We start from the raw sequence: 71,302 nt of genomic DNA, 5'->3' as shown, positions 1-71,302 counted from the left end.
TTCTGGGCAGGATTTCTGGGAGTTGTGGTCCAAGAGCACCTGGGTGACCCAACGGTGGGAACTACTCACTGCTCTAGGCGGTGAGCTGCTTTCTGCCTGCAGATGGTTCTTAGACCACCACTGCCAGAAATCCTGGCCAATACAACTAGGGATAAAGGCTTCTGGGTGTTTTAGTGCAAGAACACCTGGGTTGCCCAAGGTTGGGAACCTCTGCTGTACAAGATGGAGCGGTATCTAAGTCAAAACAGCGAGAAATACGTGTCTCCCAAAACTGGTGTTCGTGCAGTTGCTAAAGCCACTGTTTCAGCCAGATGTAGACACACACATATGTGCCGTCTTTTATCAGCCTTAGATGAACCGTCTCGTGGCTCCCGAAGGGCTGCTTTGTTTATCACCGGCAGAAGCTTTTGGAGAGCGGAAGGGGTCAGATAGGTTTGTGGAAGCTGTAGGTTTGTCAGCGGATACCAGTCCTGATGGCTAAACTGAACTTCCATGCTCAAGAACAGCAAAACAACACAAGGCTGCTGCCCTTTGTACCTTTCTTGTGATTTTTCTAGTGTTAAATCAGTGACAGCAAAAGTTAAGGGCTGTGTGGTAGTGAAACATGACCCGCAATGGTATTTTAATCAGAAGGGTGCCACAAAAAGTTAGATGTTTTTGCTCCAAGGATATGATATGGCAAGCTTTCAGGGAAATTTGTGTCATGTAAATGTATGATTTATTTATGCTTTCCTTTCTCTGCATATCATACGTTAAAGTTACAGAGGCCATGTAGGCAGTTGTCTGCCTCCAGTGGAGTTACAGTCTAAATTAGCTAATGGGGAAACAGGAAAGGGAAAGCATAGGATTAAATGCCAGAATATTCACTTCAGGCTTTATAACAAGGCTGAATGTTATTAATTGAGGTAGTTGGATCAGGGAAATATTGAGGGGAAATAGTTGCTAGTCTTACAGCAAAGGTGTGTGTATTGGTATGATTTGTCCCTTTGGGTAAGAGGCAGAGCTTAGTTCTTTGTTTGGAGGATGCTGTTTCAGCCCCTGGAATTTCCAGTAAAAAGGGTGGAGTAGCAACTGATGGCTAAAGCCTTTGTACCTGTACAGGTGCTACTAGCCAGAGTAGGCAACACTGGTCTTAGTGATGAATGAGCAGACCTTCCGGTATATGTTCAGGTCATGGGAACAATGGGCCAAAAGGTATAGCAGTGCACATTCATCAGTGCTTACTACAAAGCACTGTTTTCAGCTTTAATATTGTCTGTGAGCTGCCTTGGGTCTTTTTTTTTTTAAGAGAAAAGAGGGGTTAACATTTTTTAAAAAATAGAATAAAATATAAGATAAGCAAACATTGAAATGCTTGCTTTGGGCTATTACAGCAAAGGTGCTGAAGGTTTGGGTGGTGGTACAATAAACATGAACAGCTGTATCCCCCTCAGAGACATGCATGCTTGTGCATGCAAGAGCCTGCCTTGTCAAACTGATGGATATGTTGGGTGAGGCCAAGTGGTAAAGAGTGGCATGAGAAGATTGCGTAATGCAAGACCTCCACCATCTGTGACATTGCTGTACAAAGCTTAGATGTGCATGAAGCAAGTACAGTGACCATCCATGACAGCAGTAAGTGGAGAGAATATGGTCTCCTTACAGCTCTTTTTCTCTTTTGTTTTTCACTGGCATGGCTACATTCCTGGAACCTGCCCTAATACAAATCTTCAAGGCAAAAAAAATTTCGATTAACTATAAGTTAAGGATCTGGCTTCAGATGAGGTGTTATCTCTTCATGCTGTGTTCCGGCTGCCTTTCACTCCGCCTTCTGTGTTTTAATCCGCAGGTACATGTCACAAGGCAAACATGGCGAAGCAAGAGACCTAATGTACTCAGGGGCCCTCTTGTTCTTCAGCCACAATCAAGTAAGACCTGCTCAAAAACTAATTTCTGTGGAGCTGATGCAATAAGGCTGATAGTTGGGAGGTGGAGTGCTGATACTTGTTGGACTACAATAGTCATTTGTGCAGTTTAGAGGCCATCTAATGATATGTTATTTATGTCTTTACCTTGGGCACAAGGCACTGATGCCAGGCAAATGCTGAAGTGGCTAATTCTATTTGCCATATTTGTAGTGCACATAATCGTTCCCTTAGTGTCCCATCTAAGAATCTCAGTATGAACATTTAAGCTGCGTATTCCGTTCCAAAAATTGATAATAAAGCCCATTTTTTGATCAGCTCAGTCAGTTATTACGGAGATAAGTAAGTGCTGCCTCCCCCATTTTCCTTAGCCAATAAAGAGGTTTTTAAAGCTAGTAAAGAGGTTGTGCCAAGTGATGCATTGTCACCTTGACAGTGCAGCAGCGGTAGCGGAAGTCTAGACAGGACACAGCCAAACCCTAAAATAATCACCACTTAAGGCAAAGACACCCGCCATTACCAGCATAGTCATGCAGGCGTGGATAAATCATTCAGGTAGCTCAAATATCATACTAACAAGATCCTGTTGTTTTACCCTGTTTTCAGGGTAAAATCTGATACATTTCCAGCCTTAACATTTATGATTGTGTTGTTTTTTTACATCCGTTTTTGTTTCTTTCTTGCCTAGCAAAACAGTGCTGCTGATTTATCCATGCTTGTTTTAGAGTCGCTGGAGAAATCAGATGCGAAAGTTATAGATGAATTATTAGGTGAGCAATCTCTCTCCCTTTTTCTTGATCATGTGCACACAGAAAGTTTGTATTTAATAATATTGTCATGCTTTTTGATTCTTTGGCATGTGTGTGTGTGTGTCATAATCCCCCTGCCAGCTGGAACTGTGAGGATTTGCTGTCTGGATAGATCCTGCCAACATCGCTCTTTTGCTTCCAACAGCTCTTAGCAAGGTGCCGCTAAAAGCTCACCCAAGGTCTGTGATGTAGTGGCCGTTCCTTTCCTGCCTAATAATCTGGAAATGGTTGCTTCTGAATGCTGAGCATTATTATTACCAAGTTACTGAAAGTATCAAGTACCAAGCAATTTTCACGAGTACTGGAGAATTAAACTCTTCGTTAGTGACCCAAGCATCAGTTCTGAACAGACATGGTGGTTTAGAGGTGGCGTGTGATCTTTGGCACTGTCCTCTCCCCAACACAGGCACAACCTTGTAATGTCTGCACAATAATTGTCCTCTTTGCCGTTTTGATGGTCAGCCACTTCTCCGTCCAGCCCACTTGGCGAGGTGCTCACTGCCCACGAGTCGGCCTTTTTGTCCTTTGCTTGTTGGACTATCTGATTCGGTAAGCCCCACCGTTGATCAAGCTCTCCTTGTGAGCTGCCCATCTGAAGAGTTTCAGGAACCTTTTTGCTCTCCAGCTTGACCTCTGATCCTGAAGGTTCGCGAGCAGAATGACGGCTGAGAGCGAATGGTTTTTGTCATTTGCCAGTTCTGGCTTCCTGCCCAGAATGCTTCTTACTTGAAACTGCTAGGGCTAATCTTTGGCAGTGTCTTCTGAGTGAAGACCATCTCTTCTGTCCTTCTCTAAAATCAATGTTAAGCCATTGGAAAAAGGCATCTTCCTTCCATTCCTTGTCTGGAAATGTGTGGCTTGTGGCACGGCAGCAGAGAGGTCAATGTAGTGGCTCTTGCTAGATTCTGTCTAACAGGGGGATAAGGAGTATGTGGCCCTCCCCTTGTGGTCAGACATAACACCCATCATCCCTCACCATTGGCAACACTGACTAGGGCTAAAGGGAGCTGTGTTCCAGCATCAACCGGAGGCCAGATGTCCCCCATACTCAATGTAAAGCAGTTCAGCTTTTTAAAAAATAAGTTGAAAGTGTCCTCAGATATTTTTTTTTCTGGTGCTGTTTGTTTATGACCAGAACAAAAGGATGGCATGACAAGGTAAACAGAGTTGTGCTAAGTACTGCCTGTTGTGATTGCTTCTAGAGAACCTGGCAAAACTGTTCAGCCTAATGGATCCAAATTCGCCGGAAAGAGTAGCCTTTGTGTCCCGAGCACTTAAGTGGTCCAGCGGTGGATCCGGAAAACTTGGACATCCAAAATTGCACCAGTTGCTAGCCATCACATTGTGGAAAGGTAGGCATGACTACCGATGGATGTACATGAATCAGATGCTCGTTCTTCAGAAGTCCCCAGTCTCACAGGCACGAGCAGAAAAAAGTGTTCTGTGCATCCACTGGCGGGGCAGTGTTGCTTTCAGGGAGCAGCTCCCACGCAATTCGTAAAACTGCTTCTGAAAACTAGAGGGTTTTCCAAAGCAGTTTTTAGACCTGACTCAGAGGACAAGACCACAGTTGCAGAAGAAATTAAGACGTCACATTGGCCATGTATAAAAGCCAGCGAACAAACCTGAAATAGCACATTGGAGCCTGGCCGGCCCCTTCCAAATGTCCTGTTTCACTCTGTTCAGTCTTAGAGAAGCTTATCACAGAATGGAATAAAAAGTCTTGGCTGGTACAGTGTTGTTCCACTTAACCCCCATTCGTAGAGATTATGAAGCTTAGATTAGCGTGTGTTCAGTGTCTGCTTTATTTTTAAAGCAGACATAAATAAGAAACTTGGCGGTGTGTCTCAGTAGGGTTTTAGTTTGTTTTTTTAGGAATCTTATTTATGAAATGAACCCTCTCCAGTAGACAGGTTTAACTAGATAGAGTTGGGCATCCTAGATGGATTCAAGCCAGCGTATATTCTCAGCTTCAGATCTGCTCAAGGTGCATCGTCTATCCTCTCCCCCACTGCCGTCTAACAGTGATCCAGTGAGTGTTGACAAAGGGTTTTTATTGTTCTACTTTTGAGGAAGAAGTGTAACACAGAAAACTGATTCTTCTTTTTTCTGTGCCTTTTTTTTAGAACAGAACTATTGTGAATCTCGGTACCACTTTTTGCACTCCACAGATGGAGAAGGGTGTGCAAACATGTTGGTGGAGTATTCTTCCTCCCGTGGATATCACAGTGAGGTTGACATGTTCGTAGCTCAGGCTGTGTTACAGTAAGTGTTTTGCTCTTAACAACTTTTATCTCTTGCCATGTGGAGTATTTTATGCAACTTGCCTTGTTGAGCAACAGGAGGAGGAGCAGAAGGGTGTACAAACTTGAGACCAACAAATCGTGACAAGAATTTGAATTTGGCCCCCTGTTTTTCTAGTTTGTTATTATCCCTCAATTGACTTTAACAAGACTTGCTTAAGATGTTGAACCAGAATAGACCGAATTGCCTTGAACTTCAAAAGAACTGACTGCCAACACAGGTCATAAATCGTTGCACGTGTGAAATGCAGCCCTACACCAATGTCTCTTAGACCCTAGCAGGAATGTTTTACTATGTGATTTCTGTATTTCACCTCATATGCCTGAAGAAGTGGCCATAGAAGATCCACAAAAGCTTACATATATCCGTTAGTCTTTGGGGTCCCACAACATTTTTGCCATTTTTATTTTTTAATTTTTCCTTTGTGCTTTGCCTGATGTGCTTGCTCAGGCTAACACAGCTGTCTCTTCTAAAACAAAATAGATCCATAGGTTGAAATTGTATTAGAGTGCCTTTTGTATACCATTTTTCTGTTAATGCATCCTACACTGTAAAAGAATGGCTTGCAATTTAAGAAATGTGGTACAAAGGGAGAAACAGTTTGGTTTTTGAACTTCAACTGCTGAGAGACCACCAGGTTGCCTTCTTGGACTGCAACATCCAGAACCCCCAAAGCTGACTAGTAGCTTGAAAAGGAAAGGTTTTCCGTCTCTGGGGGAAAACAAGCAGTTTCAGTGACATAAATGAGATCTTGGAGAAGAAGATTGGACAGGGAGTTGAGCTCACCTGAACAGATGAGAAGGACAGCTGTCTCGTCTCGATGGAAGTTTTCCTAGATCATGGTGGGCATTTGGCAGCCCTCCGGGTGGTGCTGAACTGCATCTCTCATCCTGCTGATGGTTGGCCAGAGCAGATGGGAATTGGGAGTCCAGCAGCATCCACAGGGCTGCAGCTTCCCCCCAACTGAACAGTCATTAAACCGCCGGCCAGCCATGAGCCCAATTATACCATGATTACGATGTTCAAGCCACCTTGGGAGGCTGGGCAGCTTAGTTATGGGAGCAGGGAACAAAGCTGAGAAAATAAGGAGGCTGTGAGGTGAGACTGTAATTAAAGTAAGATTTGAACCAGCCCTCCCCGAATTCATGTTCTTATGGATATGGGACCTCTTTGATCCCAAGGGCCAAATTTAGTTTCAGACAGATTCTTGGGGGTCGCATTCAGTAGCTGGCAGGGTCAAAGACAAAAGGGCAAAACCCCGAAATGCCAACTTATTTTAGCTTACAGGTCTTGCTAGCAAAAGCTAAGCCTTGAGAGAGAAGCTTCAGCTTTGTAGAAAGGAGAGGGGGGAGAAGGAGAAAAATTGAAAGCCGCCGAACAGAATAATGGAGAAGGAGACACGGCCGCCTGGAGAGCCAGGAGGGCTGGCTTGGAGCACCCAGAGCACAAGATGAGATTCCTTCCTTCTCAGCCATTGTGGTTTATTCTGAGGTGTCAGTAATAGGGATGCCAGGGGTTATTGGGAGAGTAGCCATGGCTTAAGGATGCCATCCAGCTTCCAGCCAAGAACAGTAAGCTTATTAAACCCTGTCCTTCCTAGAAATTGTGTTGTGTTGGTTTCTAAGAACAACTTTGTAACTTTTGAGGTTTTTGTTTGTTTCTCCAGGTTTCTCTGTTTGAAAAACAAAACCAGCGCGCTGGTGGTTTTTACAACATACACCCAGAAGCACCCTTCCATCGAGAGTGGGCCCCCCTTTGTACAGCCGTTGCTCAACTTTATCTGGTTCCTGCTGCTGGCCGTTGACGGGTATGGTTTTCTTTTAGCCGCGAAACTCAGCACTGCCTTTCCACTTCTCGCCCGGTTTTACATTCTGTTTTGCTTCTATTTTAGAGGGAAATTAACAGTATTTACAGTATTGTGTGAACAATATCAGCCTTCTTTGAAGAGGGATCCCATGTATAATGAGGTCAGTTACTTTTAAATGTATTAAAGTTTGTTTTTCTTTCTGTATAGCTGCTTTCTTGTTTATTTGCCGCTATGCTTTTTGACCCACTGTACGGGTCCCCAGAGCGATTCATAGTTGAGAAACAATCCAATGGAAACTGAATTTCAAGCAAACAGTTCGGTTGGTAAGCATGCTAGAATAGGCTAAAACTAGTGACATCATAAACAGAGCTCTGGGGAATCCAATAAGATTTTAAAAGCACGTGAAAAGAGCATGTGCAAATAAAACTATTTAAGCCAACCCTCAGAAGACGAGGAGGCAGGGGGTGAAACAAGAGATGCAAGGGGATGTTCTTCCATCCTGTGTGCTCCCACCCCTGAGAAGGTCCTCACCTGGATGCTGACCAAGTACATCTCAGAGCATTTCCTCCTAGATGGCAGTTGGGCAAAACACAGCTTGTGGGCCATGTGTCACTCTTTTGGCACCTCCACGCCTCCTTTCTTCCCCCCCCCCTTCTCTCCTAAAGTCCTCTCTCATTCCCTCTGGGTGGGATGGCTTGAAATTTAGCCATGCCCCCCCCCCTTCAGTCTGTTTTACTCCCTGTCTTGAAAACACCATCTCCTAGGCTTAGAACAGACCAGAAGCAGCCAAAACTATAGCACAAGTGATACATGTGGCTTCTAGAGAGCAGCCGGGGGCTTTTTCTCTTAAAAAGGAAAGAAAACACTTTGCTGCCTGGGAGACATAGGTGAACGTCTTGGATGGCTCCTGTTGGACCCATGAGACAGAATGGGAACAGTCTTGGTGTACCAGTTACTCCGCAACCCAATGCTTCTCCCTACCATGGCTATGTCTGTGGTGCACTGTTGAGATGTCCCAGACCTTTGCTTCACGGGCAGGGTTCATGTGTTCCTTTACATCCACGGGCCTGTCCCAGCATGTTATGGGTCCTGCACATCTGGCAGGACACACCTTGAACCTGGGGTTCTCATCTGGGGGTAGAGAAGATGATCTGAAGGAATTCAACCTTGAGTCTTCCACTTTGTCATGCTCAGATCATCATCACCTGCTGAGGTGTGGACTGTGTACAACAGTGTCCCAAATCAATATGGCTGTGAGGGTCCCTTGGAACTTTGGAAATGACCCATCTGTCTTCGGTCATAGTGTGGGAAAGAGCGTTCCTTTTGTTATCTCGTGAGGTGCAACACAGCAAGAGCTGTATATTTGTTAGGCTACAGAAACGAGGTTACAGACAACTTCTCAGATTCAGAAAGTGGGGGATTCTTTTGATTTATTTAACACCGTAGAGCTTGCCAAGCGCTTCATGTGACTCCCGCTAGCCCCGTCTGTAAAGTATGCCAGCATCGCCCCTATAAGGGCGACAGAGTGTCGAGGCTGAGAGAATAGTGGCTATTGTTCATGGCTGAGCTGACATTTGAATTAAAAATATACAACCTTTCATCCATAACTGCTGGGCCCAAAGAGGGATTGTACAAAAGGGAAGATGGAGGAATGAGCACTGAAGCCTGGGCAAAACTCTGTTTGCTAGCAGGGGCTTAGAATTTCGCTGTTGATAGCTTAATTCAGGCATCAGATGAACAGTTGAGGTTGTCAGTCTGCCTCTAGGTGCCGCTAAGCCTCCACGAATAGCGAAGCCGAGTGTGCTTAAAGATGGGCAGGGGGAAAAAAGTAATAGGTTAAAACTGGAGATGAGCCTGAACCAACAGTTCATGCTGGTTCATTTATTGGCCAAACATGTTTTCAGCTGATCAATGAACTAGTTCTCTAGTTAAAGCTATGGTTAGTGGTCTGTATATGAAACCACAGTGGGTTTGTTGTGTTGCAAAACTGAGCCATTTTCCATATGCTTTTCTTTCAGTATCTAGACAGAATAGGACAGCTCTTTTTTGGCGTCCCACCCAAACAGACATCATCCTATGGAGGACTACTAGGTATGTTCTGCACAAGGGTTGAACGTTAATCCTACCTTGGAAGAAAAAAGGGCCACTTGATTGTCATTTGACATGCAGTGGTTGATGCAGTTGCGGGCAGTGGTGAGTAAAACATGGGGCCCTCCAGATGTTGCTGGACTTGAGCTGCCAGCCTTCTTCAACCATTGCCTGTGCCTGCTAAGTAGGTCTGCTAAGTGTGGCTGCCCCAGCTGGAGAACTGCACTTTTTCACCAGTTCCTGGATTAAGGTGTGTGTGTGTGTGTGCATGAAAACCTTGATGTAAGCTGAATTATTTATCTTGCCTTTGGCAGGCCACACAAGTGCAGTAGCCCAGGTGCTCCTCTGTGTTTAGAAAGCTAAATGCCAGTTTTGTAGAAGAAGTTGACCAAGCTCTGTATGGCATCTCTTCACAGGAGGCAGTGAATCAGGAACAGGGGCCAGCTCCCCGCCCTTTGGCGAGCATTGTCCATCTTTCCGTCTTGGCAGACCTGGGGGAAATTGCTGCTTCGCTCACTCCTTTCTTCCCGCTTGTCCTGTATTTCAATCCTAGGTAATCTTTTAAACAGCCTGATGGTGGCCGGCGAGGAGGACGATGCCGAAGACGGGCAGGAAGACAGCAGTCCCATTGAACTGGATTGACATCTTCTGGAGCTGCTTGGAATTGGACCCTGCGCTGATTCCAGCAACAACAACAAAAAGGAGAGGAAAGAAAAAGAAAACAAAACAAAAAGAGAGACAGTTTGTGAAGGTGTCCTGCGATCGTTTCGCAACAGGTCAAAGGGCTCCTCTGTTCTATGGGGGTGGGGGGGAAGGTTGCTGAGATGTTCATGTTTTGGTCTATATTATTTATGTTTAAAAATGCAGTCAAGTAGCCAGGAGGACTGATTTGATGTGATGGTTGGTGAACTTCTGGTAATGCTGGGCTGGTGACGGACTGAGGCAGCGCTTTTTTCTGTGATTCCACATGCAGTATTCCCTCTTCTTGCAGTCACATCAAATAAAGCCCAAACACACACTGGTTGCTTTATATTTTAAAGTCCCCCCCCCCTTTTTTAAAAAAAACTTCAGCAGAACTAAGGAATTGAAGCGCTTGATTTTCACAAAGGGGTTCTCTTGGAAGGCAAGGGCTGTAACGACTTGAGAAGATGATTCACAGACTCCGTGCCAAAAGTGTTTTGAGATGAGCCAAAGAAAATCTAATATGAATTGAAAACCCATGTGAAGTAATACCAAATGAATTATTTTCTGTTGTAGAAAATGATAACCCTTAGCAGATCCAGGAGAACGGAGGGCTGTGCCGTATCCTGACTATAGCCTTGCTGCGCTGTAAAATAAGTTAATACCAGTGGATCCCCTGAAACACTGAAAGCTTAGACCAAGTAGAATGCCACTTAGTCCAGAAAAAAATGCTGTATTTTTATGTACTGTGACTAAAATGCCTCTCTTTATTACCTGCGACCATTCAGCAATCTTGTTACTACTCAGCCCTGAACTACGAGCTTTTGGTGGACAAAACACAGCATGCAAAATATTTCAACCAGGGCAATCCTTGGAAGATGGGAATGCTGCAGATCTCTTTGTTTCTTTCTCGTTTGATATTTATTTTTATGGGATGATTTATTGATTTCATCGTAACACTTTATGTAAAGCATTTTTTTTTAAAAAAGACAAGCAAACCGCAAACCCACACCGCTAGGCTTAATCTGATTCTACACCTTGTCTCCATTAATGCACAATCCCAGATATGAGGCATCTGGGTGAAAGATGAAATGGGGGAAACACTTTATTTTTTCACATTTTAAAATAAAAGGCTTAGATTAATACAGTGATGATGCATGAGAGGGGATAATACATTTTTATTTACTGTAAAAAAATAATTAAAATTTGTGTTTAATTGTTGAGTATGAAATAAATACTTTATACTGGGACATAGCCTTCTGAAAATCTCTTGTTTTTGACTGCAAACAGAAGCTTTAAACAATGATTGTAGAGAATGTTCAGTTTTGCTAGCAGCCGATCTGATGCCCTCACCTTGAATGATACAACCCTTAGCCTTCAAGAAGTCACCCGTCAGACTTTTTTTTTTTACTCAACTGAACTGTAGGACGTTTGGATTTCCATGCCATTTTGCAGAGTGACTCTGCATCTCTTCTTATCCTTGGGTTGGTTGCTTGGTTTGCATAAAGACGAGTGGGTCCTAGATCAAATCAAGCCCGAACACACACACTGGAAGCAAAAATGTTGAAACTGAGGCTGCCCTCCTTTGGGCATCTTACGAGAAGACAGGATTCTCTGGAAAAGACAATGATGCCTGGAAAGGTGGAAGGCAGCAGGAAAAAGAGGGAGACCAACCACGAGATGGACCAACACCTCAGAAGAAGCCTTGAGCTTGCAAGAGCTGAGCAGGGCAGTTGAGACCAAACACCCTGGAGATCACTCTTTCATAGGGTTGCCATGACAACGTTGATCATAATTCGCTATTTGATAGAGCAAGTGAGTGGGATTGCAGTGAAATGTATCACTTTTGCATGTTCTCATTCAGTGCTTCTGTTAGCTAGGTGTGAACACCTCCATACTCCATTGCCCACCCACTCAATTTTTTAGGTTCAAAGTCACCCTTTTGTGCCCATTGAGCAGTGTCAAGCCCCTGGTGGGTGTTTTGCTTTCACTTTCTCTTTCCCCCCCCCTTAAAAATTTTGCATTTCATAAATAGTTGGGGAATGGGGTTCCCCCCACATTTGCTGATTCCTCCCTCTTTTGAGTGGGAGGTAGCATTTTAGCCATAAAGAAGTCACCACTTGTTCCTGAGCTTTGGAAATATTGGGGAAAACCAGTTTTATATATCTCAATTTCTAGCAAAAAAAAAAAAAAGAATCAGATAAAGTTGTTTCTCCACCTTTCAAGTGTGTTTTATAACTTTACTTTGCCCTTCAACTAGAAATGACTTTTTCAAGGGGTACATGGCACAGGGGTTAAACTGCAGTCCTACGGTCAAGCTTCTGCTTACAACCTGAGATCCTTATGGGTTCAAGAAGTTGGCTAAGGGTTGGCTGCTTCCGAGGTTGATAAAACGAGTACCCAGATGATTGTGGGGCAAAGTGTTGCTTGCATATTTATGTTGTAAACTGCCCAGAGTGTGGTCTGGCACTGTGGAGTGGTCTATAAGCTGAAAGAACAACAAATAGCTATTTCTTGTTGGAAATGAAGGCAAATTGAGCCACCATCTCTGCCAACCCATGAATTCCTTTTTGCAGAAACAAGATAGACTGAGGGAGCTTAGGCTGAAAACAGAACATATATGGATTTTCAGAAACACAACCTTATGTGTCTCTTACTTTGATACTTATCCATGTCAAAAGACAAACGGTGGCTATTTCAGTGGTTGCAGTAAAGCCATTGCCTGCCTGAAATGCAATGTGACTTAAGTATATAGCTTGCAAGGAGAAGCAAGAGAGGAAAATATGAAGCTTGCACACAAGCCAACATGCAATGCTTCCTTTAAAAGAAACCTGAAACCTTCCAGCTACCTTAAGTTCCCTGTGAAATACTGTACTGCAAGGTGTGCTAATGTTCCTGACCCACTCTTGCAGGTGGAGATGAAACCAAGCAGATGACCTAAAAGTCACATTGCATACATACTGCAAAGAATCTGTGCAAGGTGCATTTGTGTGTTGCATGTCTGATGGATTGAGTTCACCTGGAGTTCTCATCATAGTTATGCCATATCTTACTTGTCCGCTCACTCACCCACCGAGGTTATGAATCCATTTTACGGAATCTGCTGGCTGAGCAAGAACAGAGGATCATGAACAGCACGCACTTCATCTCTCGCCACCGGCGGGATGGTTGAGAGCTCATGAGGAACTAAAGTCACCTTAATGCAAAGGTGGGGTGGCCCTAGTCTTCCATATCTCTGCTGCCCTTCAACACCCCTCTGCGGCAGGACAGTCAATAGCGAGGTGTTCTACAAGCTGCAGTCCGAAAACATCGAAAAGGTCAACAGAACCTTAACAAGGGTTTAAATTCCCTGACATATCAAAACCCACACCTTTTGCCTTTGAATTTTGAAAGTCTACAAGAAACTTGGCTTTCAACACGCCCGCCTCAAATGCACACATGAATCTGCTTTTGTATGCAAGCATGAATCAGACCAGATGACATTTTCCGGATGAGAAAACAGCAGCTTTCTTTTTCTTCCTAAAGTGGTGGATCTGTATGTTCTGTCTCAGGAAAACATTTTCTACTTTTAACTCGGCTGCTGAGTAACGCCTGAAGTCCTGCCATGAGATCCTGGTTTAGGAGAGCTTTTGAGAACAATTGAAGGCATCACCGGATGGGTGGCTGGTCCTCCTTAAAAAGCCTCCCCCCTCAAGACCTCAGTGGCCATTTTAACTGAATAAATAGGAAACTGTTTGGTACTTAAGTGGGTTTTATTTATTCTTGCTTCACCTCTCCTCATTCTTCCCTCCTGATTGCTTTCTGTGGTGTCATGAATAGAGGGACAGACTAATACTCTGGAGACCAGGGTTCGAATCCCTGCTTGGCCAAGGAAACTCACTGGGGGAGTGGAACTAGTAAAGGTTCCCCTTGACATTTATTCCAGTCGTGTCCAACTCTAGGGCATGGTGCTCATCCTTGTCTCCAAGCTGTAGAGCCAGCATTTGTCCCAAGGCAGTTTCCGTGGTCACGTGGCCAGTGCAACTAGACACGGAACACCGTTACCTTCCCCGTTATCTACTCGCATTTTTACATGCTTTCGAACTGCTAGGCTGGCAGGAGCTTGGACAAGTGACGGGAGCTCCCTCCGTAGCATGGATTCGATCTTCCGACGGCTGGTCTTCCGACCTTGCCGCCCAGAGGCTTCTGCGGTTTAACCTGCAGCGCCACCACATCCCTCTCAGAACTAGTAAAACCATTCCTTAAATATCTCACATACCTTGAATGCACACATGCATGCACACACACGCGCGTGCACACACACACAAACACACACACACACACACACACACACCTGATTGTAAGCCTGAAAGTGCTGGTGTCTCATTTTTTAGTGTCTATATGGGTACCTACAGTGGTGCCTCGCTTAACAATTACCTCGTTAAACGACAAAACCGCTTGACAATGAAGTTTTTGCGATCACTTTTGCGATCACAAAACCATGTTTAGATAGGGAAATTTCACTTGACGATGATCGGTTCCCTGCTTCGGGAACCGATTTTTCGCTAGACGACGATTTTTAAACAGCTGATCGGCGGCTCTAAAATGGGTGCCCGCTGTGCAAAATGGCTCCCCACTTTGTTTTAGGACAGATTCCTCGCTTTACAGGCACCAGAAAACGGCCGCCTCTATGGAGGATCTTCGCCGGACGCTGAGGTATTTAGCCCATTGGAACGCATTGAACCGGTTTCAATGCCTTTCAATGGGCTTTTTCGTTTTGCTTGATGAGGATTTCGCTTAACAGCGATTTCAACGGAACCAATTATCCTCATCGAGTGAGGCACCACTGTGGTTGCGGAGCCAGAGTCTCCCGCGAGGCCTACCTGGAGGGAAGCCAACCTGTGTGACTTTGAGGAAGCTGTGCAGTTCCAGGGCTCCCCGGGTGGAAGGGCAAGGGAAACCTCTTCAGAGTAGTCTATAACTAGAAAGCATTGAAAGGGGTCGCCATCAGACACGAGGGCGATGCAATTATTGTTGTTTCTGTTGTGACAGAGTTCCCAGAACATTTTTAAATGTTTTAATAAGAGGAGAACGAACGTTTTGCCAAGAGAAAACAACAAGAAGAAATTTCAGACAGTATTATAAGCAGTTGCAGATCTCAGAAATCACACCATCAGAGCTACCAAAAACAGCAATATTAGGAACAGCATATATACCGGGCTGATATTTAACAGATGCTTACTTAGGGTTTTTTTGGCTAAAACGTGTCTCTGTTGTATAATACCAGTCAATTTTTAAAATATAATTTTGATTGACTGTTTCTGATATTTTTGAATAATATTAAAAAAATAATAACCTTAGAACTGGAAGGGACCGTACGGATCATCCCAGTCCAGCCCCCGTCGAGGACGCCTCGTGGGGGAATCGAACCCCCGACCTTCTGGCTCCGCAGCCAGAGACCTCAGCCCCTGAGGTCTGTCCAGCAGTTCTATCTTGCCCCTATTCATCTCCCTATGGATCCTCCATTGTGTTAAAGGTTATAAAGCTGCGCAGTGCACACCTCATAGCTACCTATGTACCTGTCTTATATAAGCCTCCTTGGAAAACGAAAAAGCATTTTGGGAAGTGAAGTGTTTTCCTCACGTAAAAATGCTTGGATTGTTTTTGTATAGGTTCTCCCCCCTCAGTAGAATTCTGTAACCGATTTGATTCTTCTTGGGTTGGTGAAAATCCATTCCCCCCTCTCTTTCTACCACCTCGTTTGCTGACATTTAACAGCTTGCTGTGTTTTTTATTTTTATTTTTTAGAAAAAGGGGGGAAAATCACATGTAGCAGAACCGCCCACAGTCCAGCCAAATCCAGATCTTCATCCGAGCTTGAGAAATTGTCATATGGGCATCTTTTTTCCTATCTTGTTTTTTTATCACTAGGTGGTGCTGATGCCTAAAAAAAATTAGTGGAGGAAAAAAGAGATGATTTAAGTGTGTCAAGAATGTGTGCTTTTTTTATTTTTACTATTTGAATCCGCTACGGCAAATAACTGACTGGATAGCTCAATGATTTAGGTTTTTGGGAGTTTGATTCCCCACTGTGTCTCCTGGCCAGCCTGGGTGGTCTTGGGACAGCTGCACCGTCCCAGGGCATCCCAGGATAAGGAAAGGAGAAACAAATTGACTTGACAGCACATGGCAATGATGGTGGCAAATACATCATGTTAGATCAGTGGTGTCCAAACTTGGCCCTCCAGATGTTCTTGGACTTCAACTCCCAGAAGCCTTCATCACCACCTCTGCTGGCCAGGATTTCTGGGAGATGAAGTCCAAGAACATCTGGAGGGCCAAGGTTGGACACCACTGTATTAGATGTATTGTGTTACATACATCTAATACATTGTGTTAGAAAACAATCCTGCATTTCTTATCCCCTTTGGTAATTGCTCCAAAAATATGGGTATCCTCCAGCATCCTTTTCACAATATGCTTTATCATTCTTGGATAGTTTGAGCCTCCTTCTTTTAAAAGGATCATGTCCTGGTTGAAGAGAAAGATTTGATGGACTGAGGACTCAATCAAGATTGGACAGCACTTGGATAAGTAGATACGGATCAGTTCATGCCGTTTCTCTTGATCCTCTGTGCTCCTCCATCTGAAATGGGTTATACCTTCTCCTCCCATGGAAATGGAGAACTTGGCTATTTTTGTGGTACAATTGGATTGCCAACTTCCAATAAAATGAAGGATTTTTGGAGTGTCTATAGGAGAAGCCCCTGTGTGTGTAGAGCATTCGTGGACTCCTGGAGCCTGTCAGGAGATGCTTCAATATCTTCTAAGAGACTTCCAAGTCCTTTCATGTTTGTTCTAAACATTGAACCTACATGAGACCAATACGCCCAGCGGCTCTTTTAAGGCAGGCCTTCTCCCGGCGCAACAGCTGTAAAGAGTGGGATTGCTTGCATTAAGATCTCCTGACGAGGTGACTTGCTCTTCCACTTAAAATCAACTTCATGGTCTGACAATTGCAAATCATGTTTCATCCAAAGGTGCTGTGGAAGTGTCTCCACACAAGCTGGATAAGAATTAAGTCTTTAAATGCCTTCCCCCCCCCCCCCAATTGATTTCTAAAGAGTTCAGGGCAGAGCTGAGAGGAAACCAGGGCCTCTAAATTGCAGGAGCTAACACAAAGCCACAGAGCAACATTGGTGAAGCCCAGAACATAGGATAATGGGAGTTGTAGTCCAGGAACTCCTGGAGGGCTCCACATTCCCCATACATGTATTAAAGAATCCCTGTCTACCTTCCCACCCTGCCCCGTGCCCATTCAGGAGCCCTTTTGCCAGAGGTGTGCCAATTCATGGCTTTGGACTAGAACTCCCAGAATTCTCCAGAAGTCAAAGCTTAGATACCGGAACACTTGCTTTGTGCACAAAAGTTCAATCCCAGCATCTCCAGGTAATGGAGGCATATAACCCATCCTGCAACCTTGGAGGGACTGCATCTGGTCAGAGCTAACGGTACAAGACTAGATGGGACCATATTTGTGAGATCGGTATCCACTGATTCGTTTATCTACGGTCTAAAAATATTAAATATTAAAAATACTGAAAGAAACACCTGAGAAAAATATATTTCTAAAGGTGAAGTTACCAGAACTGGCCACTAGAGAGAGCCACAGACAATGGTTTATATAGCATTAGACGTGTTCACTATAGGTGGTGTTTTTTCAGCATCCTTGCAGGAATGGGGGCTTGGAACCGACCCCCCCCCCAGAAACATTGGAGGTCCTGCTATAGTCTGCCTGCACATAAAGCAGCTTCATTTTGCCAGGCAACGTTATTCACAGCCTCTTTTAGGAGAGTTAGCAGTGAGGATGGCATTCCTGCTGTTTAACCTAAATTGATATTGCCCTGTATAAAACCAGGCCTTTTTAATCTCCTGTTCTTGATGATCAAGGCTAATAATTTCCCTTTTTCTTTTAAACACTATTAAATACTTCAAAACTGTCCACAATGCACCCCCCCTCCCTCTGTAATCCTCTCTTCTCTAAGCTAAAAACCTAACCCGTTCCCTGCATATTTTTCCCCCAGAAAGTTTGCATTAAAGGCCTTTCAAATCCGTCTCCCTGTTTTCTCTGAATCCTTTTGTGCTCCATCATCAATCCAGACCGGCGATGCCCAGAGGCTATCCGCCAGGTGCATGTCCTGAAAAGCAGACCAGTCCCTCCACACTCCATAATCTTCTAGAAGAGTCCTGTGGCCGCACTCCGTTCTCCCAGATTTTGGCCTTGTTCAGTTTGAGGACTAGCTCCTTGAAATCTGGTGGCCGTATTTTGGCAGTAGAAGTATCGTCCATGGATAAGGCTTTGCTCTAAAGAGCACTTGTCAAAACCCCCCACACACACACACAACTCTCACTCATAGAAGTTGGGAAACGCTTCCTGGGCAACATGCGAGGGTTTTGCGAAATGAGACACATGTTGTGAAACCTTCCAGCCAGCGGGATTTTGCATGTTGTGAGAGCTTCTTGACCCCCCCAAGAAAGCACGGCAGGAGTGAGGAATCAACCTGCCCCGGTGTGCTTTTTTGCCCCGAGAAAAGTCCCACGGTCAGCTCTGCAGCAGACCGTGGCCGGACTATGAGAAAACCTACAGAGTGGGATTAAATGCAGTCTTTGCTTTTTAAAATTCTCCTTCCCTTGAAAGGTCTTTGAAATAGGAGAGCTGTGTGCACTTCAGCGCGGCTCTTAGGCTGGGAAAAAGAGAAGTGGGAGTGTAACCAGGGCAGCAGAAAAAAAGGAACTGAGGGGAATCTTGGGTGGGAGGCGCATGTGCCCCACGGGGGATCATCCCACTAAATTGTTAATTTTAGCTCTAGAATCTCCCAAGACGTCCAGCGCAGGCAAAGATCAACCCGTTTGTGTGCATTCACAGAGGACCGCTCGAAGAACTATGGTTACGTGTAGGTTACCTCTTTTTGCAAAGGATTGTTTCCGGGCTCCATAACCACATGCACCGCCCAAGGCACAGGTTCCTAATCTTGAATCCCCAGATGTTCTTGAACTACAACTCCCAGAAATCCTGGCCAGCACATCTAGTGGCGAAGACTCCTGGGAGTTTAAGTCCAAGAACCTCTGGCAGGGAACCATTGCCACAAGGAGACTCAAAAATGCAGGCAACTGAATCGGTATGGGCCCATAACCAAGGAGCAGGCTTTTTGTCAAGTTAATGGCTCTTAATTGCCCCTTCGAGACCAAAACACCCTCAAATCCTTTGCGTTATAGCTTGCAACCAAGTACAGTTTCTAGGAAATCCACTTCTCTCCCACTAATGCAGGCAGCATCACGAAGGCTGCTCTTCCTCCTAGGATCTGCTATGCCTTGTGGCTTTTCAGTCAACTGTCTCGGGAAAGGAGAGGCCAGGGAGAAGGGTCTCTGCATTAGTTACTGGGCAGGAGGGAGCTGCAGGATCTCATGGGATTGTCTCGCCTATTCATTCTTCTTCCCAGGAAGGCTGCTTAGTCCAACATTTGTTCCTCTCCGAGGAGGGGGCCTTGGTGTACTCCTGCATGATCTTCCGGATCTTCCATCTCTTCGTCCCCCTCTGTTTCAGGGTGGGACATTCTGCCGGCAAGGCACGAGTTGTACTTCAAGGAGGTTGTCCGTTGCATCTCTGCATGAGTAGCTAGAAGGTCTCTCTTCATCCTCCTTCTTCCCATTTTGAAAGCACATCGCCTGGGGCATAAGGATGTTTCCCATTTTCATTTTTACATTAAATTTTTTATTTAAAAAATCATTTCCTACTCTTGGATGTTTATGGAACTGAGTCGCATTACACTATACATGCCACAAAATCACATTGTGTCACAATGAGGACCAGAGGCTGTCAGGACGATAATTTATTGGCGCAGATGATGCTTAGTACTACAGTTTGCTTACCAGCGACTTAACAAATGTGTCCGACAGACAAGAGGGAATTGATCTTACAAACATGGCCTTGGTTACGAAAAGCATCTGAGGTCTCTTTGACTCACAGCATCTCTCTTTTAAAGTGGCCCGCCCTGTTGAAGAAAAAGGAAAACTGAGGGCATTTGTTACCTACAACCCTGGTACCATCACGGATCAATCAGGAAAGGTCATTCGGTAGATAACGTGGGAATGTCCAAGTGAAGATGACACATGAAGCCTGCAGAGGGACCAAGGCGGCGTATAATTCAGGAGGAGCTGGGATACGGAGCACCAACAAATGACCCTACAAGCAGAAGTCAGCGAAGAATAAAAGCTAGTGACACTTCTGCCCTGCTGGATCCGTTCGTATAAATAGAAAGTCTAGTACGGATGCCACCAGAAGGACAGGAGCGCCTTGGAAAAAGGATAAGGCAGGAATATTTAACCATCCTGCCGACAGAGCAAATGGGATGAGAGGGCGAGAGGGATAATAAAGACAGAGGGGTGTGATCCTTTGGTGAGAAAGGATCTAATCAAGCTGGAAAGCGTAGTTTCTCTGGGAGAGATCTCCCTTAACGCAACCCTTCCGTGCACATAGGAGTCGCTCCGGCTCGCTTCAATTAAAAAAGAGAGCCCCACCGTTGGATTAAAAAGGTCCGGTACAAGGCATGGAGTTGAGTTAGGAAGGTTTGTCCTATCCTGGATGTCGTGTGGTCGCCAAAAAACAGTTTGCCATGCCACAAGCAGTCCAATATACGAGCCATTTCTCTGCCGGATCACACCTTTAGCTGCAAAGACAGGTCTCTTTTACAACAGCAGAATCACTGAAGACTTCCAGGGGTGCTTTTTTTTTTTTTAAGTGAGAAAGGCCAGGAATCAGGTATCCCCGACAAGGGGAAGGGCTCATTCTTGACAAAGCTACTTCTGAACATCTTTCAGATGCGTTCTGCGTCACTTTTATGAACAAGATACATTAATGTTATGGTCCGTGGGATTCCACTTATAGAGGGGTGAGTCTCTTCCTTGATCCAGGGGCTTTGGCAGTGCAGGGCAGGGCAACGGAGTTTTTTTATCCAAGGTGCCAAAATTTAGGAGGTACACAAACGCAAGGCTGGACAGATGTTCCTCCAGCGAGGCATAGGACATCTGGATTTACGGCATCGTGAGCTGCCCAGATTTAACCATAAATTCCCCCAGCCAGAATTCAGGGAGTTGGAGCCAATGAATCTTAAGTCCACAAAGGCAGTTTCCATCACTCACACACATTGGGCCTCCATAAGCCTCTTGAATGACCGCCATTTGCCTCTGAAGAAGAAAGAAATGACTGGGAGTGGCTAGGCTCCAGGGGAACTGCAAGGGATTACAGTGGTGCCCCGCATAGCGACGATAATCCGTGCAGCAAAAATCGCTGCAAAGCGATTTCGTCGCTATGCGAAAATAAAAAAGCCCATAGGAATGCATTAAAACCCGTTTATTGCATTCCTATGGGCTTAAAACTCACCTTTAAGCGAAAATCCTCACTGCCCGGTAAGTGAGGAAACTGCGCGAAAACACAGCGGGCAGCCATTTTTTTAACCCGACGGCCATTTTGGAACCGTCGATCAGCTGTTGGAAAATCATCGCTATGTGATAATCGGTAAACGAAATAGCGAACCGGTCATCGCAAAGTGATTTTTCCCATTTAAAACATTGCAATGCGATCGCTTTTGCGATCGCAAAAATCTTCATCGCTATGCGATTTCATCGTTAAACGGGGCACCCGTTAAGCAAGGCACCACTGTACAACACTGGTAGCCTTTCTGAGAGGTACCTTTTAGAGAGCCTAATAGGTGGAGAGACTACCAGTCCTATAATCCCTTGCAGCGGCACCAAAATGTAGCCTCTCCCAGTCATCTCCTCCTTCTTCAGAGGCAAATAGTGTTCACTGTGCATATTTCGAGTGAATTCTGGGGGTTGCAGTGCAAGAAATTTGGAAGTCCCATGACAACCTCCAGCTGTTCCCTCCCAGGTAGAGGGATACACAAAACAGACAGGTTTTGTGCAGAACACATGTGGTTGTTGAGTTCTCAAACCCTGGGTTTTCCTCCCTGTTTTCTATCTCCGCTCCTCCTGTTGGCTACTCTCACTTGGCGCAAGCCTAACTAGCAGGGCAGCAATGCCCTGAACAGGAAAATCCCTGGTGATAGCTTGGCCCATCAGGTTTACTTAGTGTCAGCAGCGACGGTCATTACATCACAGGACACCAGTTTAAGACTCGGGGGGGGGGGTCTTTCTGCTTCTCTGGGTGTACGACTCTCCCTGGCTGGTAGGCAGCAGAGAGAGACATCACAGAGCAAAGGGGAGAAGCTCTGAGTTTCCCAAACTGTATGAGATGACTTTAAAACACCAATGTACCCATTTTCACCCATTCCCAAGGCATATTATTCCCCCAATGGGCCACTGGTGAATTTTCCACCCTGCTCAAAAACACCTTCCCTAGACAGCGTATCCAGGGCATAGATGCCACAGTAATGAGGCAAAGCACTTCCCAAGAGGAAAGTCCTCACATCACAGATGTCATGGGAAAGGGGATGTAACCCTCCGGAGAACTCCAAGCATTGGATGAGGACCTTAGGAGGGCCGGGCCCGCTCCATGGACTCAATTTCCACAGCGCTCGCCCTAGAAAGCTGAGCAAGTTAGCAGCATGAAGTAATGCACCAACAGATAAAGGGGATGCATAAAATAAAAATATCAGGGCTTCAGAATTCAGCCGCCATCGGTCCAATGGGCTACATGCATTTTTGAAAGTGCCCCTCTATTCCTGAAAGTGAACTTATAAGAAAATTCCCCTCTCCGTATATGTGATTTGGTGACTCACTTCCCACCGTTTTCTCAGAACAGCGAGCTATTGGGACGACATGGCTTCCCATGTTGCAATTTAATGCCGCAAAAAAGAACTTTAAGGGTCATGACCCTGGCTTTGCTCATAAGTCCTTGTGGGTGTCTTCCCACACACACGCAAGATCTCTCTTCACTTTCCCAACACCTATAGAAATGGCGAATAGTCTGGTTTACTGGTAAGTTCCAATGCACTGCCATTCAGTCCAGTGTACAAGAAGCACTAGACCATTTGTTTTAGCATTCTCCCTCCTGTGGACGGGCAACGAATCATTACCTTCCAAATCAGGATGTGGAGGTGTGCATTCCAACAGCTCCCGCCCCCCCCCGGTTTGCCTCCTTGTCCCATAAGGAGAGTCCAAACCTACCGGCCACTGGGTTGGTGCTTACCAACCATCAGCAGGCAGGCTTTTTATAAAGTTAATGGCCCTCGATGGCCCATTCAAGACCAACCCGCCCTCAAATACTTTGCATTACAACATGCGCCGCTTGTAACCATTTATTGTTCCTGGGAAAGTCAATTTCCCTCCTAGATACTGTGAGGGCTGCCCCTAGGGGCACAGCAAAGCCTGGATAGAACTGGAGGGGTCCTTGTTGCTCAGAAAGCCCCAGGGGGGGGGGAGTCAACCCCGTGACCTTTGGCAGTGCAACCCTCCAAATCCGTTCCAGAAAGGTCACTTTGCCAAGCCCGGGTTTTGATTTTTGACTTGCCACAGTTCAGAGCACGATCAGGAACCCTGCTCTTCGCTCTAATCTGACTTCATAGCAATGTGATAACATGACATGGAAATGCATGGACGGATTTTTAGGAAACATGTTCTACCAGGAAGAGACCACGGATAAACGTGCACCTTGCTTGTGCTCCCAGTCTTGTGCTCTCACCCTTGGCAGCTAGTGAACAGGGCAGCTCAATTCTGGATTTGGGGAGATCATGACTGATGTATAAATGCATTCACTTTCCCCAAAATTTACAGAGCAAGGCACTGCCTTGCTTGTAGCATAGGATGATCCCTTTTCCTACTTATGGGAAGAGTTCTTCGGTTTGCCAGCCAGAGTTTGCCCAAACCTAACCCAGAACCACCCTTGGTTATAATAAAGTTTAGCATAAACCTCTCCCTTGGGCATCTTCTTTGACCAGTCCCTAATGCCCGAACATCACAAAGAAGGCCATCTATTCGTCCTAGAGGCACAGACCTTCTCCCTCAGCTCTTGAGGCACCATGAGAAGATCAGAGGCGAGTTAGTGAAAATCATGGACATTAATGGCCAGGGAAACAGTGGTACTGATGGATAACTCTCATGGGATACGATAGCCAGAAGAAGCTGGTCTTCTCCTGAAGCTTCAGCACAATGCATGACACCCTTTCGGCCTCATATTGCTTTCTTCTTGTCGAGCCAAACAGAGTGAAGATCTACAATGAACCAAGGACTTCCCTCCATGGGCGTTTTCAAGATTCTGTCCAGAGAACGGCTGCCATCTTCTAAAAATGTAGTCTTGGTCGCTGAAGATGTTTGAAGTGTTGAGAAAATGACTTCTGGATGAGAGAGAGAGAGAGAGCACTCACCTTACCGGTTAGTCAAATACATGGAGAAAAGGAGCCGGAGTTCATCTTGCAGGAGAACAGTTCTCAATCTCCTGGCCTCCAAGTTACATTCCTTACACGATGGAGTAAAAGGCACGGAATCAACTTGTTCAAAGGCAACATTCCCCCCTCCCTCCCTCCGGCATGGTGACCGTCCCAGAGAGCCCAAGGCTTCTCCGGCTGATGGAATTCAACGCTTCTAAAAATGTCTATTTTGGCATTGCGAGGCCTTAATCCTTGGCAAGTGACTCGGTAGTTAGCACCTCCCTCCCCTCTTGCGGTCCAATGTGATTCACTGAAATTTCATCACTGGTAACAAACAAGGTCTTTTGTGTCTTGTAAACAGATTCTCGCTTCCCAGGTTCCAGATTCCACTTCACTACGGCTTGTGTTTGAAATGGGCTTCCACTGGGAGGGAGAAAACAAGACAAAACAAAATGGAATTATGTTATGCGTAAAATAATGGTTGAAATCCTTTATTACTGAATGGATTAAAAGCTAGCCTGCTTAAGGGGAAATTACACGCCTGTTCAGAAAGACTGAAAGAACTAAGCATGTTCAATGTTTAGCCTTCAGAAAAGAAGACGGAGGGGAGATTGGATGGCACTCTTCAAATACTTGAAATGCATTCCTTCAGAGGACGGGCAGGATCTGTTCTCGATCATCCCAGAGTACCGGACACATAATAATGGGCTCAAGGTACGGTGGTGCCCCGCTTAATGATTACCCTGCTTGAAGACGAATCCACTTCATGACAATGTTTTAATGGGCAAAATCCACTTTGCAACGATTGGTTCCCTGCTTTGGGAACTGATTCTTTGCATTATGACGATCAAAACAGCTGACCGTCGGGGTTTCAAAATGGCCGCCGGCTGTTCAAAATGACTCCCCGCTGTGTTCAGGACAGATTTTTTGCTGCACAGGCATCGGAAAATGGCCGCCCTATGGAGGATCTTTGCTGGACGCTGAGGTATTTCGCCCATTGGAACGCATTGAACCGGTTTTCAATGCATTTCAATGGGCTTTTTTATTTCGTTTGACGAGGATTTTGCTCTACAGCAATTTCGCTGGAACGGATTATCCTCGTCAAGCGAGGCACCACTGTACACAGATTTAAGATGTATCAGAAAAAACTTTTTAACTGTTAGAGCAGTACAACAATGGACCTGAGGAAGTGGTGAGCGCTCCAACGCTGGAGACTTTCAAGAGAAAATTGAGCAACCACCTGTCAGATCCGCTTTGATTTGGCTCCCTGCCTTGAGCAAGGGGTTGGACTCGATGGCCTTGTAGGCCCCTTCCAACTCCATTGTTCTGTGATTTTATGATTCTATAATTCTATACATCTAGCTAGTTACCGAGGGAGAGGCAGAAATATGTGACTCAGAGCAGCTGCAGTACCAAATACCACATACAGATCATGAAATAGTTAACAATGACCCTAATCCATCCCATAAATGGAGAATGAGAGTTTCTCCTTTCAGGTCTCTGGTATTCCTTTTTAGGAGCTGATGACGGGGGCTGGATTTGCCAAGTCCACCAACGAACCATCATCCCTCCTCAAGACCGTTGGCTTCGCAACTCTCACCTGCATATTCCTGTGGCAACATCGGCCGGCTGATAACTTGCTGGAAAGCTGCAATCCACTCCATCCGATCGCTCTCCGTCTCGCAGGCAAAAAGAAACTTCCGATCGGGCGTCACGATGGTTATTCCGTGCTGCCAGTGATTCCCTTGGATGGAGGGCGGGAGACCTTCTAAGACCTTGTAGCTGTTTTCTTTGCTTCCAATGAAGACTTCCCCCCGGGCAAAAGCATCCTGTACAGAGAGCAAGGACAGATCCTGAAGCCGAGGCTCCAATACTTTGGCCATCTGATGAGAAGAGAAGACTCCCTGGAAAAGACCTTAATGTTGGGCAAGTGTGAAGGCAAGAGGAGAAGGGGACGACAGAGGACGAGATGGCTGGACAGGGTCATCGAAGCGACCAACAGGAATTTGACCCAACTCTGGGAGGCAATGGAAGACAGGAGGGCCTGGCGTGCTCTGGTCCACGGGGTCACAAAGAGTCGGACATGACTTAACAACTAAACAACAACAACAGAAAGCAAAGTACAAGACCTCGCTTGCTACAGGAGCATTATTCATCCCAACTAGAGTAGAACCATTGAATCAACAGCTGAATGATGGATCAACTCATCCCACTGATTCAAGTGGGACTCTCTCCTGGAATCAGGTCTAGATTCCATTTTCTTTCTCTGAATGATACATAACTGGTTTTGGAAATCAGCTCAATTCCTAGGAGACTTGGATTAGAATCAAGCAAACGGGCTTGGATTCAAAGTAGAGGAAGTCAACGTGCAACATGCAACATCCTTCGCTATTAATGTTTCAACTGACAGGTAACCATCATTCCTGACATCCTTGACAGAAACAGATTTCTGGGAGTTAAAAACAGCCCAAAAAGGAAACACCACAACTTTGAACAGTAATTTATTCCACCACCCAATCTGTTCTCTCAGCTTGTATTTATACCGCTCCCTCAATCTCCCAATCATTTACATCTGAAATGTCAGCTTAATCATTCTGCACTGATGCTTGTGTTATCCCTGTATGATTTACTGCAGAACTTTTGAGAAAGTAGAATATTTTGAAATGATCAAATTCAGCTCCTTGGCTTGGTTAGAACTTGGGCATAACACTGAGTCACTGGCAATTAATTTGTTTCCTAAGAACGAATGTAAAATAATTTCCATTTGCAGCACAAGTGATAACTTCACCCCTTTTGCCAGGTAACTGTAATAGTTTTAGTTACTTTTATAGTTACAGAGGGTGCAACCTCACTACTTCAGTAGGTTGTCTAAAGCCAGGCACCATCACATGGTATTCCTTTTTTTTAAGTAACAAAAAGTAACCAACTTAGTTAATTGTTTAAATACCAATGAAGAGAAGAGTTAGTTTTGTAACTGGGGTGATAACAAACGATCCGTTTGGGCTTTGGCACTGAGATTATAATTATTATTTCAAACAAATAAAACAAATAAAATAGGTAATTAAATTAAATAAACAATTTTAAAAATTGGTCTTTTAAAAAATACATTCCACGCAAGAGGCCCGTCCAGTCTAACTGACACAGAAATCCCACCACTGCCCTTTCTGAGACCAAGAATGAAAACAGATCTTACTAGGGGATCTTTGAAGTACATCAGCCTCCGGTCATCCATGGTGAACCAGCGTTTCTTAAAGCCTTCGGTTTGCTGAAGAATCAGGGAAAAAAACGATGGAAGAATGAGGGAAACGTTTGTATGACACATGAGCCCTTTTCTGAGTGTGTGCGCACATGCGAATGCACACACACACACACACACACACACACACACACACACACACACACACACACACACACACACAGAGGGTGAATTTCTCCATACATCCCTTGCACAGACTTGCGAGCCTAAAGAGGTAAGAACAGAGCCTTTCGCCTGAGAGATAGTGGCTGAAATCCTGTCACCTCATTGACAGCTGCGTAAGGCTGATGAGGTCAATTTTAGGAATGATTTTTAGGAAATTAAAACACTTTGGACTTCTCCCCACCCTCTGAGGCCCCTGTGGAATCCCCTTCATTGCCAAGAAGCCATGCAAAACGCCAAGAGAGGTGGACGGACTTTTAATGATCAAAAATCAGTGTTCCCAGGATCATTTTACTGGTGGAGGCAGTAGTTTTTGGAAACCAAAGGCTTCCTCCATCTTGCGCCCTCCCTCCAATGGCTTCCCCACAAAGACAGGTGTATCGAGGAAGCCTTTTGGGAGGGGTGGGGTGGGGACAGGATGGGACATGTTTTGATTTCAAAACACAGCAACATATGCCAACGTCATCAGGCTTATGCAGCAGCACCGACGTAGCTGGATTTGAGCCAGTTGAATCCTTCTTACAGGGACGTGGGGGCGCTGCGGGTTAAACCACAGAAGCCTCTGTGCTGCAAGGTCAGAAGACCAGCCATCATAAGATCGAATCCACGTGACGGAGTGAGCTCCTGTCGCTTGTCCCAGCTCCCGCCAACCTAGCCGTTTGAAAGCATGTAAAAATGCAAATAGATAAATAGGTACCACCTCGGTGGGAAGGTAACGGCGTTCCATGTCTAAGTCCATGTGACCACGGAAGATTGTCTTTGGACAAACGCTGGCTCTATGGCCTGGAAGCGGGGATGAGCACCGCTCCCTAGAGATGGACATGACTGGAGAAAAATTGTCAAGGGGAACCTTTACCTTTACTTTAATCCTTCTTAAAAAAAACGAGCAAAAAATGTTGGCAGTTTTATTGCCTCAGTTAGTGGCAATAAAAAGTTTAACCTAAAATACATCGGTATTCTGGGCCCCACCCTTTTGTCTTTAGCCACACCCAGTTTGAGATCATGCCCCGCCCCCTCGAGAACCTGTCTGGAATTCTTTCTGGCCCCCCGGGGCCCCAAGGGGATCCCTCAAGCAAGCCATGGGTGACTCTTTTCCAAGAGGTGGGGGAGGCATTTTGAGATGCAACGCCCAAATTAAGAGCACGCGATTTTACCACATTGTCTGCAATACGGCTAAGCTCGTTCGAATCCCGCCCACCATCCCACGGTCTTTTTTTTTCCCTTCCAAAGGAAAAGTATGAATTTTTAAAACCTGGTTCAAATTCTAGACTTGTTTAATTGGCACCTAATGAATTGGCTAAGCACGCAGATGGGATGGCTTGATTAAAATGCTCTGAGCTCGCAGGGACAAGAAAATAATTAATTTCTCAGCGCGCCTTCTTAATTAGGACTGACAGAGTGAAGTGTCAACACTCCTGTGTCTGTCTATGTGGCTAGATCGTTGATGCTGTAACTAGGACACGAGTAGAACCAGGATTAGAGTCCACAGGCACCCTAACGAAGAACATCATCCTGCATCCAAACAGAGGACGTTGAACACCAACTTTTTTTTCTTTCTTTCAACATTCAACCAGATGCTTCTACACAATTAGGGCAAAAAAAATGTGCTTTTTATTTGCTCCTCCATACATATAGCATGAAAAAATGCAGCTATTTCTGATCTGTGCGTGCAGATTTATCAGTCTCAGAGCCAAGAAATCAGGCAGCAAATGCATGAAACTGGCTGTAAATACAAGGACTATAACAGGATAATTTTTCCACGAGTTTTCCCTGCTAGTCCGTTCCCGTCACACAAGGAACACAAAACAAAAATACCGAGTCAAACGTTTTTAAAACTAACCGCTTTATTCCAGTGTGGACTTTCATGGAACACAATTCCCACGTCTCAGACCCCAGAGATCGTATGATTCGAGATGGGCGCGAAACGAAGCACGGGCCAGAAAACCTGACGTACTGGGCTGCTTCGTGGTTCACTCTTTTGCCAAAGCAAAACGAAAACACTGAACTCTCCCTCCCATTTTTTGTGGCCTTTTTTAAAAGGCTGGGATAAATCATACCAGCTTGCACCACTTGCCTAATGGTGAGGCCGGTTGTGGAATTTAGCACATAGAATCCACGTTGTCGACATTTGCCTGCCTGTTTCTTTGCTCGCAATGGTTGAGTACTTTAGTTGCCAGCTTATAAAAGCTTACTTCAACACGGGACATTTTATGACCTTGTCCGAGCCTGTTGCAGTCCTTCAGCCCCCAAACAGCTGTTCCTTCCACCCTCCCCTTCCACGGCAAACTATTAGAAGCTTTCAGCTGTCTAGTGGGTACAAAAATACGTTATTATTTCACATCATGATTGTGTCAAGGACCAGCGTTAGAAAACGATCCGTTCTAAAGATTTTTCTAGCACGCCTGCCTGCTGGTGATGCAAACCACATAATTTATATACTCCACACACACAAGATGATGATTTTTCTAGTTATCCACTTAGACCCTTTGGGTGTACTACATTTTAATTTTTTTTCCGCTCATCAAGGATTCGCTCAGCCGTTTATCTCTGTCTGCAGCGCATTTCCCGTTTTAGACCCTGCCCCAAAACAATGTCGGCATGCCATAAAATGCTAACATGATGGGAATGTTCAAGCGGTCTATTTCCAGTTTACAGGCGAACCCAAAGTAGATTGCAGGACATGTGGGGGGCCATGAGCAACAAAAATTCGTGGACAAGCAAGAAATAACAAAGAGGACAAGAAGCACCCAGGTTAATCCGAGACAGGGTTAAAACGTTTTTGACAAAATGAATTCTTCAGCTTTCCAAAGTTTTTTTATGATATATTGGGGGGGGGGAGAGTTTCCCCACCCAACAATTTATACACAGCACCATAAAGAACGTGCTTGCTTTTTGTACAATCAGGGAACCCAGCATCTCCTACCTTTGGCCCCGTTTTCTCCATATAACCTTCCTTCAGGTAGTTCCTAGAAAGCTTCGGTACCAGCTGGAGAGGTCAAAATAGAGGGGCGGAGGGAGTGGAAGAGAAATAACACAGCACATGAGTGCTAGATTTCAGGAGCGTGGGAAGAAACGTACATTGGAAATGTTACATATTGGGGTACACCTGATGTCCTAGCTTTTTGGATTCTTTGTCCAAAAGCAGGCCCGCTGACTGAAGGGTTCTGAAAATTTTGGTCTTAAAAGTGTACTTTTCCAAATTCTGGGAACAGTTCGGAATGCCTTCGTCGGAGGCTTCAGTTCAACGCTTGATAGGACCAGCGTGTGGGTGAATAAATCTCATGTCTGTTACTCTGATATTAACTTAACATTCTGTTCCTCACAAGAGAAGCACGGGGGAATCAGCCATGCTCAAGGGTCCAAAAATGCTGGTTGGGTGTTTGATTTGGTGGATAACGCTCCCTTTAGGCCAGGACTAGCACCGTAGACAGCACATATTGGGAGGTGGCTGAAGAAAGACAGAGCCTGCATGCTAAACTAACTATCCTACTCACTCCCCCACCAGATACTGGTGGTAAACAACATTATCCCATTGCCAGTGATGAAGATTCAGCCGGCCCTCCAAGGATCAAACTGAACCATACCCTTAGTACGTTTTTAAAAGAGGTGCTCCTTCAACTGCAAAAGAATGTCTGTTTGTCACTGCACATTATTTTTCTCACCTATGTATCTGGAACTGAATGTGCTTTGTCTGGGAAGGCAAACACAGGGTTACTTTGCACATCTGAGGGCTGAAGCATGTATCCCCAAGTAAGAGGGAAAACAGGGTACCCCTCAGATATATGCATTCCCTGAACATCTTGCTTGTCTTTTCTACATGGAATGGGAGGGGAAGCCATTCTGATTTTGACCTCTGGCAAGGAAATGTCTTGGGGCCTGAACAGAACTGCATTATAAAGCAACTGCAGATCCAGCTGTATGGAAACCCCTCATGGGTATTGATAACAAGACAATTAATGCAGGAATGGAGGGGGATGAGAAGGGAACAGGCGCTCACATCAATATCACTCGCTCCAGGGAACGCCACCTGCAAGTAGTGGAATCGGGCAGCGCGGATGGCATTGAACCAGTCCACCATTTCCTGAAAGGAGAAAGAACAGGGTGGTAAAAACCTAGACACCAAAACGGGGGGTCCTGGGTTTCCATCCGCTCCTGAACCAGGTTTGCCTGTAAGAACTTTGGTCTCATTTGAATTTGAATGGATTTGGTCAAGATAACCCTTCATCCTTGCTACAATTTGCAGGTCTATACGGAGCTAGTATTTCAGCACCATTCTATACATGTTTACTCAGAAGTAAATCCCACTGGATTCAGGGACATGCATTCTCCCCATAAAGCAAGGTGATGATGGCATCACCTGGCAGGACAAAGTTCCAAACAGAGTAGTCCTAGAACGAGCTGGAATTTTCAGCATGAACACATTACTGAAACAGCGACATCTACGTTGGCTCGGGCACGTCGCGAGAATGGCTGATGGTCGGATTCCAAAAGATCTCCTCTATGGAGAATTAGTACAGGGAAAGCGCCCCAGAGGGAGACCACAGCTGTGAAGGCCTTAGGAACAGACCTCAACAGATGGGAAAACCTGACATCTGAGCGTTCAGCCTGGAGGCAGGCGGTGCATCACGGCCTCTCCCAATTTGAAGAGACCCTTGCCCAGCAGGCTGAGGCAAAGAGGAAGTCACAAAAGCAGCAAAACCAGGGAGCCGGACAGTGTGGAAGGGATGTCACTCTAGAATTGGCCTTCTCAGCTACACTAGGTGCTGTTCCAAGCCCTCCATACAGAGCACGCTACCATAGTCTTTCGAGACTGAAGGATGCCTAACCTAAGATGGCAGTTTTAATCCTGTCTTAAACACTGGATTGTGACTCTTCTCTTTTCCAAATACTTTGCAGCGTTTCTGGTGTATTTAATTTTAACGGTAGGAGATCATCCTCATTGTCACAGAATGATTACAAAAACTGAACTGAAATTTTGCAGAGTGGCAGGAGAGCTCAGTGGTTTAAGGCATCTGGCTGCAGAGCCAGAGGTAGAGAGTTCGATTCCCCCACTGGGCCTCCTTGTCAGAGGATGGACTTGATGATCTATAAGATCCCTTCCAACTCTGCAGGTCTAAGATGAGGATGAAAATGTTGTAGGTTTGCCAACCACTTATACTATTCAGATGGATTTTTGGAATTTAAAAAATGTTAAGTATTTTCGCTTGAGAAACAAGAAAAAGAAAGAGTAACTTTTAAATAGTAGCAAAAATGGTAACTTCTTTGGGAGGCCTTGGACATGTAAAGATTGCTCTCAGAGTACTCAGCCTGAAACCACATACCCTGTTTCCCTAAAAATAAGACCTAACCCGAAAATAAGCCCTAGTAGGATTTTTCAGGATGCTTGTCATATAGGCCCTACCCCAAAAATAAGCCCCCGTCAAGTGAAAACCCCGCCCTCCACCCTTGTGCAGCAACCAGAAGAAGACATGGCTGTAAAATAAAACATCCCCTGAAAATAATGCGGTTTTGGAGAAAAATTAATAGAAGACCCTGTCTTATTTTCGGGGAAACACGGTAGTTTAGGTCTTGCTAATCTTCAAGGAGTCCACAGAACCGCCCATCTTGCTGGTCCCAGAATGAGCTTGGATGGGGTCCCAGAATCTCCAGCAGCTGCTTAAGACTCCTACAGACCAAAACTGGGGCTCTGAAGGAACAATTATCGAGTGGCAAACTGGGGAAAGACGACCACACAAAGAAAAGTGGGAAGCAGTAGGAAAAGAGGAAGAGATGAACCAGCTTCAGAGAGGAAGCCATGGCCTATTGTTTGTAGGACTAGCAGGAGTGTCTCATCTGGAAGCTTTCCAAAAGGCCCTTGAAATCTTCCACCTTTCCCTGCCCGCAGCCCATTAGAACTTGCCCAATTTTGCTTTTGGTGCTGAATAACTCCAGGGGGACCGCAGTTGAGCCCTGCTCTTTATTAGCCTTGTGAAGAACCTCTAGATTAAAGGGGGATGCGTGATGCCACAGGCTGTCTTGATACACAGAACCAGCCTGTTGAGAGTTCTCGCCTCCAGCCCAAGAAAGAGAGCAATGTGTTTTTTCATCACTGTATTCATGATTTGGGCAAACTGCTCTGCGCAAAGCTGGGATCTTTCACATTAGGGTGCAGAACGGGAAGCGCAGGACAGCCCGTTGATTGATCGGAAAGAGGCAAACAACCGATCGCGCACTTCTGATTTTTAAACCTCTAGCCAACCCGGCAGCACCAACTGTAATCCCACCATGCTTTTTATGCCGTTTCTGGGGGAAAAAAGTATTCTTGCTTATGCGGAAACTCATCAAGAGAAAACTTCTCGCCATCTCAGAGGCAAGGGGGAAAAAAAAACAGTTTGCACTTCAGATTCTTGCATGAGTTGACGGGATAAGCAAGAATTGACATCCTTCCTCTGAATTCTATAGTTTCTCCGCCCCAGTTGTTAAAAAAACATGGAGGTTGGAGATGCCTCCATTTCCCCTTCTACCAAGAGACTGGAAGAGCAGAGGGTGGCCAGCGCATACACATGGTCCTCCCCTCCTTCCCCCATTCGCACCGTGACTCTCAACAGCAGCCTCCGTTCTTACTTTAGACCTCCCACCTTGCCATCTTCATGGTAAACGAAGATGTTTCTTGTGCTGTTGTCTTTCAAGTACGTGATCTGCAATCCGTGCGGGTTCCCAATTTTCGCCGGCTGGAAAGTGGCGTTTAAGTGCTCTATCTTCATAATGGCTTTGGGTTCTTTCGCCTGGTGGGAAAACACAAACACACACGCACACACGTATACGATGCAGCAACATCCGTAAGGATAGAGCCCAATGCGCAATCTCCCGCTGCCTCCATCAGCTTCCTTCCCCTGCCTCTCCTCTTAATTCTGCACCCCGTTTGAGATGACAAATGCCTGAAGGCCGGGATTTGCTTTCCTGTTTGGTGCAACGCCTTGCACCCTACGGATGCTAGGCAAGTAACAGCAACTCCCCAGCGAATAAGCAAGCTCAGACACGCTGACCCTCGGCTACGTTATGCAGCACATGCTTTGCAAGAAGAAGAAAAAAGGCATCCACCAGCCCACTCTGCCCCCCCCCGTGTCCTTACATCGTTTTTGTTGAAATATTTCAGGGCACGTTCCCGCTCGGAGAGGACAAATTTTCTGCTCAAGAACTGCCCGTTGTCGCGGCCTCTCTTCCAAAGGAATCCTTCCCGATACCCTAGGGAGAAATAACAACACATACACATTTTTCTTGATGGCACAGCTTAGACCTTTGGAAAGGACAATGCAAAGCAGGTGGCTTCTCTATCCAGAAGGAGGTGACACCCCCCCCCCAATCCCTTGAGCAAAAGGAACCAGTTCTTCTTGGTTGCTCTGACCTTCTAGACAAAGCAAGCACAGGGAACGAATGTCAAAATGTTTCCGGGGACATCTTTGCCTAGAAGAAGTTCTAACGAGCAGATCTAGAGTGGATGACCGGATCTTTGACCCAAGGTGCTATCATGGCATATTTCCCTGTATGAGCCTTCTTGGTACTGCTTTGATGGAGACACAGTTGATGGGGACATGAAAGCCGGCAACCTTCTCGGTGGAAGGCTCTCCCTCGGGAGGTCAGTCTGGGCCCCCACATATTGTCCTTCTGCTGAAGACCTGCCTTTTCAGGCAGGCTTTTAACAATCAGGACAGAGTCTCTGAATGCCATTTTTTTACAAGGTCATTTTTAACATTTTACCTGTTGTTAATTATTCGGTGCATTTAAATCAGTTTTATAGTTTAGCTGAGTTTTTTTTTTTTTAATGCTCGTCTTACTGTGTTTTTAATTCGGTTTTTTTAACACGTTGAGCTGGCTTGAGTCCCCTTATCAAGAGAAAGGCAGCCTGTAAATAAGACAATTGATTAATTAATATATAGGTAAAGATTCCCCTTGACAATTTGTCCAGTCGTGTCCAACTCCAGGGCGCGGTGTTCATCCTTGTCTCCAAGCCGTAGAGCGACCGTTTGTCCGAAGACAGTTTCCATGGTCACGTGGCCAGAATGCCATTACCTTCCCACCGTGATGGTACCTATTCATCTATTCGCATTTACATGCTTTCGAACTGCTAGGTTGGCAGGATCTGGGACAAGCGATGGGAGCTCACTCCATCACATGGATTCGATCTTACGACGGCTGGTCTTCTGACCTTGCAGCACAGAGGCTTCTGTGGTTTAACCTGCAGCGCCAGCACATATATAGAGAGGGTGCAAAAATGTTCTGCCAGAAGGGAACAAACCTGGCCACTCCACGTCTTATACCAAGGGTATATACTTCTAGCACTCTTTCCTGAGCAGAAGGACACATGAAACGCATAGGCTTAATGCATGAAAGGTAAGTTCCTTGTGTGCTCAGAGCCAGGTGTGGCACCCCAGCCCTCTGTCCTGATCTCACAGATGCTAACAACAGGACAATGTACAGTGGTGCCCCGCATAGCGACGATAATCCGTTCCGGAAAAATCATCGCTATGTGGAATCGTCGCTATACAGAACCAAAAAACCCATAGGAATGCATTAAAAACTGGGATGGCCCTTATCCTTCCATGCTGCTGCTCCACCCTGCTGGGCTCCTTCTGACTCACACAGAAGAGGAGGAGGAGAAGGAAGGGGATGCGATAGGAGGGAAAAAGCCAGCCAAGTGAGCCATCTCCCCTCGCAATGCCTGCCTTTCAGCGTTTCCTCATTCCTTGCTGGCATTCTGGATGCTGCAACCCTCAGCTTGACATTGATTGACATCGAGCGACCCAGTGAAAGGTCTTGACTCAAGGTGCCCCTAGAGAATCTATGAGCCCTCCACGTTTGATGATATTTGAGTTCCGGACATCTGAGTTATGCACCCACAAAAAGCTCCCACTGGGAAAGTTTTTTCCCCCAGGCAGCTAGAGATACCAAAATTACCAAAAAGCTCCCCCGATTCTCCTATACAATCTCGCCAAGTTTGGTGAAGATTGGGCTTCAGACGTCCAAGGGATACACCCACAAAGTGGGTCTCCCCAGGAAAAGGCCTTTCAGCAGCTGGCTTGGGGCCACCCGATCTTCACCAAACTGGGAGAGCTTGTAGAGGAGAGTTGTGGGAAGCTTCTTTGCAATTTTAGTGCCTCTAGTTGCCTGCAGGGCCATTTTATAAGCCAACAAAGCAAAAATCACTAACTACTGAGTCGTATTCATTGAGGACATGGATTCGTACAATACGAATCAACGAATTTGAGATTTTTGACAAATTTTGCAATTCATTTTTCAATTCGTGCCCATCCCTAGCTATGTCCTGTGAGTGGCCTTTTGGGGCCATCCATTTCTAGGAAGGAGGAAACCTTAAGAAATGTTGGGGATAAGGAAACCCAATATGTTGACTGCTGATAGATCGGTGATTCCCAACCTTGGGACAACCAGGTGTTCTTGGTCTGCAACTCCCAGAAGCCTTCACCGCTCACTGTGCTGAACGGGGTTTCTGGGAGTTGTAGTCCAAGAACCTCTGGGTTACCCAGAGTTAGGAACCACAGTGATTGAAGAAAGCTGGCTGACTTCCCTAGGCATATTATGGCACAAAAGCCAGCGGCCGGTGCTTGGTTTTTGCATGACCTCATCAAAAAGTGAAAAAATGAGAAGCAGAAAAAATGAGTCAGAGGAGGCAGATGCTAACATCCGCATTGTGTGACCTATGCATTTATAGCTCCTGTTGTTTTGTTGTTTAGTTGTTTAGTCGTGTCCCACTCTTCGTGACCCCATGGACTGGAGCACGCCAGGCCCTCCTGTCTTCCACTGCCTCCCAGAGTTGGGCCAGATTCATGTTGGTTGGTTGCTTCGGTGACGTAGCTCATACAAAACTACAATTCAAAGTGCTGATTTTCACTTTGTCGTTGTTTAGTGTTTAGTCGTGTCCGACTCTTCGTGACCCCATGGACCAGAGCACGCCAGGCCCTCCTGTCTTCTACTGCCTCCCGGAGTTGTGTCAGGTTCATGCTGGTTGCTTCGCAGACACTGTCCAAGCATCTCATCCTCGGTCGTCCCCTTCTCCTCTTGCCGTCACACTTTCCCAACATCAGGGTCTTTTCCAGGGAGTCTTTTCTTCTCATTAGATGGCCAAAGTACTGGAGCCTCAGCTTCAGGATCTGTCCTTCCAGTGAGCACTCAGGGTTGATTTCCTTTAGAATTGATAGGTTTGTTCTCCTTGCAGTCCAGGGGACTCTCAAGATCCTCCTCCAGCACCACAATTCAAAGGCATCAATTCTTCAGCAGTCAGCTTTCTTTATGGTCCAGTTCTCACTTCCATACATCACTACAGGAAAAACCATAGCTTTGACTATTCAGACTTTTGTTGGCAAGGTGATATCTCTGCTTTTTAAGATGTTGTCAAGGTTTGTCATCGCTTTCCTCCCCAGAAGCAGCCATCTTTTAATTTCGTGGCTGTGATTTTCACTTACAAAGCCCTAAATGGCTTGTGTGCAAGCTATCTCAAGGACCGCATTTCCCTTTATAAGCCTGCTCGAGTGTCAAGATCATCAGGAGAGGCCTTCCTCTCCTTCCTACCACCCTCACAGGGGCATTTGGTAGGGGACTCAGGAGACAGCCTTCTCTGTGGCTGCTTTCAGACTCTGGAACTCCCTCCCACTGGAAGCCAACCTGGCCCCATCTTTGCTGTCCTTCCACAATCAGGCAAGGCGGGTTCTTAAGACAATTTTATTTCTATTTTTTAAAAAAGGTATTTTTAGCGCTGCTTTGATCTAACAGTTTTTAATCTTCAATTTGCTTAATTCTTTTCTAATATAATTTGTAATAATTTGCCGTGCCAGGGTTTTTTAATATTGTAAAGCTGCCTCGGGACCTTTTTAAGGAGAAAAGTGGGGCAAACATATCTTAATTAATCATTTTTTTTAAAAAAATCACCCTTCCATAATCACGCACACACTTAATCCTAATAGTGTAATAATATTTCAGTAAAGTTTAGTAAACAAAGCAAAGTGAGAGAAAAAGAAGTCTATTCCAGAGTGCAAGGGGGGGGGGGGAGTTTACCTAAACAGAGTCAAGTAAGTATTTCTCTTTACCCTACAGGTCCTTGAAAGGGACATATTGCAGCAGCAAAGGGGGGCACATATTGCATAGGGACTTCTGAGACGTGAGCCTTTCCTAGTGCCCCAGCCGTTGAAGTGTTGAGTTAAGGCGTTGGACTTTGTTCTGCGGTCACTTGCCTTTTTCTCTGGCACCAGCAGCTCCTGTCTACTGTGTAACTTTCAGTTTCCCCTTTTTGCTGAGCATCTTTTTAACCCTACAAATGCCAAACGAGATAAAAAGATCTACTGTAGACTCGCTCAGCCCAGGGGGGTGAAGTACAACTTGTTGCTCCACCCCATAATAACAAGAATCATGTAGTATTCTCAAAGGCTTTCATGGCCGGGATCTGATGGTCGTTGTGGGTTTTTCGAGGCTCTTTGGCCGTGTTCTGAAGGTTGTTCTTCCTGACGTTTTGCCAGTCTCTGTGGCCGGCATCTTATCCAACAAACACCAACAGAGCATGGACAGAGTTCCTACTCCAGTCCTCTGAAGAGGCCGGCCATAGAGACTGGCGAAACGTTAGGAAGAACAACCTTCAGAACACGGCCAAAGAGCCCGAAAAACCCACAACCACAACAACCACAAAAATCATGTAGCTTCCTCAGTCTGAGGAGCATTTTGCTCGGGCCTAATAAAACTTTTATCCCACTGCCAGATGTCCAAATCCATCGTTCCTAAACATTTCAGACCTTCTCTGGAAGATACCTTTTTCACCAGCATCAAGAGAAGGATGGTTGTGGGTCAAGGGCAAGCCACCGAATAATCCCAAGAATGACAATAACAAAATGGCTTTATATTTTGCTACAGAACCCTTTTTTGCTTTTACCATTTTGTTACGCAAGAGAGAGTGAGCTGTTAAGACACCAAAATGTCAAAAATAAAAAAACCACCATAGTTCGTAAGCAAACCTGACAGTTTAATCAACCCTATCTGCCAGCCATCACCAGTGTATCTGTCTGTTTGCTGTCAGCCTCCTCAAAAGAGGCATTCATTAGCCTCCTTGTTGATCTGTCATGTACCACGCCGTGCAGAGTTAAGGCACATTTTGCAACCAATCTCAAGGAAGCTTGGCAAGTAGGGAGACAAAGAGGCAACCCACAAAGCTTGCCGCTGATCCAAAAGAAAAGGAAATTCAGCACCCGTGGGGATAACGTATATCACGCAAAACCCAAAGAAAAATTAAGAAAAAAAGCATTGAGACACCACTGCACTGCATTTTTCACCATTACAGCCCTAAGCCTGAAAATGAGCAGAGTCTTGCTCATGGGTAGGCTCTATTGATGAGACAGACTTCCCAGGGTTTTTGCTCCTGCGTAGAACCTACACATGAGCAGAAAGCTCTCTTATGACCCAGTGTTGTAACTGTTGAGGGCGTAATGGCATGGAGTGGGGTTCCATGCTGCCCTGTAAGTACATTCACAGTGCTGGGCTGAGGATCACCCCAATAAGGCTCTGGAACATGCAAGATTGAACAGCTAAAGCATCTCTGACAGATGGACATTCAGCTTCTGTTTTGAAATCTTCAATGTACATAGGACAGTCTACCACCTCCTGAGGTGGTCAGTTCCACGGTCCAACAGTTCTTACTGTAATGTTCTTCTTAACGTTTAATTGGAATTTTTATTTCTTGCAATTTCAATCCATTAGTTTTGGTCCTTCCCCCGGAGCAGCAGAACACAGAACAATCTAGCAATTTGAAAGCACAGGTATTTACTCCTAGTATTAGTGGCACATTTAACCTGCTGGTCCATGAGGAAATCATTGCCAAAAGCCTCCCTGAAATCAAGATAAACAACATTCACAACATTCCCCTGATCTATGAATCAGGTAGGTAGGTAGGTAGGTAGGTAGGTAGGTAGGTAGGTAGGTAGGTAGGTAGGTAGGTAGGTAGGTAGGTAGGTAGGTAGGTAGGTAGGTAGGTAGGTAGGTAGGGAGGGAGGGAGGGAGGGAGGGAGGGAGGGAGGGAGGGAGGGAGGGAGGGAGGGAGGGAGGGAGGTAGGTAGGGAGGGAGGGAGGGAGGGAGGGAGGGAGGGAGGGAGGGAGAGAGGTAGGGAGGTAGGTAGGTAGGTAGGTAGGTAGGTAGGTAGGGAGGGAGGGAGGGAGGGAGGGAGGGAGGAAGGAAGGAAGGAAGGAAGGAAGGAAGGAAGGAAGGAAGGAAGGAAGGAAGGAAGGATGGATGAATGAATGAATGAATGAATGAATGAATGAATGAATGAATGAATGAATGAATGAATGAATGAATGAATGAATATACTCCAGCTCTATGTCTTCTGCACAATATGTTAGATTTCGGGTGCCCACTAAGAAAAACAAAACAGATTTCATAATCCTGCAATCTGCTCTCTTTGGAAATAAAAAATACCTCCATGTGAGGAGCTTGAAGAAGACCATTATTTGTGCTCAACAGCTACACATTTGATTGCCCATTTAAATCCTGAAGTCACACTTATTTTCCATGCTGAACAATCACTTAGCATGTGTATTGTCCTTAGCTGGCTTGCCCACATTATCCAGTTCATCCCAGTTTGCAAGAATCCGTATAACTCCGTGTCACATTCCCTTATGGAGAAATGGACGGCGTTGAAGAGATAAAAGTTGCTGATCAAACTGATTGCTCCTACAGCACCCAATTAACTCATATGATTTATTCAACCTGAGACAATTAGCACTTTTAACAGCAGGGCCCACCAAGCAGAAAAAAAGGAGCCGGCAGAGAAGATTACGATTGCTTGTGACAGCCCAATTATCTGAGTGCTTTTCGAGGGCCAGTGTTGTTGTTACTGTCGTGTCAACCTCTTTGTACGTCTTCTGAAGGTCTGTGTAAGTCTGGAGAACTCAGAGTGACAAATTGTAATGATTTAGCCCAATTAAAGGCTTTTCAAGAGCGAGTGATCACAGCCCCAGAAGTGCGAATTGACAGGCTTCCCAGATAGAGCGGAAAAGGACTTAACTGTGGTTTGATCACCTCCAGAGCGATCAAGGAGTACAGAAGAGAACAAGAATCAGGTTGGAACTGACCAAAAGCTTACATTCCATCTGCATGGTGAACAATACAGTGGTGCCTCACTAGACGATGATAATCCGTTCCACTGAAATCACTGTTTAGCGAAATCATTGTCTAGCGAAAAGCATTTCCCCATTGGAATGCATTGAAACCTGTTTAATGCATTCCAATGGAGAAGAATCGTCATTGTCTAGCGAAGATCGGCCATCAGAAAGCCGCTTTGCGAACCGCCAATCAGCTGTTTAAATCACTGTCTTGTGAAGCTTAGGTCCCGCAAACACCTGTTTTGCGAGTGCAGAGGGAGCTGTCAAAATTGTTGTCTAGCGAAAATTGGTTTGCGAAGCAGGGACCAAACATTGTCCAGCAAAATTCCCCCATAGGAATCACTGTTTTGCGAATCACAAAAAGTCAATGTCTAGCGAAAAAACTGTCATGCAGGGTAACTGTCTAGTGAGGCACCACTGTATCTTCCTCATGTTTCTTATCATGTAATTTGGAAAGATGTACTTTGTTTATCAGGCAAAGCCCAAAGAAAAATCCTAATAAAAAACACCTAGCACCTTGAAGACTGGCTCTAATGTAAGCTTTCATGGACAAGCCCACTTCAGATATATAAAGTAAAATGTAGAGTTCACACAATAAAACATTCATGCCTGGCGTTAAGAGACAGTGGTGTACAGTTGCAATGCAGACGTGCAATAATTTTATGACCGACGTTCGGTGTTTCTGTTCTTTTGAAGTCTGGTTTTGTAAACGTACCCACAAGAGACAAAAAACAGAACACAAAGCGCACACACATTGCACATGTGAATTGCAAACGTACACCACTGTCTCTTAAAGTCGGGCCGGAACAGCTCTGTATTTTACCTCAGATGTCTGAAGAAGTAGATTTGTCCACGGAAGCCCACAATAAAATAGAATAGCTAGTCTTTCACATTCCACGAGGTCTTTGTCTCTTTTATTTCCCATTTCTTTGGGATTTTGTCTGAGACGCTCGCACAAACTAACGTGGCTTCTCTCTTCTAAAACAGCATACTTGGTGGACTGTCTTTTAGTGTGATATTTGTTGGTTCCTTTAAAAAAAATGTATTCTTACTGTGTGGGGTATTCAGTATTGCCCTCTAAGGACATAAGCCGCCTTGGGTCCTTCTTAAGGAGTGAGGCGGGGTAAAAATATTTCAAATGAATTAATTAATAAAAGAAATACTGTTCCTGGCACTAAATAATAATAAAGCCACACTGTCATGTCAATTATGCCTTATAGCAACCCTTTCCTGGGTTGAAGTCTTGTTCAAATTTGTCCCGCTGCCATTCATATGACACCACCACCACCACCAGACCCTGGAATAAGTTTCTTTTCTGGGGAGAGGGGACGATAGCTCTCAAAAGACTACAAAACCCACCGGAAAGCTTTAAAACCTACAATCCTCCTGCACACACACCTTGCGTGTCCTGTCGTAGAAGAATTAGACAGTTCTCCCTTCTGTTGACCTTGACATTTAAAAAAAAATCCTGAGAACGCTGGAAAAGCTGACAGGCTGCGATTCCTTCTCATTTTCTCTTCCCTGCATTCACAGTGGGGTGGGGGACATGGGGGGCTGGCATGCTAAATAATGTAAATATTGTTTTTCTCCGCAGGCCTGTGGGAAACGTGCTGCAACCCCCATTATCTGCTGAATCAGTGATTCCAAGGTGAAAACTGGGAGCGTATTGTTTGTGCAGAAGGTGGACCGGGTGGGGTTGAGGAGGGGAAAAAGGGGCAGGCTGCCATGCAGATCCCCGTCTGTACAGTGGTGCCTCACTTAACGAGCACCCCGTTTAACGATGAAATTGCATAGCGATGAAGATTTTGCGATCACAAAAGCGATCGCATTGCGATGTTTTAAATGGTAAAAAATCGCTTTGCGATGATCGGTTCGCTGTTTTGCTTACCGATTATTGCATAGCGATGTTTTTTCAACAGCTGATCAGCAGTTCCAAAATGGCCACCGGGATAGATAGATAGATAGATAGATAGATAGATAGATAGATAGATAGATAGATAGATAGATAGATAGATAGATAGATAGATAGATAGATAGATAGATAGATAGATAGATAGATAGATAGATAGATAGATAGATAGATAGATAGATAGATAACAATTATGTTATTGGCCGCATTAGGTTTTTAAAAAATTAAAAACCAACTCTTTGCAGTTTCTCAGAAGTAGCAGAAAAGTTCTTTTTCAGTTCTTTTTTTAAATTATTACTATCAAAGGCTACTATTTTCTGACATGTGGTAGGAAACACACTCTTTTCCTGTGCTTTTTGTCGTTACCACAGCACTCACGAGAGAACACAAAGCGCAGTAAAAACCAGTGCTGGAACCACACAATATTCCTCCCCCACCATTTTATGAGGTTGTACCAGCCCATTACTATAAAAATAACTAGAAAGGTATAGTTACACAGCACAAGCAGTCTTAATCAAGTGACAGGACCTCATCAAGTTACAATCATAACAGTAATACAATTATAACTTCACTATTAGAAGAAGGAATTAATTACAAGAAACTTAATATTCATAACTAATTACTTCTGAGCTCTATACTGTAATCATCTTTCTGTGGCTTCTGAGGATTTTAGCAATGGTCTCTCCTCATCACACAGTTTTGGTGGGGAGCAAGATGTTGCCTTCTTTGGAATTTTTTGTACACGTCAAGATTAACCCATTTATGTTGATATTAGTAGTAGTAGTATTTATTGGGGCTTTGGAAACAATATCAAGAAATTTCACACAACATTGTAAGCAGTTGCAGATCTCAGAAATTAAACCAGGAGAGCTACAAAAAATGGCAATATTAGGACCTCATACCTGCTGCATCGATATTTAACAGATACAGTGGTTCCTCTCATAGTGATGTTAATCGGTGCAGCAAAAATCGCTGCAAAGCGATTTCGTCGCTATGCGATTTTAAAAAGCCCATAGGAATGCATTGAAACCCATTCAATGCGTTCTTATGGGCATAAAACTGACCTTTAAGCGAAGATCCTCCATATGGCAGCGATTTTCACTGCCCGGTAAGCGAGGAATCCATCCCTAAACACAGCGGGCGGCCATTTTTTTAACCTGGTGGCCATTTTGGAACTGCCGATCAGCTGTTAAAAAATCATCACTTTGCGATAATTGGTAAGCAAAACAGGGTATCGATCATCGCAAAGCGATTTTTCCCCATTTAAAACATCGCAATGCGATCACAAAAGCGATTGCAAAAAGTTCGTCAGTATGCGCTTTCGTCGTTAAACTGGGTGCCCGTTAAGTGAGGCACCACTGTATTTAGGTCTTTGGTTAAAATTTGCATCTGTTATATAACGCCAGTCAATGTTTTTATAATAACGACTGCCTGGTATTTTTAAAGAAGAAGATGATGATGAAGAAGAAGTATTTGAGAACCCCTCCTTTTGTCTCTCATGGCCAAAATATACATCCCTAAGTACTAAATGTAACTGATTGCCATGGCAAAAAAACTTTCTGTTCCTCCTGCAGTTGGCAAACTTCCTTGCTTTGTTTTCCAATTGGTCACTGGAAGGTAAGCACAAACTTCACTCGGCCCAAAAGGTCTGCCTGAATCACATCTCTCCAACACTAACAAGGTTTCAGTTCCTCGTGACAGGTGGTCTGTTCACACTGTTGCCTCCCAACAGCCCTGGCCTTGCTCCCGTCTGGTTGGCAACTTGGGAGGCGGGAGTGCAGGATGAGGAAAAGTAAAATTCAAAGTGCAGAATATTGACATATATGCTTCCAAGCCAGCCGTAACTGTAAATACAGTTTACAGCTACTCGCTGTTCCCACTTAGTAGCTACTTAGTATTCCCAGTAGCTTCCCTCTTGTGGTGTTGTTGTCCTCTGAGAACAAAGGGCGGGCACGGATCCGCGTTTGACCCTCGCTTGCTTTGTACAGCCAAGAAAGGAAACAAGGGCTTAGCTTTTAGACTCCATCTTGAGGAGCGGATGGGAAAAACACCAAATGCCAAAGTTCTTCTCAGGCCACACACTAACCCCACACCACCAGGTCTGAGTGCTCAGCTGTGCCGTTTTCCCGTTTCACGCCCGCTGGATTCTTCACAACAATATTATTGTTCAAGCTGCCGAAGGGATGGAAGACGGAAGCCTGCCCATGAAAGAGGCTGTTTCACACTTTTTCCTCTTGGTAAACAAGAAGAACAACATGTGTCTTTTGTACCCTTCCTAACAGAAAAGAACTGGTCGAACACAGAAATCTTCTGTTTGATGTCCCCAGGATCCAACTGGGGAATATTGACATGGTACACCTTAGGGATTAATTCATTTATGATCTCGACCGACTACATGAATAGCTGATAACCACAGCTTAGCTATATTATTATTTGCACCACAACTCCCATAATCACACTGGCCAAGGGATTCTGGGAGTCATAGTCCTAAAGCAGCGACATTTCTGAAGCTCTGTCAATAGATTCAGTGCGGAGCATAGACCCTGCATGGCAGAAAGTACCAGATCCCTCTGGGCTCTGTCACTGTTGGGTTTCAATTCTACCAGCCCCAAGGCAAATGCTGAAGGACAATTGGATTTGTAGTCTAGCAACATGCAGGGGCCTTTGGATGCCAAGAGAAGGAAGCTCCTGTCATGAGTTCAGCCGAAGAAGATCTGGAATCTGAGCGGTTAATTACAGCTGAGGAAAATGCTGGGCAATTAGAATCACAGACAGCTGAATCACCACCAGATTCTCCTCCCGGAGTAGCCAGAGTGAGGGATAAGCTTCGGCAAAGACTCGTGACACAAAGGCCTGAGGCTTGCATGAATGCTTCCTACAGGAACATCAGGTCGACCAGCTCCGAGTTTTAGCAGGATGGAATGTTTCCTAGGAATTAGATGACTGCTGCTGCTATAAAATCTGTTCCCAGAGGCTTGGAAGCCTGTGGAAGCAACGAGTCAATTATTTGGCTCACATCCACCCTCCTGCTTGTCTTGAACCTTCCTCTCTTGACCCTTGGCTTTGGACTCTGGCTTCTGACTATGGTTTGTGCTTTGGCAATTTGGCATCTGTTTTGTATCTTCCGGACTTCTGACATTGGATTGGCTTATTGGATTTTTGCCTGCCGAATCCCTATGGAATGTGGCAGCTCCTCCCTAATTATATCATCTGTCTGCATGAAAAGGATCAAGTTGCAAGCAGCAGCGTGCTGTTCATTCACATCACTAGCCACCTTTTTTGGGGGGGGTCTTGAATGAGTAATAAGGGACCCCCCCAGAGGCTGTTGGATCACAACTTCCATCACTCCACACCAGGGACTAGGTGTCCCAGGGAATGATTCCATCCATATCTTGACAATGAGAGACCTTTGGGTAGTGTGGGTGGCATATTAATTAATTAATTAATTAATTAATTAATTAATTAATTAATTAATTAATTAATTAATTAATTAATTAATTAATTAATTAATTAATTAATTAGTTAATTAGTTAATTAGTTAATTAGTTAATTAGTTAAGTAAGTGAGTAATTAATTAATTAATACTAATACTAATAATGCTAATAATGCTAATACTAATACTAATACTAACAACAACAACGACAACGACAACGATAATGATAATGATAATGATAATGGTGATGAGTAAAGTAACTAATGATGCATGCCGTTAATCCATTAACACAGCCATCATCCTTTCCTGCACAGTGTTAAGCCAAAAAAAAGCAGAGATGGCAGGAACCTTTTGCACATGCATGCGCGTGTCCACAGACATGCACACTTCACAACAGTACTATTGTCATGGTGGTTCAACACTCATCGCTTTTAGCTGAAAATAAACAGCCTGGAGCCTGACTATAGTAGGTCAACAGGCATATTCGCCCACAGAGTAAAGAAAAAAAGAGGCTACAGTATTTATGTTGCCGGTCTTTTCAACTCCTTGGAGTTATAGCCATTGTAAAGAGAGAAAGACAGACCACTGTCCCCCTAATAAAGAACAGCCACTGCCTCAATGCAATTCATTTGTGTTCGCAATCAACCAGCAGGGTATTTGAAGGAGTCCAGGGTTTTATGATTGCAACCCTATTTCCCTGACCTTGGCAAAGGTACGTTTTTGGACACATGAATCCTCTGAGCCCCTAGTCAGAACAGTCCATGGTTGGCACCGAGGTGCCCCCAAGTACAAAAAGTAAAATTTCCAAGCGCCAGCTACTTCTTGCCCACCAAATTTCTGCATGAGTCAATTTTATTATTTATCACTTAAAACAGTTTTTAAAAAGGATGAAATGGAGACCCTCCTCCTTTGGGCACGCCATGAGAAGACAAGACTCGCTGGAAAAGACTGTTAAAAAAAGTTAGGAATTCTTAGGAAGAGTTGGAGATGGCAGGAAGAGAGGAAGACGAAACATGAGATGGATTGACTCCATAAATAAACCACAACCTTGAGTTTACAAGAGATGAGGAGGGCTCTTTATGACACAGCGTTCTGAAGGTAACTTCATAGGGTTGCCACGAATCTGAGGTGACTTGATGGCAAATGATAACATTAAACAGGAAGTGGAGAAGAGCAACCAACACATTTTGGCCTCTCCTTTCTAGAGATGCCAGCGTGCTCTTCTTTTTCTCCATCCCTATCACTGCATCTAGATAAAGTCAGTTACCCACATCCATAATATCTATCTATCTATCTATCTATCTATCTATCTATCTATCTATCTATCTATCTATCTATCTATCTATCTATCTATCTATCTATCTATCTATCTATCTATCTACCTACCTACCTACCTACCTACCTACCTACCTACCTACCTACCTACCTACCTACCTACCTACAGTGGTGCCTCGCTTGACGATGTTAATTCATTCCAGCGTTCAAGGCGTTCCAATGGGCTAAAAACCTGCTCGTCCAGCGAAGATCCTCCATATGGTGGCCATTTGCGGTGCCTGTAAAGCAAGGAATCCGTCCTAGAAAACAGTGGGGGGCCATTTTCTTCAGACGGCCGCCATTTTGAAACCCGATGATCAGCTGTTTGCTGATCATCGTAAAACGAAAATCAGTTCCCAAAGCAGGGAACCGACCATCATTAAACGAAAAAAACCAATTTAAAACATCATTTTGCGATCACAAAAGCGATCGCAAAAACCTAATCGTATAGCGATTTCCTTGTTAAGTGAGGCAATCATTAAGCGAGGCACGAATCTATCTATCTATCTATCTATCTATCTATCTATCTATCTATCTATCTATCTATCTATCTATCTATCTATCTATCTATCTATCTATCTATCTATCTATCTATCTATCTATCTATCTATCTATCTATCTATCTATCTATCTATCTATCTATCTATCTATCACAGGTCTTCTAAAATAAAAATAATTTTTAAAAAATACATCGCTCTTTGTTTCATAAGGTCTGGATGCTATGAGCCCAAGTACTTGGCATCAACAGGCCACACTCAAAATTAAACACAGCTCAGAGGGATGAAAAAGTTATAACTTTGGAGGTCGATCGTGAAACATTGAAGCATTTAATCACTCTGTTACTTAGCTGGCTCGGAGTGACGCCTCACAGCGAAATCAATGAGGATACATCCATTAATTTCAGAGCTTTGAGAGGAACAAGAGAGTTGAAGATTGTTCTCATTAAAAGAAGAAAAAAAAAAAAGAAACCCACTCCAGTCTTTGAAAGCAAGCACTCTGGGGAGACGAAGAAGCAGCCAGACCATAATAGGAGGCGGGGTGGTGGGCAGTATCTCGCCGTTTCCCACCAGAGGCCATTACCTCAGCCTCTCCTCTGGGGGCTTGAGAATGACATTAACATGGCGCCAGTGTTCCTAGAGCAGCTTCTCCATTGAGGTGAACCAAAAGGAAGGGAAGACGCTTTACAAAACTCAGGACGAGTGGTGACGAAGAAGGACAGACGTGTACCTCGGTGGAAAAGCCCATTTTTTTTGTACACATTGTTTCCCCAGTTTCATGCCCAATATTGCTACGGAGGTCTGAGCAGATTCTTGCATAAAACTCTGAGGAATCCCTGCCAGGTAATGTCAAGCCCTGCCAGAGAGTTTGTCTGAGCTGTGATGTTGGGGGACTCCACATTATTGTTACGGGAGACTTCAGCATCCGTGCAGAGACAGGGTGCTCTGGAGCGCCCTTGGAGTTAATGGACTCCATGAGCCTCTCCCCAAACATCACCTGCTCCTCTCACACCCTGGGTCGCCCTCTAGACTTGGTGTTCTCTCACAGCAGGTAGGTGGGTGATCTGAGGAGGCTTGACGTGACATTCTGCCCTTCGTCATGGCTGGATGACTTCCTGCTGAAATTCAATGACAACACATCCACCCACCCACTGAGAGAGGGGACCAGCGAAAATGGCCCCACCTCTCAGAGGCTTCTCGAATCGGCGTGTTCTTCGGAGGCCTTGGGAGTTTCAACTAGGACTTTGTGTACTCTTCTGAGTTTTTGGATTCCCCAATTCTTAGAATTCTCCAAGAATCCCCCAGGCAGAAATCTGGGAGTTTCAACCTACAAACACGAATCTACAGTCCTCTGGAGTCCCAAAGGAACAGCTTATTTCCGATGCTGCATAGGGTTCTGTGTTAGAATTCATGTTAGAATTTTTTAAAAAGCTGCTATGAAACTCCCCTGAGAGCTGTAGTTCTTCAGGAGGTGTTCTCTACAGTATCTAAAGGGCAGCGAGACAATGATTTTCAGCATCTCCTGTTGGTCAGTCCCAACGATAATATTAGTGGTTAACCTCCTAGGTGCAGAAGATGCTGGGAGTCATCATCTTGCTGCCTGCAACACTCTGTAGAGTGCACCCTCTGAAGAACTACAGGTCCCAGGAAATGCAGCAGCAGCTTACTTTTTTAAAGAGCGAACAACAAGAAGCAAATGCTGAGAAGCCAATGCAGCATTGGAGGTAAGCTATTCCCCGGGGGTGCAGGGCAAAATCTACAGGTCTGCAGATTTATGATTTTGGACTCCCAACTCCCGGAATTCCACCTGAGAAATTCTTGAAGAATTCTGGGAGTTGGGTATACAGAAACATGAAGGAGCACTTCCCTCATCTGAACACAGGAGCTCTCCAATGTGCCAGATCCTATTCTGTAACCACCTTCAGCACCGTGAACAGCTCCTGCAAGGCTCACACTAAAACCTGGAACAGATTCACTGGCCCCACGAACCCTAAGCCAATTCCAACTCCGTCTTCTCAAAACCATCTCTTTCCACACAGATGAACACCAGCTTGAAGTTATCCTATGGGAAGAGGAAGTAGAAACCCTTTGTAGCTGCTGTCTTGACATCCAAGACGAAGCCTTGAAACTTATGTTCCCACTTCGATGTTCTGCATCTTCCTCCTTCTACAGCCCTGGTGGCTCTTTGTCACATTCTCCCACTAGGCTCGCCTTTCAAGCTTCCCTGCGCTCCTTGACTTTGGCATCTCTCTGGCCCTGAACGGAGAAATCTCGCTCCCCTGGGTTTCTCTAAGGTACAACTGTCATTTGAGCGACCACAGCTTTGGTTTGGCATTTGTAAAACACTTGACAGGTGATTCCCAACAGCTTTGCAAATGCCAAGAGGGTGGCATTCGCCTCGGTCTAAACAAAACTTCTTTAAAATGCTTGGGACAGGGTTCTGCTTGGAACTGCACAAAACAGCAGGTTCCTTGTGAAGTATTTGCTCACAAGGATGCTGAGACTGATAAAGAATTACTCTAGACAGAGGTGGGCAACTTCAGAAGGGCAGAAGACATTGATTCCCCCCCCCAGCACCCTGAGACTACCCCACACATCTCCCTGCCACCCCATAACTACAAGTAACTAATTCTTTGCAGATCTCGTGAAAATAACTTTATTGAGCCACAGGATCTCCATGATCCCTGACCATGTTGTCTGGGGAATTTTGAGAATTGTAGTAAAAAAAAATTACTTTCCCTGCCTCTGGTTATTTGTAACTAGGAAAAAAAAACTAGTTACTTCCGAGCTCTGGAGAGCAGAATCTCTTTCTGATGACTCAGTTCCATGAGAGGCTGAGACTTTTCTGAGCTTGCACAAGGAGGATTTTATTATTCCGTGAACATGCATAACTCCCTTATTTTTAAATGGGGTGATCTTTGCTCAAGATACTGCAAGCCAGAGATCAGACAGGAGTTCCCTCAGTGAAGCATTATGTTCTGATCCTCTCGACTGGATATCAGCCTATGCTTTTGATACCCCCACTGGCTCCTGTAAGATTCTCCCCTTCCGAATCATTTACAAATTGCTATCACACAGACAGACAGAAATTCTCTCTCACACACAAACATATACACGTACACACATAAGCTGCAAGCGCTCAGTCCTGCAAAAGAAGCTCGCCATGCAAAAGCAAACCTCTATTTCCCAGCACTTTCAGGAGGGGAAGCCGGAGCACTGACTCTCCTACACAGCAACCGTCGTCAAGAAAAGGGAGATCCCCCAACAGTGCTAAAAAGCTGTATGTGCACCACCAGGGATTTATATTCTGTCTCTGTCTTGGAACAGACCCCATTTTACATGAGCGAAAGGTGATTTGAAACTCACCTGTGACAGGTTTAAAAACACAGATTCCACAAGATCAAAGATGGAAGAGCAAAGGGGCTTGACTGGATTAGAAGAGGGAAGACTTAGACTCACACCTGGCCCCTCCTCATAAGGTAGAGATCAGTATTTTTTTTGGGGGGGGGGTATGGAAAGGACAGCAAAACCTCTGACCTCTTTGTTCACTATGACTCATTCATATGGCAGAAATCATGGCTCCCAATGATATCTACAGTCGAGTTCAGAAAGTTACATTATAAAAGTAATTGGTTTCCATTACTGGTTATGGTGTTTTACAAATAACTTCATTATAATGTCACCCCGTAACCCTACCCCTGTCAGAGTGTAGTTGTTATTTTCTCAAAGCTTGCCTTTACTATTAATTAATTAATTTAATTAATTAATCAATCAATCAATCAATCACATTTTTTAAAAACCCCAAACCTTAGGACTGATAAAAGAATGGTCCAAAACTTGTTCTAAAATGCTTCAAAAATTATTTTTGAAAGTAACTAGAAAACATGATTCATTACATAAAGTAACTTTGTTCCTACTAGTTCCATTGCTTTTGTAAGATAATTTTTTAAACTTCATTACATCCCCATTAATCCCCTCTCCCAAAGTCATATAATCAGCAACCTTACTTGAAGTTCATGAAGCTTTGATCTGAATGTACGCAATGAAGTGAAACCTTTGGACACTTAATATCGATTTGCAGAAAACGTCCTTCGCTACCTGCAGAATAGGGTTCTTGTTTCTCAATGTCAATGAACTCCTTCCTTTCGTATTTGGCTCTGATCCACTGTTCTCGTAGCAGCCTGCAAAGAACAAATAAAAGGAGGGAGGAAAGAAACAGACACATGATTAAGGATCAGCCAGGAATTATTAATCCTTCCCTAGGAAACAGATCTCTTGCAGAAATAATTGAGGATACAGACTAGATGTCTGGTTTCTGTTTTTCCTCTTAGAAACGTGGATGAAAATAAAGCATCTGTTTTCCCCCAAGTGCACAACTGATGGAGATGATTTTTTTTGAGCATATAAAACATCAAAAAGAAATCAGAACTAGCTCACCATCTACCACGGTAAAACTTTGCAGCCATCATAACGGCTCTTAAGATTTTAAAGGTTGGCCATGGAGAAAAGGACATACAGCAGCTCTTATTAAGAACTGCTGTGTATCCTTTCTCCAACAAGGCTGAAGAGGAGTAAGAAAATTGAGGGTGATGGTTGTCTCCACACACACACACACCCCGCATGGATCGAGAAGGAGGGAAGAGTTAAAACAGACAAGAGTTAGCCTCCTCCTTCCACACCTAGTGGCATCAATCCAGATCAGGGCTCCCTGTGCTCAACCGGGGGGTAAGCAATTGTACAACACAATTAAAGTGTGATCCAAAGGGAAGCCACATTGAGACAACTAATGGGCCTCAAAGACAAAGCAAAATCAGAGGTCTGGAGATCAGGATTCAAATTTCCACTCCAGTAACAAATTGCCAGGATCGGGGTGAACAGCCCAGAACGTATGGCTACTGAGGATAGACTCTTACTGGACTTGAGGATCACAGGAACATCAGCAGCTGCCTTCTACTGTCTTAGACTCTTCTTTCCATGGAAGCCAGAATGATCAGCTCTGATTGGCAGAAATAGCTGCTTAGGTTGGGAGCAACTATCACATCCTGGGCGTCCAAGCTAGGGACTCCTCTACTCAGAAGGCAGTAGAGGAGAATCCCTGAGCCAGCCACCTTGGACGCCTCTGTACCAGCTGGTCCTCCACTCCTCCACCATCACCACCCCATATTCTGAACCCAGCATGCCTACAACATCTATGACGCCTGCAGGACTTGACCTAGTACGTTGGAGCACAGGTGAGAAACCAAAGAGTGCAACGTAGTAGGTCTTTAAGGGTTCCTACTCGCAGGTAAGGGAGGCGGAGCCTGGAGGGAGATACCCTGAGCCAGGGGTAGAAGAAGAAGCAAGAGCAGTTTTAGCCAGCCTGGGAGTCAGATGCTGGCCAGGAACGGCCCTCGGGGCTGCACCTGGGGAATCTCTGGACCCACCTTCAGCAGGACACACTAGGAGCCTTTTCTAGTCCTACCCAAAGATCTCTGATCTTCCCTAGTGATTTCCCCCAGCCACATATCCAGCAGACTTGACCGTTCTGAGATCAGCTGAGAAAGTGATCCAGGCTCAGAGTGGCATGGAGCCCAAATCAAAACTCGGGTCAATGATTGTCCGCCAACAGAAGGGAATGGACGAGGCGCTCCAGAGGAAATGCCAGGAGAAGCTTCCCCTCCTGTTCCCCCTTAGTATCTCTCCCTTGAGCCAGCTGCCTCGTTTTGCCCACCAGTAGGGCCGGGCCTCGATATCTGGGAGAAAGCATCCATTCAGGCTTTCTGATTTGTTTCAAAATGGAAGATGCCAGGAATTGGACCTAGGACCTCCTGCGTACAAGCCAGGTGGTCTACCGCTGAGCTATGCGAGGCTCCCTTCCAACGGCTTCTTGGAGGCTCCCAGACAAACCCACCCGGATTGTCGTTTTCAGTATCCTCCATTCTGTTTAGCTTCCCTCTTTGGCTCACCACAGGCTTCCTGAGAAAAGACCTCTACGTAGCACAGCAGAACCATTTGACAAATCGAAATGTGAGATGCCCACTTCCTTTTGCGCACGCAACGCGAAAGCCTTGTACGCTGCGACTTATTTAACCCTGAACGGTTAAAAACAAAACTTGGGCCCTGACATTGTGACAGTGTTTCTCACATCACATGCGATGACCTGAACAGTTTAGTGGAACAGGAAAGTACAAATTGTGAGATGTGGGTTTGAAACGGCCACCCCTTGGTCATGGAGCTCCCTAGGCGGATTTATGCCAGGGACGGTCTCAGAGCCTGCCCTACCTCACAGGGTTGTAAGGAGGATAAATGTGGGGGGGGGGTGAGAGAGGAGAGCCATGTACGGTGCCTCAAGCTTAGTGGAGGAAAGACAAGCTGCAATGGCAACTAATAAATATTGCAGGTTTTTGAATTTCTGGTTAAATTCCTCTAGCTGCACAGCTGAAGGGATTCACAGAGCAGAATAACTTGAATCTCCCCCAGATTAGCCCACCCCTTTCCCCACTTACAGTCTCAATAACCCATCTGAGATTATTAATAATAGAAAGGGGAAAAAAGATTTAATGTTTAACAGTTCAACAGATTAACAGCAAACTGACTGCTTTCAGCAACAGAACTGAATTGATTCAAAGGGGGGGAACCACTTAGCAGAGAGGCGGGGTTGTCTTTGAAATCAGAGGTGGGAAGGAACGATTGGTTAGTGCCGGCCAGATTGACAGTCAATCTGTCTATTGTCTAGTAGAGGCCGCATGTAAGGTTGCGGAAACTTCCAACATAAGTAAATAAACATTTGTCAAGTCCCGGGTTACTCTCCTGGTGAAAAAGTAAATACAGTGGTGCCCCGCATAGTGACGATAATCTGTTCCAAAAAAATTGTCGCTATATGGATTCCTCGCTATGCGGGGCAAAAAAAGCCCACAGGAATGCATTAAAACACATTTAATGTGTTCCTATGGGGGGAAACCTCACCTTAAAGCGAAAATCCTCCATGCGGCCGCCATTTTCGCTGCCCAGTAAGCGAGGAAAGGGTGCGAAAACACTGCGGGTGGCCATTTTCTTTACCCGGCGGCCATTTTGGAACCACTGATCAGCTGTTTAAAAAACATTATTATGCGATAATCGGTAAGTGAAACGCTTACCAATCATCACAAAGCGATGTTTACCCACTTAAAACATGGCAATGCGATCGCTTTTGCGATCACAAAAACTTCATCGCTATGCGGATTTGTCGTTAAATGAATAGCTCGTTATGCGGGGCACCACTGTATAGGTATGTAGTTCAAATACACATTCGGGCTCATGCAACATGGCTGGTATGTGTGACATCACTGGTGGAAGCAGGATACCATGCCCCTCTCCAAACTTCAAATGCAGCTCAGGGTATCAGGGCTGGAGCATGGAAATGGTATGTTTGGGACTACAAACCCCCAACAACCATGCTGGCTGCAGGATTCTGGAAGCTGTCATTCAGAGAAGTGAGTCTGACATCATCATCATCATCAGAAGCTTAGAACTGCTGAGCTGGAAAGAACCCTATGGATCATCCTGTCAAAGAGGCACTGTGGGGAATCAAACTAGCAGTTCTGGTATTTTGTAAACTAAGGCAATCCACGGGGTATATTGTGGGGAGGGGAAAATACAAAATTATCCTCTTTTCCTGCAACATCTAGGTATGCTGAAGTTTTTTATGAGAATCAATGAGATGAAGAGTGTTCCTGAGACATGCAAAGAGGACTATAAAGATTCTCCGGACCTTTTTTAATAAATCAAGCCCCACCAAGGAATTAAAAATTCAGTACAAATAAATGTGTACACATGCACACACACATGCACACACAGCCAATGGTGCAGCAACACAGAAGTTTTACCCAGCAGCTAGAAACAGGAAAATAAATTTTCGGAGGTACTTACAGGCAGTCGGAAAAAGTCGGCTTGTAAAAAAAGGGCGGGATTTTCGATTCGTAGTGTGCTTTCTGTGCGTTGTTTCCCTTAGAAGCCATGAACTGCAAAAAAAAGAAGAAGAAGAAGAAATCTGGTTTTCCAAAAAGAAGAAGGGGCCTCCCAAATCTTCTGGAAAAGAATTTTCACGTCTCCCAGATGGAACATCTACCTGCCACTTGGCCCCAAAAGAACATGGGTTTATCTGCATCGGGGTCCAGAAATCTCTTTAAAAATCTATCCGCCTTCCCCTTATGAAATCTATTTATTTTATAAGAAGACTTTTTTTTCCTAGCTGGATCTGCATTGCCTGGAGGTTCTTTTGAAAAAAAAAGCATTAATTGAGTGCTACTTGGACACTTCCAACAAAGGACAACAACTGCAAATAGCATGAAATGCTAATGAAATTTCAGCCCGAGGACAAGCGCTATTAAACCGTGCCCTGCAGAGGAACGAAAGGGAGTCAAAAGACACAGGGTGGAAAGAAAAGCACTGCACAGCGCGAGAGAAAGCCAACGTCGTGTGGATGGCTGGAAAAACACTGGAAAGACAAATCTAGAATGCAGTACTCCTAGGAGAACACATGCTCCATCTTCCAGAGTCCACAGAAATGAGGGGGGGAATGAGTCTTATTTTGACACATTCAGAACCTCTGGATTCAAATCCCTTCTTGGCCACAGACGTCTTTCGGGGGGCCAGTAATGGTAAACCACTCCTTTAAAATCTCACATACCTTGTAAACCCAGTTAGGGCTTTCAAAATTGACTGGATGGCACTTCACAACAATTCCCACATGGATCCCTTTAGATCAGCTGAAGTGGAAATGAAACACAGTAGGGCCGCTATCTCATAAGGGATCGGTTCAAAGCCCCCTCCCCATGGATGCTGAGAAATGTGGATTATAGTGAAGAACACTATACAGTGGTGCCTCGCTTAACGAGTGCCCCGTTTAACGACAAATCTGCATAGCGATGATTTTTTGGCACGGATTATCGTTGCTATATGGGGCACCACTGTATTTAGCATGGTTTCTGGCTCCCTCTAGGTCTGGTAACGTCATCTTTAGAAACATATATTTCTCGCATTGCTCTTTTAATAGTTTTAATATTTTCGGACTGCGGATAAGTGAATCAGCAGATACTGGTTCCATGGGTAAGGGGGCCCTATTGTACCCAAATAACAGGTGCACGCTTGAAAAAATACAATTAAAAAACACCCAGCCTTCCTTCCCTCTTAACACAAGCACTTACCTCAACCTGGGCGCTGTCCCACTCATCTAAGAAGACTGATTTCACTTTACTGATGTGCGGGATGTTGCGGTGGATCCCTGAACAATTTAAGCAGATGAACACTCCTAAAGTATGAGAGGCCCAATCTGGGTCTGCAAAGCAAAGAGCAGATTGAACGAATAAACTCCCCTGCAGCTTGATGAGGAAGAGAAGAATAAGAATAAACGCAATTATTTTTAACTACATTTCTAGCTCATCTTTCCTTCAGTGAACTCAGGCCAGTAGCGTCTCTTGTTCTGCTTCTTCCTCCTTAATCTTCAGAAGAGTCCTGCAAGGTAGGCCAGGAAGATAGACTGTCCCAAGGCCATCCACTAAGTTTTGTGGCTCCGTAGGGATGAGCACCTGGATCTAAGGTCGTGGTTCCCAACCTTGAGTCCCCAGATGTTCTTGGATGGCCACTCCCATAAATTCCAGCCAGGAACAGTGAGAAAAGCTTCTGGGAGTTGTAGTCCAAAAACATCTGGGGACCCAAGGTTGAGAACCATGTGTCTAGACTCCCTGTCCTCCACTTTAGCCACTTGTAGAAAAATCAAATACCCGTTAACATCTGGAACCCACCTATCAGCCCACATCAGCCCACCAGATGTTGGACTGCGATTCTCACCAGCTTTATTCTAGCCCTGCAGTTCTAAGGTTCTAAGATGAAAGCAAGTCACAACCAGGGACAGCCCATTGAATCAGTGGGGCTTTGGTGAGCCGAATTTCCTGTAAACTCCACAGAATCAATGAGTCTATGCTAGCTTACTACACTAAAGAACAAGGCTTCAGCCATTGTTTGCTGGTATTTTGGAAAAAGAATACAGTACAGTGGTATCTCGCTAGACGACGACCCCGCCGTATGACGAATCTGCAGGATGGTGACTTTTTGCAATTGCTATAGTGATTCGCAAAACAGTTGTTCCTATGGGGAAATTTTGCTGGACGTCAATTAGGTCCGTGCTTCGCGAACTGTTTGTTCGCAAGATGACGATTTTTCCGGCTCCGCAAAATGGCTGCCCTGTGTTTTCTGGACCCATCCTTCACAGGGCAGCCATTTTTAACAGCTGACCGGAGCTCAGAAAATGGCTTCCCCCATGGGCGATCTTCACTGGATGACGAGGTAATTTCCCCATTGGTCTAGAGGGGCGGGGTAAAAATCAAATAAATAAATAAAATAAATAAATATAAATTGGAACGCATTAAACGAGCTTCAATGCATTCCAATGGGGAAAGGCTTTTCGCATGATGACGATTTCGCTTAACAGCGATTTTCCCAGAATGGATTATCGGCATCATGCGGGGCACCACTGTATTTGTCTTCAGTGTGGAAGGGATGGGCACTCTCGAATTGGCCTTCTCAGCCACACTAGATGCTGTTCCAAGTCCTCCATACAGAGTACATTACTCTAGTCTATCGAGACTGAAGGATGCCTAATATAATTTTGGAAAAAGAAATGGCAAGATGAAGAGGGGGGGGTTCCATGATAGGTAGGTTTTCTTTCCTGTTGTGAATTTATTCTATTATATTTTGCAATCCTCTCTAACAACAGATTATGACTAACAGCTACTGTTATTTTTATTGTTTTCTTAATGCCTTCTCTGTCCGTTTTGCCTTTTCTTCTTTCCTGTTGATGTTTTCTCTGCTTATTTCCTACTCAGTGAATTTTATGATGTATACTGCTTATTTTTCCCTACAAATAAATAAATAAACTCAATAAAACATTTACAGCCACCATCTCACTTATAAACAAGCCTGTAAAAGTAAGCAAACTTAGATTACTGTAACACATAACTATTTCAGGACTGCCTTTGAAAAGCTTTCGGAATGAGCAGGTGGTTCATACCGGAGCCCTCGAGACTTTGACCCAGCCTCATTTTTTTAAAGAGCATCTGGCTTTATTATTTTACCTGCTTTCATCACGTGTGAGCCATTTCTGAGCCTAGATCAAGGTGCTGGTGGTTACATCTTTAAAATCTTGAACAGCTGGAGATCAGATACCTTATAAAGCAGGGTTGGGAAATTCATGGCAATCCAGGTATTCGTGGACTCCGATTCCCATCAGCTCCAAGGATGGAGGACCTTATTCTTCTCGTAATGAGAAAAGGTGTTTGAAGCCACCTTAATTATATTCCACCCTACTACAACATTCCTTTCCTCATAGCATCAGAACGGCATAATGACAGTGGCTAGGGAGCGTTTATGTAGAAGGAGGGGTGGAAGATTTTCACATTACATTTTCAAGGGGTCAGGAAGACAGCCATAAATCGCTGGTACTTATCTGCACCCTTACACTTAGTTAATGAGCTGAACAGCACCTTTCCTCCTACCACCACCGAGCTACTGCAGTCACACTTCCATTAGCTTAACGATTTTCAAGTTCAAGACTCCAATTAGGCAGCAGCTGATTACACCAAGGAGCCCGTTCCTGGTTAAGAGGCAGCTTCACCTTTGCTCAGAGAGCCCAAGTCATGTTTGAGACATAAACGGGAATTAAAACCATTGTCAAGCCTGACTCTTATGAGGCCAAGGTGAGGAGCAGCACTGGTGGAAGTGATTAAGGCTGCGAGCGCAGGGTCAAATTCACGGGAATTGCTCTGCTTATAAAACAGGGGATTTTGAAGTCTTTTTTTTTACTTATCGCACAATGCAAAGGCTGATTTAAATAGATCCAGCCCTTTTTTTGCTACCAAAGTGTCCCGTCCCCCCCCCCCCCGGGAGGCTTCTATTTTTTCAGGCTAAAAAGATTCAAATAGGCTTCTTCCCATGTGATCGGTTGTGAAATGTTCTTGTAAAGGAGGAGGGGCATGTCTATAGGTAGTGTTTTGGTGATGTCAGCAGTTGGGGCTTGGTGTCCAGGAACCAGGGAACACATTATTTCCTCTTCCCCCCCCCCCGAGTGTCCTCCAAATTTTTATTTTAAAAAAAATCTTACATATATGAGTTTTACACTAGAGCACTCTATCACCTTATCACTGGATCAACATTATTATTAGCTTGCAAATATATGACCCATAAAACGATTGGCAGAGGTGGGACCAGAGGAAGTAAGATAGCCTTATAAGCCCCAGTATTCTATGACTCTATGGACAATGCAGACATCAGGGGATGTTGCACACAAGAAGGGCTACACAGAGTGCTTGCTTGAAAAACATGGATATATCAGATGCAATGCATACTAATTCATTTGCAAACTCAGGTGGAAATGAGTCAAAATTAACATGCTTGAACAAAACAGAAATTCAACGGAGCCTGGGACTGCACAGCAACATGGGAAGATGCCCGAATTTCTAGAGGACTGTGAATAAAGTTGTATTTCAACGTGAGCTTTTGTAGGTACATCCACGTTTTGGAGAGAAGAGAAGGTATCATCATCACCATCTTCTTAGAACTGCAGGGCTAGAAGAGACCTCATGGACCAGCCCCCGTCAAGGAGGCCCAGGGGGAATCAAACTCCCAACCTCTGGCTCTGCAGCCAGAACCCCAAACCATGGATAGCTCAGTGAGTTAAGTATGGTTTGAAGTTCGATTCCCCACCGTGCATGCCAGAAGAGCCAGCCTGGGTGGCCTTGGGCCAGCTGCACTGTCCCAGGCCTCCCCCTAGAGGAAGGGAAGGGTAAACCATGTCTGAGTGTTCTCTACCTGGAAAACCCTGAAAATGGTCTCCATAAGTCAGAATTGACTTGACAGCCAGTGATTATTGCTAATTTATTATTAAATAACATAACAAATATATTTTTATAATTTTCATAAAGAGTAAGAAGTGTTCCTGAATGAACACCTCAAGGAATATTATTGAAACAGCTCCCCCCCCCCATGTTTGTTGTAGCCTGGCCTTCAATTTCCCTCAGTTCTGAATCCGACCCTGGGGAGTTTCTCACAAAGAGAGCTTACAACCATCTGATCAAGATATTTGGCTTCCTCCCCACAAGAGAGAGATTTGAACTCTCCTGCTGTTTGGAGATTTTAAAGGCAGATTCTGAAATGTGACTGCTTTCCTTTTCTGAACGCCTCAGTAATCCTGAGGCAGATCCGAGCAAAAGGATCGGAAGTCACGACGTTGTGATTTGGGATGGGAGGCGTTGGTGAGATATTTGGGGACAGGATCAGATCAGACGCCAGGGATTCTCAACAGAGACCAGTTGGAGAGCAAGGCAGGATTTCATCTGTGTACATTTTCTAGGCGTAAACTATTACACAGGCAATTAAAAAAAAACAATACAGCTGGCAAAGCGGCGGACGTCTGTTCAGTGTGGCTTCCAGAAAAGATGGGGAACAACAGACGTGAAAGGAACAATTTGCCCGAACAATTTTCATTGCTACATGATGGTCATAATACCTATAAAAAGTTCAATGGGTGGGTAACAGACTGCTAGAATCCCTAATTCCTGCTTAATGACTTGAATAAGAACATAAAAGAATAAGCTAAGACCTGCACAGGAACACTACAGTCTTCCTATGCAGGATGCCAGCCAGCCCCTTTTCATGGGTTGTTGCTTCCTGACAGACTGCCTGACGGGTTGACTGTGAGAGGAAAACGGCGGGAAAGTGGGAGCGGAGTGGAGAAATGGGATGGAGGGTTCGGGAAAATTCTGGTCACCCAGCGCCTTCCTCAACAGGATCAAAACAAACTTGTCAAAGGCACCAATCGGCTAGCAAGGTCCATTTCCATTACAGTGGTGCCTCGCTAGACAGTTACCCCGCATGACAGTTTTTTCGCTAGACATTGACTTTTTGCGATCGCTGTAGCAATTCGCAAAACAGCGATTCCTATGGGGGTATTTTGCTGGATAATGTTTGGTCCCTGCTTCGCAAACCGATTTTCGCTAGCTGATGATTTTGACAGCTCCCTCCGCACTCACAAAACGGGTGTTTTCGGGATCTAACCTTCGCAAGACAGGTATTTAAACAGCTGATCCGCGGTTCGCAAAGCTGCTTTCCTATGGCCGATCTTCGCTAGACGACGACTCTTCCCCATTGGAACGCATTAAACAGGTTTCAATGCATTCCAATGGGGAAATGCTTTTTGCTAGACAATGATTTTGCTAAACAGCGATTTCAGTGGAACGGATTATCATCATCTAGCAAGGCACCACTGTATACTCCCCTCTAGTCTTTCCCACATCATTCTATTATCTATCTGTTTTTTCCTCCATGTCATGCAGCCTGTTCAGCTGAAATCCTCTCTCCTACACAGATTTTAGATGATGCAGGATAGCTGTCTTCTTTTACTTATAGCCCTCCAATCGGCAGCAAATTACACAGAGACCCAGGGGGCAAATCCTGACCCAACAAAGCAGTCATTCTGCTGTCTTGTGACTTGGGTCCAGCGGATGCAGAGAAGCGACAGGACTCACCTGTCTCGACAGGAGGAATTGCCAGAAGGAGGCAAGGGTAGAACGGTGACTCAGGCAGAGTCACCCCGGGGCAAACCCCTCCGTTTGTCGGTACTGGGAGCTGTCCACAACCTTTGCAGCCCTTCAGCCCTGGCACGACGCTCGCAGCCCATGGTTTAGGAATATCCAATCTGCGAGCTGCTCCCGTCCGCCCTCCGAGAAGGGGGCAAAACGCTCCAGAAGGTCACGACTGCCATCAGATTGATGCTGTGCCCAGCAAGATGTTTCCTGTGTCAGGTTAATAAGGTCACGCAACGGGATCAGCCTGCCATGGAAACTACACTGGGCGGGAGCAAAGCCGCAGCTCAGGAGAAAGGTAGCTGGCGATTAGCCCATCTTTCCACAGCTTGTTCTGGGACATAATATTTAAGGTCGGAAATTTGTGGTTTGGGACAGATCAACGGAGACTCCGTTGTCCTACTTTGGGCGCAACATGAGAAGACAAGATTCACTGGGAAAGACAATAATGGTAGGAAAAGCTGAAGGCAGCAGGAAAAGAGGAGGACAAAATATGAAATGAATTGACTAAAGGAACCCACAGTCTTGAATCTGCAAGATGTGAGCAGGGCTGTTAAGGAGAGAACATGCCGTAAGTCATTAATTCAGAAGCGACTTGATGACCTATAACAAGAACTGGACGTACGTTATTCTTTGAACTGGCCATGAAACTTTATTCCAACAGATTTCCACTATAAATCCCAAAATATTCTGAATAGAACGGAAGTACCCTTCACAAATCTAGGAATATGCCTTGTTCTTTTGCTGAACCACTGGCCCTTCCAGGAGGTTTGAATCTTAAAGTCTTTTCAGATCTTACAAAATCCAAAGAGACAAAACAAACAAGCAAACAAACAAGACAAAAACATCTGGCACTTTAACTATTACATTTTAATGTGAGCTTGTTCTCCATGCTCTAAACTCAGAGGGGAGGAATCTGTGCCTCCAAGAGGTTGTCAGACTACATATCCCATCATCAAAAGGCTACTTGTTGAATTGTCTATAAACATATATATTTATTGTTTTAGTAGATGCTTTGAAGATACAAATATAAAGAAGGCATGAGTGTAAAGCCATCCAACGGTTTTTGTTGGGGAAACGTGTGTTAAAAGGTACCGTAGATTGAGGCACCGGGCTGCGAGTTCAATTCCTGCTGTGGAAGACAGCCAGCCTGGGTAGCCTTCAGTGTTTTCTCTGCCTCGAAAACCCTTTTAAAAAGGGTTTCCATGACTCAGAATTGACGACGGCACATGATTATCGTAGTTACCCGGAATGTATCTAGAATGGAATGATGTCGAACAGGTGTTCTAGGTCAGAGGTCCAGCAAAGAAAGAAAGCAGTGCGGTTTGTGTGCACGTCTTTGCTATCCTTTTTGTTCAAAAAAAAAAAAAAAGGCCAGTCCGTCTCTAGCTGAGCGTGTTATCAATAAAAAGCAAGCCCGCTAATGTCTCTAACGGAAATCCTTCTGCTGTACCCAGAGCCGCATGGATTTGAAAGAAGGAGAAGACAAGGGGACAGTAGGATGGGGAGCAAAGCACAGCACACTGCTGTCCGAGGTGCCTGCCAACAAAGATACAGAGAGAGAGAGAGAGAGAGAGAGAGAGACGGTCTGGGCAGAATCCCCAGCCTGGACTACAACCCCCATCACCACCATCTATTCTGGTTAAAGCTAAGCCCAATGGAACTTGTAATACAACACATGGGGGAGACGACTGGTTTGGGGAAAGACCAGAGTGGACAATTATCAGATCAATGGATCAGTATCATTTGGGATCATTCAGAATGAAACAATCTTCTCTCTCTCTCTCTCTCCTTTTCTTCATTTTTTGGTTTTTCTCCCCCTCTGCTGGTCTCCTCCTCTCCAGACCCTCATTTGCACACATATTCTTGTCTCTGCTTCTTCGCTAGATCTAATCTGCACTGCAGCTCAGAGCAGAGAGAACGAGGCGTCCAACCTAGCATCTGCCATGACATCAGCCTCTACAACTGAAGTCAGAGAAAGCGAGAGGGGGAGAATGAATGGGAGGAGCCGCTTCCGAAAGACACCTCTCTCTCTCTCTCTCTCTCTCTTCTTATTGTGGGGAGATCCCAACCTTCCCCACAATAAGGGTGCCAACGTTTTTCTAAAAAGAAAAAAAATGCTCCTGTGCCAACCGCAAGAACTTGAGTGGTGGACCTGCCCAGCCGATGAAAACAACTTCTCCTTCCCCCCTAAAAATAAAATAAATTTTTAAGCATCTGGCTGTTCATTTCTGCAGATCCAAGGCTGTTCCTAACCAGGACCAGAAAAGGCAAGGCATTGTTCTTTTTAAAGAAGTTGACAACTAGGATTGTCACTCTAGTTAAGACAAAGGGCTCCTCACCTCAGTTAAGCCGAAGTTATGTTCGAACTATTGAACAGACAAGCCTTAGTGCAGAGAGGAGTTGTAATGCCACATATTATTATTTTCAACAAAAACAAAGCACTCGATACCAGGAGGACGGTGGCCCCTCGAAGCCCGTCCAAAACTGGTTTCTAGCTTCTGGTCTCCGCACAACTTCCACACCTTATTTTTTGTCATCCAGTCATCATCATCATCATCATCTGAGCTGGGAGGGACCCTGTGGATCACTGGGTCCGGCTCCTGCCAAGAAGGCCCAGTGGGGGGAATTGAACTCCCAACCTCTGGCTCCAGAGCCATAAACCACCGAGCTACAGGGCTCTGCAGTTGCAAGGGGGGTCGCAACGAGAACCGAGGAGGCAACTCCCGGTCATCGGGGAAGTTTGGAGGAGCTCCAGGCGAGACTCCCCCCCCCCCCAAGGAAAGCCAGTAACAAGCTGAGTTTTCTCTGTATTTTTATTTTCCCCCCTCCCCTGGAACTCGTTCCCCCGCGACCGCTTCCTCTTTCTCTCCCGACCAAGCCCGGCTGGGTTGCAAGAGCCGCCTCGCAGGGGTCAAAAGGAGGATGGAGAAAACTGGAGGGGGGGGGAGAAGAAAGGAAGGGGGGAGATCCCTGCACCCTCCTTGTAGACGGATCCTCTGCAGCATTGATCCACATGGGGGGGGGGGGAATGCATTGAGCTCCAGCGATCGGAGCCCTCCCCAAGCCATCCTATGGGGAGGGGGGGGAAAGGGAAAGTAAAGAGAGCTGCGGGGGGGGGGAGATTTTTCTCTCTGGAGGGGCAGGAGCTTTCTGGGGAAGGCAAGCAGGTGCGGAGACCCACCCGCATCCCCGGAGGGGGGGGGATGTCTCCAGAGAGAGCAGCGGACCCTCTCCCCTCCACACACTGCATCCTCGGCAGAGCGCACCCCCCCCCTTTCTGGTGCGCCCCCCCCTCCGCCCCCCCCTTACCTGCCGCCCCGCAATCCGCGCACGCCTCGTTGCCTTCGCGTTGCAGGAGCTCCAGTAATGCTTTCTTGGTCCTTTCTTTCAGCGCCATGGCGGGGCGTGGGGTGGGGGGGTGGGGGGGCTGCGGAGGGTCTCCCCCCCCCCTCTCTCCTCTCTCTCTCTGGGTCTGGGGTGGGGCGGCTGGACAGCTCCCGGCCGCCGTCCTGCCCCCCCCGCTCACCTGGAGGTGGGGGGGCTCCACCGGGGTGGGAGTGGGGTGGGGGGCGCGCGTGGGGGGGGGGACCCGCCTTGCCCAGCCTCCTACCTGGCAGCTGGGGGTGGGCAAGGGTGAAGACGAGCCAGGGAGGGGAGGGCGGGAGGTGGGGAGGGGAGGGAGGGATGCTTCATGGGGAGACACCCGGCACACACACCCCAATTCCTCCCCCGGGGGAAAGGGGGGAGGCTAAGGGTGGGGGGGGAGGCTGGCCGCCCTTAAAGGTGGCCCCCCCTGGCAAGCCGGGCGCTCCTCGCCGGCCCGCCTCTCAGCATCTCTCCCCCGGCTGGGCTGGGCGGGAGGTTCCGCATTCCTCCGGCCAGTAAGCGCATTCTGCCTTGAATCAGAACGAGAAAGAAAGCGAGAGAGAGAGAAGGAGGAAAAAAAATTATTCCAACTCCCCCCCCCACGACGCAAGCCTGCAACACCACCTCGCCTAAAAAGAAAAAAAAGAAAAAAAAAACAGAATTTGGCCACCGGCGCCCCCTCGTGGCCGCCGCGGCTTCCTACAAGCGGGCGCGGCGCGGGAAGGTCGGACGCGGGGCTGAAGGGGAGTATCTATCGGTCTGTCTGGCTTTCGCCGCTTGGAAGGAAAAGACAGTAACTCGCCTTACCTTGCCGACAGCCAAGGCGGTTAGGTACGGTCCCCGTTACACAACCTCCCCCTTTGCTCACTTTTCAACCGGGACAATGGTCGTTACTCTTCGTTACTTTTTTGGAACAACACCAAGGTGTTACAAGGAACTGCCCTGCAGTCTAGAAACGACATGCTGAGTGAAGCCAAACATTCCCAAGTTTAAAAATCAATAAAACCGCATACACATCCCTTGACCATTCTAATGAGTACAGCTCACTGGCTGTTGTGATTTCTTGTAATGAATTCCAGTAACTGCAATGTAATGAAGCTACATCATGACTGCAGTGTAAGAGGGATAACTTCAAGCCAAGAGTTTAAGGCAGTTGCTTCGGGGACTACATCTCCCAGTATTCCCCAGCAGCATGGGCCATGGACAGGAGAGGACGAATTACAAGACCCTGTGTGTCCAATAACAATTAGAGAATTGGATCGGGTCTTGAAAAAATATTTGTTTCCTCGTATATGGTTTCTTGATCGAAACATCCAGATCCTAGTATAATTATGGATTGTTAAAGATGCAACAATCAGTAATACTTAAATGTCACAGATATGTTGCAAGAAGAAAGGAAATTATATCTCCTTCATGTACGGTTTTGCCTGTCTGTCTGTCTGTCTCATTTGTCGACCACCTCAGGTATTAAAAAGAAGAGAATTAAGAACATAGTTAAAGTTGTACATGAAAAAAAACTATAAAACTGATTAAAATACATTGATGATGAACAACATATAAAACTTTTAAAACTAGGGTAGGGTGTGCTAAATAAAAAAACAGAATGTCACACCATAAAGGCAGAAAAACCCATCCCCTTATTAGAATGGCTTCTAATCAACCTCCTTCTCTTCTTCCCCCTGTAATGAGCTCATGCTTTTCAAACCATACCATAAACCACAAGGTTCTTAAAATCCTGGCCAATTCCACCTGGTTCAATGTGACCCACACCCCCAGGCATCATTCATGATGCCATGGAACTGTCCTCAGAGGTCCGCTCTTCCTGGAAGTGAGTCCAGACTTCTGTACGGATGAGTAAGCCTTTCCTCCGTTAGTGCCCTCCAGATATTTTGGACTACAGTTTCCATGATCCTTGACCATTGGCTGGGACTGATGGGAGTCACCACCCACAAACCCTGAAGGCCAACCAGCTTGTCTGTGTACAGGCCGGGTTCCCGTTAGAATACTCATATTCCAAATAAGATTCTAAGAAAGCCAAGAGCTTGCATTTTAAGTTTTAAAAAAACCCACATGCACAAAACTAATTAAGTTTTGAGCTCCTTTTTTGGTGTGTTTTTTGTGGGTTTTCTTTCTTTTTCTTTTTTTCTTTTTCTTTCTTTCTTTCTTTTTTTTTTTTTTTTGCATTTCCAAGGAGATTTGTTGTTTTTTTATATATATAAATTTCTTCCTCCCCAATCTAGTTGCTAAGTGATCCTCCCCTTCTGGGCACAGAAGGTGGCAGAGACGGGGGGAGGGGAAAGAGATTTATATCTCACAACAAAATCAAATAGGAGAAAGGCCCCTACCTTCAGAAGCCTGAGATGGGATTATAGGGTGGTGAAGGTGGCAGAAGGAACAGTGAAGATTGTTCTGTATCAACAAGGATCATTTCAACAAAAGGATCAATTGATCCCATAGAACAACGGAGGAAGCCTTATCCTGCTGTTGTTGATCAACCATTGTTCCCTTGGTGCCTACCTTGCCCGCTGCCATAGCTAGACAGACAGCTCAGAGGAAGAAAAGCTGAGCTTCGTTGTAGACCAGTGACATTTCAGCCCAAGGGTGCAGAGTCAAAAATGTTTGGGGATCAGGGAGAATGGATCCACTATGAGTCCGAGTTTCAGCTTCTGTGAGACCTCTCCAAGGTGCTGAATTTATTTTTTGAGGATAGGACTCAATGCCTTGGAAAGCTGCTGTCAAGTTTGGACTAAAAACCAACACAGATTCAAGCGTATAAACCTGAAGCACCAGGAGCTTGCAGTTAGCAAGGATAGTCATGTTACCTCCTCCCCTCATTCTTCCCCGGAACTTCCGTTCTAAAATTATAACCAGTTTAAAAGCCTAAACAAATGTTTAACAGTGACTTTGGCGGTTACTGGGTGTGACATCTTCCAGGTAGCCTTCTCCTTCCTGGCCCCTCTCCTTCCTGGCCCCTCCACATCTGTCATTATCCTAAAACACTGCAAGTATTGGACAGCTGGCTCAAAATAATGTTGTTGCATAATAAGATCTGGAATCAGGTTGAGTAAGGCTGGTCTACCTTTTTGATGATTCCACAGACTAAACTCTGAGACATTCAGATTGTTTTCCCCAGATCTATGGATCCCAAATGCGTAAACCTTTTTTTAGATATGTAGCTTTGTGCACAGAAAGGTCACAACCTGGAGGTTCATGGCCAGGTCAATGGAAGCAACTCCAATCTCTCCTCCCATCCATGTCACAAGCATTCAAGTGGACCCTTGAATTGGGTGAGTGCTTCTACCTCTTTGTATATCTAGATCTGTTCCCAAAACATGCAGAGGTTAAAAGCAAATTCTTTCTCCGATGATGGATTCCACCATCACCAAAACAGGACTGCCCACCTATAAGACAGAGCCATGGGAAGGTTTGGGGAAACCCAAATATTTTGGGTGTGAGGGTGAACCCACAGAGGCGAGCGCCAACTGGGGAATGAACATGCTCTGTGAGCAGGCAGTGTTGACCGACTTGTTGAGGTGGAGAGGAATGGAAGGGTGGCTTGGAAATCTGCATAGACCCCCATCAGGAATCCTGAAGGCAAGCATTCTGTTCTGCATGTTGTGTGTCCTGCTGGATGTTCAACTTTCTGCTGTGTGTACGACTATTCTTTCCACATGTGTGAGCTCATGACAGTGGTGGGTAATAGTGACTGATGTAGCAATCATCCTCATCTTAGAACTGCGGAACTGGAAGGGACCTTATGGATGATCGCGCCCAGTCCCTGCCAGGGAAGCACAGTGGAGATTCAAACTCTCAACCTCTGAACTATCATTTCAAGGTTGCCGTATTTCAGAGAATCATCCTCTATTGGAAGGTCTATCCAATCTGTTTCCTTCGTGGTATTCACGCCACCACACCAGATTTCTGAACCACAATCATCATCTTCCTCACTTCAACGGCCCTACGCTGTTTGTCTTGCACTACAGTCTCCATAGGCCTCCAGCCCATGGGCCCTGCGGGCTGGGGACGATGGAATTTGTTACTCAAGCATGCCAGGAGAGAGCCAGGATAGGGCCAGGCAAAATCACAGCACCCAACTGTCCCCTCTTTCTAATCCTGGCGTGGCTCTCAGAAGGGAGCTGAGTTTCCCGTTGACATCGCAACATCTCTCTCTGGGTGTCTCTCGCTCTTTCTCTGTCTCTCGGTCTCTCTCTTTTTAAAAGCCAGGGGTCAGCAAACAGGGATGACCAGCGATGCTTTGCTGAGTCAGAAGGAAGACAGAGGCAAGCTCCAGAAAGCACAGCAGCCGGGACGTCCTCTCCTCCCTGGAAATCACTTTTGCTGTTTGCTCTGTGCCACCCAACCACTCTCTCCGTGGCTCAAAGGTCTCCCCCTTCCAGGAACAAGGCTGGCAACGTTACAGCGGATCGATTCTACCACACTGCACCTTTGATTTGCATCAAGGAACTGAAGCACAAGCAAGAGCCAAGTGGAGTTGTCATTTTCATGGGTCATCAAGTTGCTTCTGACTTCTAGCAACCCTACGAATGAGTGACCTTCAGAATGTCCTGTCCTCAACAGCCCTGCTCAGGTCTCGCCAACTCAAGCCTATGGTTTCCTTTATTGAGTCAATGTATTTCATGCTCAGTTTCTCTCATTTCCTACTGAGTTCAACTTTTCCT

General features: G+C 45.4%; 2 protein-coding genes across 5 annotated transcripts in view; one reads left to right on the top strand and one right to left on the bottom strand.

Moving 5' to 3' along the window:
* Window positions 1–10,843, top strand: part of GET4 (guided entry of tail-anchored proteins factor 4) — a 12,288-nt gene extending 1,445 nt beyond the window's left edge. The window contains exons 2-9 of the mRNA XM_020808718.3: window positions 1,829–1,907; window positions 2,593–2,674; window positions 3,916–4,065; window positions 4,840–4,978; window positions 6,684–6,824; window positions 6,909–6,984; window positions 8,843–8,915; window positions 9,466–10,843. Coding sequence (XP_020664377.3) covers window positions 1,829–1,907; window positions 2,593–2,674; window positions 3,916–4,065; window positions 4,840–4,978; window positions 6,684–6,824; window positions 6,909–6,984; window positions 8,843–8,915; window positions 9,466–9,554 — 829 coding nt within the window. The 3' untranslated portion in view covers window positions 9,555–10,843. The remainder of the gene's footprint in view (window positions 1–1,828; window positions 1,908–2,592; window positions 2,675–3,915; window positions 4,066–4,839; window positions 4,979–6,683; window positions 6,825–6,908; window positions 6,985–8,842; window positions 8,916–9,465) is intronic.
* Window positions 10,844–19,447: 8,604 nt separating this feature from the next.
* On the bottom strand, window positions 19,448–66,694 carry ADAP1 (ArfGAP with dual PH domains 1). 4 transcript variants are annotated; one of them, XM_072982505.2, is made up of 11 exons: window positions 66,567–66,694; window positions 57,825–57,955; window positions 56,548–56,639; window positions 52,759–52,841; window positions 34,486–34,598; window positions 33,992–34,138; window positions 31,372–31,455; window positions 30,298–30,360; window positions 27,150–27,221; window positions 25,557–25,785; window positions 19,448–24,379 (listed from the first exon to the last, which is right to left on the bottom strand). In XM_072982505.2, the coding sequence occupies exons 1-11, from the start codon at window positions 66,652–66,654 to the stop codon at window positions 24,351–24,353; spliced, it is 1,131 nt and encodes a 376-aa protein (XP_072838606.2). In that variant the 5' UTR covers window positions 66,655–66,694; the 3' UTR covers window positions 19,448–24,350. The 4 variants fall into 4 exon arrangements, with proteins under 4 accessions (XP_072838606.2, XP_020664389.3, XP_072838607.1 ...); XM_020808730.3 differs by lacking the exon at window positions 66,567–66,694 and adding an exon at window positions 63,198–63,270; XM_072982506.2 differs by lacking the exon at window positions 56,548–56,639 and having other exon boundaries at window positions 66,567–66,675.
* Window positions 66,695–71,302: the final 4,608 nt, after the last annotated feature.

Source organism: Pogona vitticeps, chromosome 13 (assembly GCF_051106095.1).
Source record: "Pogona vitticeps strain Pit_001003342236 chromosome 13, PviZW2.1, whole genome shotgun sequence".
Classification (NCBI taxonomy): domain Eukaryota; kingdom Metazoa; phylum Chordata; class Lepidosauria; order Squamata; family Agamidae; genus Pogona; species Pogona vitticeps.
This window is presented reverse-complemented; position numbering and strand designations above follow the sequence as displayed.

Bases quoted from the DNA above. Each gene is read 5' to 3' on its own strand.
- ADAP1 (XM_072982505.2), bottom strand. From the start codon at position 66,654: ATGGCGCTGAAAGAAAGGACCAAGAAAGCATTACTGGAGCTCCTGCAA. The intron at 34,599-52,758 runs GTAGCGAAGGAC...ATTTCTCCCTAG, and splicing joins ACAAGAACCCTATTCTGCAG to GGTATCGGGAAGGATTCCTT. The intron at 31,456-33,991 runs GTGGGAGGTCTA...TTCTCCTTTCAG, and splicing joins TTTACCATGAAGATGGCAAG to GAAATGGTGGACTGGTTCAA.